Source organism: Salmo salar, chromosome ssa15 (assembly GCF_905237065.1).
Source record: "Salmo salar chromosome ssa15, Ssal_v3.1, whole genome shotgun sequence".
NCBI classification, from domain to species: Eukaryota; Metazoa; Chordata; class Actinopteri; order Salmoniformes; family Salmonidae; genus Salmo; species Salmo salar.
In genome coordinates this window covers 35,190,031-35,262,119 of record NC_059456.1, presented here as the reverse complement: position 1 = coordinate 35,262,119, position 72,089 = coordinate 35,190,031, and the positions used below count along the sequence as shown (strand labels likewise).

The window sequence follows — 72,089 nt, the reverse complement described above, 5'->3', positions numbered from 1 at the left end:
AGAGAGAGTTAGTTGAGTATTGGTCTCCATGATAGATAGTGGTGTAAATCAGTTTCTAATAAATGACAAGTAAAGATTACATCCAGTGTTCTCCAATTATATGTTTGTCTATTCAAGATACTACAGTTTTATATAGCATAGATCAGAGTAGACAGCATCGGTGAGACAGAGCTTTGCTTTTCACTGACTGTCAACAATGGGCACTTGTACAGAGGGCGGTGGGCAATGTAATATCCTGAGTTCCAGAGAAGTCTATGGGTAAAAATAGCTGTTGGGACAGGAGAGCAGATCTCCTAGAGGGGATGTTAAAATCAGCCAGGGTGTAGAGAGGGGTAACACTGGGCGCCAGGTAGTGCAGTCGAGGGAAGGGAACTAGGTTCATGGCTATCTCATTCAGGTCCATGTTGAGCGATCCTTTAAAACGAGCCGAACTACAGCAGCAGAGAAACATAAACAGTGAATTGGTAGCACATCAGACATGTAAGAACCAAGCAGACAGATGCTAATACCTCAGACAAACAAGCATTATTCTTTATTGACACAAATAAACCCCCTTTAACAGTGCAATAACTGCACTGTGCAATTATGTTGTTGGTGGTGGGGTGGGTCTTTTGTAATTCTATTATAGCACTTTTATAACTCAGAATTTCCTCTACATTTTCTTAAAACTTGCTTTTTTATCCAAAAACAGATGTTGGTGTTTACAATGGCAGTAAAATGCACTGGAGGAGACCAAACTGCAAACACCTGGGAGGCTCAATGAAGAGGCCTAGTGCCACATACAGCAGTCTGTCTATCTCCAGTAGTCTACCTGCTGAAATTGAGCAGCAGGTTGGCTACGATATTGTTCATGGCATCAAAGGCTTCTCCGCTCCACTGACCCCTCCCTGGCCTGAGATGATGGCAGTGTCCTTCTTGATCACAGAACCTACCATTCCACTGTGGGACATGTGCTTTATCTTGTTCACTATGTCTACCAATGACTGGAAGAAGAATAACAAAAATGGACAAAGTAAGTAAATCACTGTGGTTTAACTTTAACTGTCAGAAACAGAATGGAGGACATGCATAATGAGGAAAGACCTGAGCATTGAATCAAAGACTAAGATTACACTTTAACCCTGACACACAGGCAGTAACACGCACACACAGACAGACACACACCTGATTCTCCACAAGGAGAACACAAGTCGGCATGCCCGGTGAGCTACTGCATGGCCAAGACACTGTTGTAGGAGGTGATGACGTCAAGTTTTAACACACGGGTACCCAGTCCCAGGCCATCACAGCATAAGACACAACACATTATGGTCATCCAAAACTTTACACTGCCGTTCATGCAGTTATAATGTTTTTATTAATGTGGTTCAGTAGTTATGAGACTATGAATGCATTTGTACACTCCGAGTCCTCACCGCCAACCATTGAGCGAATGAGAAAGCATTGCAGCCAGTCACAATGCTCTGCTGCCCTCTTCAACTGGTCCACAATCTGTTCCCTGTAGGCTGAGCCAAACGTCCAGTGGCCCACTGCCCTGGAGATAAATTAATGAGGTTGCACACTTGCTGTACAGAAGAAGTTTGACATTGTTTGACCACAGAATTACCTCGATAATTAGAAGTTTATTGACTAGTCCTAATGTTCAGATTTTAGCCAGAAACCTATCATCAGTGTCAGTGGTGCTTGACAATTAGTGCTGAGCGATTAACCAAAGTCGGTTATTTTCAAACTACTAATTGACCGATGTCGGCTTAAATATTTGAATGCCATTTAGTTTTTTTTCTTCTGTGAGCTAGATGTGCAGTTTCTGTAGAGATAAATTAGATAAAGTCTGAACCGTGCGATGTAGTAGGGAGTTGTAGTTTCCAACAGGACAATATTCTACATAGTTTAGCGCAGAAAACATTGTAATTAACTACAATGACCATAATCCATTGCGAGTCGGTTTAAACTTGTCTGGTCTGTGCGGAACACATGATCGAGAGGGATAGAAAGCAGGTGCTTTGTGAGACGAAAAATACAGGATCTATGTGATTGATAGTTGGTATTCAGCAGTCATAAAAGTATGCCTTATTTACTTTGAAGAACTACTAAATAGTGATTTTTGTCAGACAGCATAGGCAGCAGCTCTATAGAGATGATGACTTGGAATTAAATAATATAGTCATCAACTAAAACAAATATTTTATTAAAGTAAAGTAATGTGAATAAATTATGGTTAATGAGTGATAAGCAATAATGGGCAGTGCCCACCATCAAGGGACTTTTGTGAATTGTTTTATTCTGTGTTGTTACAGCATTAAACCCACATAATGCATAGTGCATTTAATGTCTAAAAAATAAATAATCGTAACCGAAAACCATGATAATTATTTATAATCGAACCGAAACCGAACAGATAAAAAAACACTAATCACTACACACCAAACCACTGACAATGCTATCTCCACTGAATTAGACTATTTATGTGCCATATACTGAAGTGATTACCATGTAAAGCTCAGGGGTACTAAACTCTTTACCCCTACAAGGTAAGGAGCATGCTGTTTTTCTGTTATACCTGAGAATTAATTGCACCCACCTGGAGTCCTACTGTAGGTCTAAGTCAGTCCCTGGTTAGATGAGAACAATGGAAAAGCACATTGAAACTAACTTCGAGGTCTAGAGTTGAGTTTGAGGTACCTGGCCTATTCAGAACTTTTACAAAAAAAGGAGTTTCATATGCTGCATGTGGGCATGTGAGATGGCAATCCTGAGGCAGCAGAGGCAGGCATGCAGACAGAGAGACAGTCAGTCACTCAGTTAGTCACTCACCAGTTGCCTGAGCCAGACATGTCAATGATGAGCTGAGTGCTGTCAAACATCTCTCTCATGCGGGCCCTGTAGGATCTCATTCACCATGCCCTCCTCCCAGGGGCGAAAATCTGATATCAACTTTGGAGGGGACAATTACATTACATTTTCTCAAGAGCAATTCCTGAGGGGGACACCAAAAGTAGTGCTGTAACACATAGCCTACGTTTAATATGGTAAATGTATATTGAGGAACCAAAGAAATAATGTGTTTGCCGTACTCCTAACTACCGGTACCCAAAACTACACAACTAATCACAACAGCAATACCATTGCCTTTAACAAATCTTAGTTCAGTCACCAGTTTAGGTTGAGAGTAGGGGTATCCATGGCATTTTCCAATTATGTTCCTATTTTACAAGTAAAAAAAATGGAGAACCTTTCATAATGTTGCCAAACAAAGACTCAACAAACTTACCTGAGACTCCCTGTCTCTGCCAGTCTGTCCCTGCATATCTGTCCCCAATTCTGCTGTCTGTGTGCCATCTGTTGCCTGCTCTGCCTAATGACATCATTGTGAAACATTTCCATTAGAATTTCATTTCTTTCTTATGAACATTTTATCAACTAGTCTTTGAGATATTAGGCTACTAGGGTTCTTACTTTGCGTTTTGGTGTACTGAAAAATACTCTGATGTCTGTCTTTTTTCTGCCATTTTTCTACCTGGTTGGCTACACACACACAGTATGTAGGTTATTTACAGTAGGAGATGGGCTTCTATCATCTTATCTTCTATAATTCTATATGGGCTTCGATCTAAAAGGTAGCTAGCAAATGTGAAACGGATTGCAGTGACAAGAGTTGACAGCTGTATGAGTTCACCATTTACACAACATATGCTGCAACCTTTTGTAATTTTAATCGTTTGTTTCATATTGGCTGGCTTCTAACAATAGCTGAATTTGCAAAGCTAGCGAGCACCAATTCAGTGGTGTTTGCTATAATCTTTGCTACCCGGGTTAAATAAAGGTGAAATAAAATATATAAATAAAAGTTCCCTTGCGACAATTTAGCTTTTGCAACGAGACCATTAAATATATTTAAAACAATGGTAGAAGAGAGTGTAGTTCTGTTCAGTTTATCGCTAACCTTATCACAGGGACTTTGAAGCACTAACTTACATGCATGCTGATCTTGGAATAAATTGACGATAGCAAAGATTCCGTCTTTGACGACGCCACATAAATGGAATAGGTACTAGCTAGCTTAATAGTTAATATTTGCGCGCTAGCTCTGCATATTCAGCTAGTGTGTGTGCGCGATTGACTGGATTAACCTCACGTCAGTTACGTGCATTGAGTGCCTTTCAGACAGTAGATACGACCTCTACTTTACCTCACAAGCTAAGGAACTGGCAGTGGATCAAACCATTGTGAGGCAAAGGGTGGGGGGGTCGCAATCTTTTGAAACTTAAAAACGAGCTATTAAGTGTCTATAATCAGCACAATTGCTTTCATTGCGTATTATTAATATTATTTAAATTACATAGTTATGTTTCAGTGATATATTGGGGGGGACAAATCATATTTTTCCCAGGATGGGGGGGTCGTGTCCCCCCCGTCCCCCCCGGGATTTCCGCCCCTGCCTCCTCCACGTTTACCAACACCGCCTGTAGAGAGGGCATTCTTCTTGTCAGAGGGTGTGTGAAGCTGACACACACACACACACACACACACACACACACACACACACACACACACAATAAATCATCACTGGAATTTACCCTGGGATCGTATCCTCCCACCGATGATGTCACAAGCACCCCATCGCTTCTCCTGGAAATACATACATAGCAGGGAACAACAATGGTCATTTGAGAAGGTGAGTAAAGGTTGACTGACTGACTGACTGAGTATGCACGTTTCACAGGCATGTAGTCGCTAGGGTTGAATGGGTCACAGCAAGAGATGGGCGGGATGGAATTACCTTGAGTCAACATTCTGGAAAAAGCTGCTCAGAGCCTCATTGTAGATTACTTTTTAAATGACAAAGAAAATAGGAAAGGAATGTTAGAGATACTGTTGCCCAGTCATGAGTATGTCAAATGAGAACATACCACTAGCCTAACTTCCTGTCCCATTTTACACAACAGGGGATAAAAACACAGGTGACTGGCATTCATCTAAAATACATTGTTAAATATGATGAAATATTTGCTTCACTACTGGTAGTCTTGACTTTTTCCCCATCATATCAATTATTTTTTAGGAAAATGTACTTACTTTGTTTTCATATGAATGCTCCCGCAAAGCAAGATCTCATAACCTGCAGCCCACCTGGTTACAACACTGTCCAACTGCAGAACACAGCTAACCCATGTTACATAATTATTAGCTAGCTGTTCCATTTTAAAGCAGTGATATAGCTACCTTACTCACCATCAGGCGTCAGCATGCCTGAGTGTACAAAATATTAGGAACATCTGTTCTTTCCATGAAATAGACTGACCTGGTGAAAGCTATGATCCCCTATTGATGTCACCTGTTAAATCCACTTCAATCAGTGTAGTTTAGGGTTGAATGGCGGGAACCGAGATTTACCGGGATTTACCACCCAAAACCACTCCCTTTTCCCAGGATAAATAACTGCAAGAAACCGGTAAATTATAATAAAATATTTATATGAACAGCATAGCGTGAAATGGAAAATTAAATTATATGCAATGTCTAAATCTGTCTTCTCTACGCCCTCTGCATGATGAATCAACGCTCAGGGTGGGGACAGACAGCCCATCTCAGTATGGGAAGCAGTATACGGCCAATTATATTTAATAGTTAAAATCAAATTCGCTAGCCTATACTTGAAACTTTGTAGGCCGCATGTGCTGCACTAGAATCACATGTTCTCTTCTGCTTTATCATGGTTTGAAAGATGTCTATAATTCCATATAATACAGTCCATATAATACACTATATTACAATACAGGACAGTAATACAGTTCACACTGAAAAAGATTCGGCTACTGGAGCTAGTTTCATTTATCTACCCAAGATAGAATATAGTTAGCTACATCTATGGGCTTTTATGTTTTTCTGTCATGTGTAATGTGCAGTAGCCTATATCATATATGAAATGGATAACAGCACAATCATTTGGGCTCATTAAATATCGTTAATGCAGGGCTCATAAAGTGTATTTAATATATGGCTCATCAGCAGGGTTGGGTAGTTTACTTTCTAAATGTAATCAGTTACAGTTACAAGTTACCTGTCCAAAATTGTAATCAGTAATGTAACTTTTGGATTACCCAAACTCAGTAACGTAATCTGATTACATTCAGTTACTTTTAGATGACATTTCTGATTACATTCCGTTACTTTTTAGATGAGGCATTAGAAGAAGACAATGTCATGGATCCCCCCGGAACGTTCTTTATGCACACCTGGCCCCTATTCCCAGTGATTAGCAATTGTATAAGTGTGCCCTTGGTTTACCAGTGTCCTGTTGATTATTTTACAATGTCCGTTGGTGCGTGTGAGTACGTGTGCTGTGTGTTTTGGCTTTCATGCCATTGTGGATTGCGCAGATGATTACAGGTCTCGTCCCTTGTGATAATCATTGTGTTATTTATTCGAAGTACTCCTCGTTCTTTTGTTTGGGTTTCAACCCTGTGTTTTGTATAGTGTTTGGTTGGTCTTCGTCCCCGTGCCTTTACATGGCACGCCATATTTGGGTATAATACAAACACCTATTACGCAGTCCTGCGTCTGTCTCTCGAATCATTCATACCAGCGTGATAGACAAAAATGTATGTTACCAATTGAACGACATATATTGCAGGATAAATCAATGTTAAAGTTTACATAGCTGGCTATTTATGGATGTTAAATTTTACTTTATGGCTTGGTTATGTAGGCTTCTATCCCATCACTTTCTACTACATATAATAATATGATTCAATTATATCAGAAATACAGTCATTCCAATAAATGTTATACCCCTTGATCTTCAAGAATAGGACTTGGAAATATGGAAGTATAGATTAGCCAAATTGTTTTACCTGAGCACGACCCCAAAACGAAGGATTTATTAGCCACCTCTACTCTGTTGTTTATGATTTTGTTGTCATGGAGGACTGATTGGGCTCATTGATTCGAAAATAAAAATAAATGCTGCACTCATGGAATGGCATGCTTTGCCAAGAGTGTGCAAAATGTATTAAACCCTAGCATAGATGAAGAGGAGAGGTTAAATACGATTTTTTAAGCCTTCAGACACAGATTGCGTATGTGTGCCATTTGGAAGACAAAATATTTAAGTTCCTTTTGAACAGGGTATGGCGGTAGGTGCCGTTTGAGTGTGTCAAGAACTGCAAAGCTGCTGGGTCAACATGGGCCAGCATCCCTGTGGAACACTTTCGACACCTCCTAGAGTCCATGCCCCCGACGAATTGTTGCTATGTATTGGCCATTGAGAGGCTTGGAAACCACCTTTTGGCCATATTGGTAATCCCCAGTAGGAGCAGTCCTCCATAGGAATGAATGGAATTGTACAGTACTTCAATTAAATGTTTGAAGGACAGAAGGACCTGTATTTAAGTATTTTTGTTGTTGTAGTGAGAACAGTAACATTAGTAATCTCAAAAAATGATACTTTAAGGAATTATTTTTGTTTTTGTTTAGTGCACCTAATATAATTTACAAGTATGCAGTAAGGTGTTTGTAATAGAATAAACATGTCAAAAACGAACGGAGACATTAATAAATAACATTTCTATAGCTTCCAATATATTTTTTACACTGGTGGGGGAGTGCCAAGATGGAGGCATGATGGCTTCAATACAGCACCCCCTTTTCAAGGTGTTGTAGCCATAGACATTAAAACAGGTAGAGCAGGTTGAGCAAACAGAGATAAGAAAGTATCAAGCTCACATTGTACACCAACGGATTGTCATTGCTGCATAGAATATCAGACAGTAACTTCTTGGAACATTATAATTTACAGAACTTCATATATCAAACTTTCAGACCAATGTACAAGGCAGTTTGAGAATTTGAGCACAGAGTTTCAAACCCAAAGGCGCAACATTGTCTACTTGGTCAGCGATGCAGACCAAGTAGACAGGGCCATGGTCTGGGGTTTGAGAAATCAATAAGAGAAGTGAAAAATTCTTCTTCAGTTGTTCATTTTCTCAAAATCTAAAGGCACAACCTATTCTGAACGAAAATATAAATGCAACTTGTAAAGTCTTGAGTTAAAGCATTGTACAGGACTTGACTTACTCCTAACCAATAGAACTATAAAAGCTTAGAAGATTTCCTGCAGCCTGGTAATACATTTTGAAATAAGCCCATACCCAGTTAAAAAGAACCAATGAATGTTGAACATGATTTCCTGTTAAAATTTCTTCAGGATCAGTGGGTCCCCCCCGATAAGTAGGCAAAATAGAGACTGCGTCTGTTTCCCTGTTGTCTCAGGTGCCAGACTTATTATGGACAGAGAGTGACATCTACTGGGCACTAAGACAGTGCAACCCAGTTAATACATATTGATCCCTCCAACGCATTACATATGAATCTTAAAATAATAGACATTTAATTAATATTGAAGCAGAAAGTGAATATCCAACAGAGATTGGTAATAAAAATACAGAGTCACTTTTTGAAGTGAAAACAATGCCTTCCAATATGGAGAAAGTGATCATGTGTCACACCATGATCTGTTTCACCTGTCTTTGTGCTTGTCTCCACCCCCCACCAGGTGTCTCCCATCTCCCCTCATTATCCCCTGTGTATTTATACCTGCGTTCTCTGTTTGTCTGTTGCCAGTTCATTTTGTCCGTCAAGCCTACCAGTGGTTTTCCCCTGGCTCCTGTCTTTTTCTATAATTCCTGTTTTCTAGTTTTCCCGGTTTTGACCATTCTGCTTGCCCTGACCCTGAGCCAGCCTGCTGTTCTGTACCTTGTCACACCGCCGTGGATTATTGACCTCTGCCTGCCCTTGACCCTGAGACTGCCTGCTGTTCTGTACCTTTGGACTCTGATCTGGATTACTGACCTCTGTCTGCCATTGGCCTGTCGTTTTGCCTGCCCCTGTTCTAATAATAAACTATTGTTACTTCGACACTGTCTGCATCTGGGTGTTCCCTAAAAACGTGATACTACGAACTGGCCATGACCAACCCAGCAAACACAGACCAGCTCCACAATGCCATCTCCCTGCAAGGAGCCATCATTGGACGACAGAAGGAGTTACTGCAATGTCTTATGGAGGGACCATACCCTGGCAGAATGCCATGACCAAGCGTTCAAGACTTTTCTGGAGCAATTCCGCGGATTCCCCACTGGGCAGCGGGTCACACCTGTAATCTCCCAGCCTATCCCAGTGTCCCGAGAACCCTGCTTACCTCCTCCGGAGCGCAATACTGGAGATTCTGGAACCTGATGGGCTTTTATCTCCCAGTGCTTCCTCATTTTCGAGCTGCAACCGTGTTCGTTCACCTCGGACCCCTCGAGGATAGCGTACATCATAACGCTGATGTCCGGGAGGGCACTCGCCTGGGCTACGGCGGTGTGGGAGCAATAGTCCGCTGTCTGCCTCAGTCTAGAGGAGTTTGTGGCAGAAGTTCGGAAGGTGTTTGATTCTCCATTGTCCGGGAGAGAGGCTGCTCGTAAGATGCTCCAGCTACGTCAAGACTCCCGTAGTGTGGCAGACTACACAGTGGATTTTCGTACGTTGGCGGCTGAGAGTGCCTGGAATCTGGAAGCATTGTTCGACATGTTCCTTCACGGATTATCAGAGGTGGTCAAAGATGAGCATGCAGCCCGGGAGCTGTCGATGGACCTTGACTCCCTCATAGCCTTGACTATAAGGATCGATGAGCAGCTTCGAGAACATAGGAGGGAGAGGGAATCTGTGCCCAGTCGCCCTCGTTCGTCCTCGATTTCCACCTCGCCTCCGAAGAATCCCGTAGACCGCCAAAGTCTACATGTTCGAGTGAACCCAACGTCACCCGGGTTCTCTGAGGAATCACCGAGGGCCGTCGACTCGCCTCTTTCAGATTCCAGGCACCTGGGCAGGGCTAGATAGACGCCGGCTAAGCGCTTACGCCGACTCCACACCCAGAGCTGTCTATATTGTGGAGCTACGGGACATTTCGTAGCTACCTGCCCATTAAAAAACAAGGCTGATCAAGAAGGGGCGAGTACTCTGGTGGGCATTATGGAGAACCTTTCCTCTCCCCTTACTCGCACCCCTTTCCATGCCATCCTGCTGTGATGGAACCAGCCGAAATCTCACAGGGGTACTCAGCAACTCTGGGGCCAATGAGAGTTTTTGGACGCTACCCTGACGTCCGAGCTGGGGAACCCCACTAGGCCCCTCTCCCTTCCCATGGACATTAGAGAGCTGGACGGGCACTCTATAGGCCGGGTCACTCACAATACCACTCCCATCAACCTACGAGTGCAGGGAACCACAGAGAGGCAATCCAATTCATGCTGATTAAGTCTCCTCAGGTTCCCATGGTATTGGGATTCTCTTGGCTCCAGCGACACAATCCCATCATAGACTGGACTGCTGGTGCCATTATGGGCTGGAGCCCGTTCTACCACGCTCATTGTCTGAAGTCAGCGCAGCCTGCCCCGGAACATCTTCCTGTGGGCTCAGAAGTTGCCCGGGCCTCTCCACTAGTCACGCAGAGTACTAGGACATCTTGGAGATGTTCAGTAAGGCCCGGGCCACTTCGCTTCCGCAGCACCGACCCTATTGACTGCGGGAGTGACCTCCCTAGCACCATTCCTCACCAGGGACGACTGTACTCTCTGTTGGGTCCGGAGACCAAGGCTACGGAGACCTACATTGAGGACTCCCTAGCTGCAGGGTTCATCTGTCCTTCTGCCTCCCCCATTGGCGCAGGGTTCTTCTTTGTGGAGAAAAACAAAACACTGCGTCCGTGCATCGACTACCGGGGTCTCAGTGACATCACGGTGAAGTACCGCTACCCGCTACCACTCATCTCCTCGACCTTCGAGCCGCTCCAGGGGGCCACCGTGTTCTCCAAGCTGGACCTATGGCACGCCTACCACCTGGTGCGGATATGGCAAGGGGACGAGTGGAAGACTTCCTTTAATACGGACAGCGGTCATTACAAGTATCTGGTCATGCCACTAGGCCTTACCAACGCCCCAGCGGTGTTCCAGGCTCTGGTTAATGATGTTCTCTGCGAGATGTTGAACCGGTTCGTCTTCGTCTACCTTGACGACATCCTCGTCTTCTCCCGCTCCGCCCAAGAACACGTGCTCCACGTCCGACAGGTTCTCCAACGCCTCCCGGAGAACGAGCTTTTTGTAAAAGCAGAGATGTGCAAATTCCAGTGCTCCACAATCCCCTTCCTGAGTTACATCATCGCTGCAGGGAGTGTAAAGATGGATCCCGGGAAGGGGAGAGCAGTGGTGGATTGGCCCCAGCCTACGATTCCGCAACTTTTATCCCTGCAGCTCCCATCTTGGTTCATCCTGACACGTCCCGCCAGTTCGTGGTGGAGGCCGATGCTTCGGATGTCGGAGTGGGGGCTGTCCCGTCCCAGCATTCTGCCCTGAACCTCAAGTTACATCCCTGCGCCGCCTTCTCCCATCGCCTCAATGCCATGGAGAGGAACTATGATGTGGGGAATCGTGAGCTTCTCGCGGTGAAGATGGCGTTGGAGGAGTGGAGGCACTGGCTGGAGGGGACGGAACATCCGTTCATTGTGTGGACTGACCACAAGAACCTGGAATATCTCCGCACCGCCAAGCGTCTCAACTCCAGGCAAGCTAGATGGGCTCTGCTCTTCACCCGGTTCAACTTCTCCCTCTCCTACCGAACAGGATCCAAGAACATCAAGCCGGATGTGCGGTCACGCCGCTATAGCCACGTTTTGCCTGCCCCTGTTCTAGTAGTAAACTTTTGTTACTTTGACACTGTCTGCATCTGGGTGTGCAAAGTTGTCATCAAGGCAAAGGGTGGTTATTTGACGAATCTCAAATAAAAAACATATTTGATTTGTTTAACACTTTTTTGGTTACTACAGGATTCCATATGTGTTATTTCATAGTTTTGATGTCTTCACTATTATTATACAATGTAGAAAATAGTAAAAACAAAGAAAAACCTTTGAATGAGTAGGTGCTCTAAAACTTTTGACCAGTACTGTACTGGTAAGACGTTACCTCTCTCTCTCTTTCTCTCGCTGTGTCAGTTTATGGAAAATGTTGAATGAAAAAGCTATATTATTGTATTAGCTGCATGTATATTTTATGACCACATCTGTAAATCAGACCAGTGTCTTTCATGTGGGAGGGGAATGAAGTAATAACAGCAAGGATTTTAGAAGATCCATTTTATTCAGCAGAACAAATGTAGAAAAACAACAAGGTGACAAAGCAATGAAGACTATTTTGTTACATGCGGATGTAGCCCCTTCTAGTGACTGCCATTTCCTTACCACCTATTTATTTATTTTTCTTAATTTTTAGTGTACTGTCTGTGTGGTATTATGTTATGTATTGTCTGCCTGTTTTGTTTTGCTCTCCCAAATTTGCAAAATATATACACTACCATTCAAAAGTTTGTGGTCACAAATGTCCTTGTAACATCAAATTGATCAGAAATATAGTGTAGACATTGTTAATGTTGTAAATGACTATTGTAGCTGGAAACAGTTAAGAGCCTTAATTTCTCAGAACAAGAATAGACTGACGAGTTTCAGAAGAAAGTTCTTTGTTTCTGGCCATTTTGAGCCTGTAATCGAACCCACAAATGCTGATGCTCCAGATACTCAACTAGTCTAAAGAAGGCCACTTTTATCTTTAATCAGGCAACAGTTTTCAGTGCTAATATAATTGCAAAAGGGTTTTCTAATGATCAATTAGCCTTTTAAAATGATAAACTTGGATTAGGTAACACAACGTGCCATTGGAACACAGGAGTGATGGTTGCTGATAATGGGCTCTGTATGCCTATGTAGATATTCCATAAAAAAATCTGCCGTTTCCAGCTTCTGATCAATTTTATGTTATTTTAATGGACAAACAATGTATTTTTCTTTCAAAAATCCTAGGACATTTCTAAGTGACCCCAAACTTTTGATTGGTAGTGTATATATATTATTTGAAATTAACTTATAAATTAAATGAATAAAAACATAGAAAAGACAAAGATGTGGCTACATTGAGATTACAAAATAGGGTAGTGGAAGCATTGTCTGGAACTGGAGTTGGTTGCACTTCTACAGTACATCACAGCTGTCGTAGACTAAACAAACCCGTCCCTTTGGAGTGTGAGTATGATTTATGAGTACTGTCAATGTAGATTAAGAGAATGAAGATACATTTACAAGCCTTTTTCAGTTGGCTATAATATGAGCACTGGAAATGCAGTGGTCCTTAATCACAACATGTTGTAGTCCTTCAAAGAAACAAAAACACTGAGGCTCTTTGAAAAATAGTTTTTTTCTCTTGTGAAACTAGACTAATTCATAGGGAGGGTGGTTTACATTTCTGGGTCATTCTCTTTACCGCCGAACAATACATTTTGCGTTGGTGAAGAAGGATAGATAGTTATGAAGCAGAATTTGGTCAGTCTTGTTGCTGGAGAGCTGGCCTGTATTGGTTATGACAGCAGAATTTGGTCAGTCTTGTTGCTGGAGAGCTGGCCTGTATTGGTTATGACAGCCCTTTAGGCAGCTGGACAGGAGCCCACACTGACGGCCCCGCTGACCAGGGCAGCTTTACTGAAGCTCACTTGGCTCTCATTCACAATCAGCTTCCTCATACAGCCTGTGTAGGCCCTCCTAGTCGCAATGCCCTCTGGAAGAAGAGATTCTAGGACGATAGATAATAAATAACATTTAAACACATTCATTACTACTTACAGCCTCTGTATCTGTTCAAAGACACAGCATAAAAAGTAATTGGATGAAACTACTATAGCTGTAATGTAGATCATATGATTTTTTTGTATAGCATCCTTTTTTTTCTTAATTTCACCCCCCAGCAACCTATACAAAGTTGTTACAGTTTGGATGTGATTTGTGGATGGGATCTCAGGAATTAGGTGTTATAAGTAGTGTTTACAACTAGTATGAGAGTTGAGTAGTCTAGAGATGCATGGCCTTGCTACTGACCTGGAGCTCCACCAATGAACACAGGGGTCCTGGCACTCTGGGTGCTGGGGTTGAGTGGTCCCACCACGTGATTGACCTCTGAGTCGACATCAAGCTGGACAACATTGGCATCTCGAATCACTGTGAACCAGAGGAGGAAGGAAGGAATGCATTGTTATCAGTCACTGCACATAACATTAGGGCCGGATGATACCAGTATTGCGATACTCGTTAGTATTATGGCAAGAAAACAAAACGCAAAGCGGATTTAACTTCTTTAGGAAAACAGCCCTAATGTTGGAAACAAACATCATTATGTTGTCATCAGTCACATTCATTTATTTTCCAAGCTATATCACACAATATTTTATTTACAGCAGATTTTTTTAAGGAACCAAATAGTAAAGTCTGCGTCATCTTTTCTTTTTTGACATGGAAAAAACATTGCAATACTGGTATCGTCACGGACCTACATAACATGGGCCAATCAGTGTAAATAAATCATGGTGCCATCCTGTTTAAATCAGGGCAGTCAGTGAAGGGAAGCCTCTTACCTGTGATCCTGTGCCAGCTCCCATCACACATCCCTAGTCTAGGAGTGACCTGAGTGAAGAACTCACGAACTCCATTGTTCACCAGCACCACCACCTGTGAGCATAGAACAACACTTTCATTGATGACAAGTCCAAGATCTACAAATAGAAAATCAGCAAATGAATACAGATGACTTTGTATTAGTGGCTTACTGCTCCTTGATGGATATATATGGTGAGGTACTCCTCGGCTGCTGTGTACACATGCAGTAGCACCCCTGATGCCACACGGGGGCGCACCTCTACCACCAGCTCAAACTTCAGCCCCAGGTTGAACGTATCATCTGAGTGAGACGGACAGAAAGAGAAGTTCAAACAAAGTCTGCTTTACAACCCCCTCCTATTCTGAACCTCCCCTTTAAACGTCTGTAATCTGGAATATTTCACTGCCCTTCAGCCCAATGAGGTATGTCCACGTGTGAAACTTAGCCGGCCACAGTAGGGTGTGAAATTGCTCTGCCCTGACTCAAACAGCTGCAGCTCGGCTCCCAAGAGTTTTGGGTCTTCAACTCTCCTCCGTGCCCTCGACTTTTCCACCAGGTGAAATTTTCACCACAGCTGCACTGAGGATATTGTATTCCCCTATCCTGACTACAGTTTCTCTGCATCGCTGTCTGTGTGGGGATTGGTGAGCGGCCCAAGGGTTTTGTCTGCTTTCCAGAGGAAATATAAAATGGCGTGTGATATAGTTGACTCATTGTTTCCAAACAGTTCCAGACCCTGCCAAAACTATTAGTGTACAACGATACGATGTCCTGAAGATTGCAGCAAATCAATGTTTCACAAGCTTTTCCTTTGGTATCATACTTCAAATTAATCTGGAATGATTCAACCACAGTATGAAGCCAGAAGGGCTTTGAGGAGAATAATATGTGTTTGTGTATTACCCAAGACAACATATCCACCCTCTTCAGAGAAGTATGTCCCCGACTCGGAGAGTCCCTCGAAACATGGCGTCACCCCGAAGGTCTGGGACACGGAGGACAGCCATTGGCCGTTCAGCTGAAGGTTTTTCACACAGCCAGTGAAGCTGTATGCAGAGTTTCTCTACAGGAGACAAATACAGCACAAGGAAGCGTAAATGAGTAGGACTAGACTGGTCCTATCATTGTAGTAGAGTAGAGTGGTAAATGTCTGGAAAATATGTTGCACTAACAAATACGGTCTTGCAGAGAGGGGTCACGTTGGTGGTTTCCTGATCTCTATGGGAACCGTATCATCTGAAGACAGCAGTCTGAAGTGAAAATACTTGCATGGCTCCCAGTGTGAACATATAATGCCATAAAAGACTAGAGGACCATAAATCACCCAAACATCTCTTGGAGAGGTCAGGATCTTAACTATTGTATCCTACTTCAACATTCTTGGCCAGGCTTTGTGTTTCCAGGATTCCACTGTAAAAACTTTGTCACATTCTGCTCCATTTGCCTTCAGTAGGCTACTGGGCTACAAATGGCACCCTATTCCCTATATAGTAAGTGCACTACTTTTGAATGGTACTACTCCTGGGTGCTAAGAGGTGTGTCTTCCCTGTGGCTCAGTTGGTAGAGCATGGTGTGTGCAACGCCAGGGTTGTGGGTTCGATTCCCACGGGGGGCCAGTCCAAAAAAAAAAAAAATCATTGTATGAAATGTAAGTCTGTAAGTCGCTCTGGATAAGCGCGTCTGCTAAATGACTAAAATGTAAATGTAAATCTTACCTGTATGTTTTTCTGGGCCCTCCCTGGGGGCACCCCTCCCAAGTAGAGGTGGCTGCTGACGTGCCAGGAAACGTTGGAGCCCTGAGCTCTGTCCTCCAGCACTGTCAGTCCATCAATGACTAATCGGCCTAGATTCCCATCACGGATAAAAATAACCTGCAGGAGAGACAGGACAGAGCTGTCACACTGAAGTGTTGGAGTATTTCACTGCTAAAAACTAGTGGTTTATCTTAATATAGAATTATATATTTCTGTAGGGAAGTTGAGCCAAAGGGGTAAATTGTTTCTAGGAAAGCATACACAAAATGTATAATTTGACAAAATATTTTGGAAGTCATTATTTTAGGGAGTATATTTAGAAAGATACCACACGGAAAAAGTGGTTAGGTCAAATACATGTATTGTGTTAGAGGTTTCATGATGCTCGTATCTAAACAAAAGTAGATACTTTTAAGAATGTTCAATTGAGGTCTCTATAAGCTTCAATATGAGGTCTTAAACCTAGCATGAAAGTGCATCCTTGTAGCTGTGTGGGCTAATACACTCAAATGTTTTGCCATGGGGTAAGTTGAACCAATGGCAAGTTGAGCAAATTGAAGTGTTTTCTTCACAGGCATAATGCAAGGCATTATCGCTGGGACGAGGTAACAACAGGGCCTGGCCTATGTTAAAAGTGTTTAAAAAAGTTAAAAGTGTTGTTAGGTGTTGAAAGACCCCCCAGGGGAAGTTACCCGCAACTATTTCCATGTAATTTCCTGTCCTAGAGATGAAACATGCCTTTGGGGGGCTCCCGAGTGGCGCAGCGATCTAAGGCACTGCATCTCAGTGCTAGAGTAGTCACTACAGACACCCTGGTTCCATTCCAGGTTGTATCACAACCGGCCGTGATTGGGAGTCCCATAGGGCAGCGCACAATTAGCCCATCATCGTCCGGGTTTGGCCGGTGTAGTCCGTCATTGTAAATAAGAATTTGTTCTTAACTGACTTGCCTAGTTAAATAAAGGTTAAATAAAAAAATAAATGGATGTTTAGGTTCCACCTTTGAAGAATGATGAAGGCAATTGATACATATTCACATCTGTCAGTGTAGCTAGCTAGCTAGCATGCTAACCTTATCTAGCTAGCTATCTTGCTTACCTTATCTAGCTAGCTATCTTTCTAACCTTATCTACATAGCTAATATTAGCTTCTTTTTTTAAACTCCACCATATTCAAAAGATTAGCCAGCTGGCTCTGTGGCTTGTTCTCGCACTGGATTTGTCATAGCATTGATTTAGGCAAAACTTTGCCACAGAAGGAAACCACTGGCCTATCTTTGGCTTTGCCATCTATTGTTATCTTCAAAGTTTTGGCATCTTCCATAAATTGTGTCTGCGAATATGCCATAGAAATAGATAGAAAGAATAAGATGAAGCTCCGCTAATATGGATAAGTATTGAAAGATAGCTGATATGCGTTTTTCTACATTGTAATGGACACGGTGCAACCTTTGGTAGGTAGGCTCCTGGCAGGCTTCGGCTGGGGTACAGCAAAGCCAAGTCAGCCTGAGCTCATGGTTCTCACAAGGGAAGTGAAATGATCGGCTACAATGATTTTGCTCATGATCATGCACAACGTGCCTTTTCATTATCTGGATAGACACTCGTGGTTTTTAACTAACGTTACACCAATCAAAGTAATGGGCCGATGGGGGGAGTGGGTATGCAAAATGCTTTAATATCACGCAATTATACCATTTATGAAATGGTCATATACAGTATATATATATATTTTTTTTTTTATAAAGACTAGCTAAAAAAATAAGTGAAAATTGACAAATTATCCAATGGATTATGATAATTTTCTGTTAAAAAAAGTACAGGAGCCCAGATCTGTATTTAATAGTTTACAAAAGTAGTTATCTTCTGAGATCTGTATTCAATTAGTTTAAAAAGTAGTCCATTTTTGGGATCTGTATGCAAGTAGTTGTAGTCAACTACTTGTTCCCCCGTTTTTTTTATTTTTTATAAAGCATAGTTAAAACTATAGTTATCCCAGGTCTGGTATACTGTATGTGTGACTGTCAGAGGTCAACGTCATGTATTTTTGTATGGATAGTGGGGAATAAGTACATTCACTTACATTGTGCCATGCTCCATCATTGTACTTTTCCAGGCTCTTGATCTTGACCCTCTGCTGACCCAGGTTGAATGTGTACACCAGCTTGCCATGGGCCAGGAAGAGAGCCATGAAGTTGTCCTCCGCCTCATCTGATGCATAAAATATTAGGCCAAAGGAGGACTGGGTCTTCAGGGACAGGGAGAAGTGAGACCTGGGGGAGGAAGGTGAATAAGGACTAGTACTTAGACCAAGAAACCAAAGTGGAGTTCATGTGTAGAGTGAGTTCAGGATGGACCTCTGGTTGACTTCTGGTCAACCTATGTACCCACAATGTTTTCCTAGCCCCGGCCTTACCTCTCAGAGAGGGACCCTGGGATGTCTGTGAACTCCTGCCTGCTGTTGGCAGTGCCCCCATAGTGATGGGCATGGCGGGTGGCACGGGGCCTGGGGGACCGGTAGCAGGGCGTCTCCTCTGTCTCTCTTGGCTCCTGGTCATCACTATTCAGTCCCAACAGGCCTTTTGGGAGGTTGGACTTATCTCTGCCCACCTTTGAGAGACAAAGGAAGTCACTTGACTGTTAGTAGTGGGTCAATGCATGCATGCCTCTAGTTCAATATTCACTGATTAATTCTGTACTCCTTCCGCATTGATTATACCAAGATGGGCATGAATAAAAATGAAAATTGACATTTTGTAGCAAACTGTTCACTGACATGTATGGAAATTAATGTATGTCTTTATACCTTCCTTGTATGGCCCTTCTTGGGTTTGGCAGAGTTTTTACTTTGCTTTGAGAACAGGGCAGCGGACGGTCGCTTCACAGGGCAGTCCTGCAGAGAGGTCTGGACATTCTCAGTGTACTTCTGAAAGTCCTCTGGCTCAATGTCTCTGTCTTGTCTGAAGAGAGAGAGCGAGAGGGAATAGCATCTAAGTGCCAAAGACATAAGAGCCATAGAGATACTCACACACACAACTCTGTCTCCATGGAAACACACTCCTTGTCCTCCCACTCGGCTCTCAACAGCAGCTCTATTTGTGAGCCTGGCTTTCCTCCTCTCATAGATAAAGCTAGGCAGCTAGGTTTTCACTAACCAACCTAAGCCAAATGATCAATTAGCATGCTCTCATAACAGCAGTCCCTGGAGAAAGGAAACAGGCTCACTAACAGTGTGCAAACTTGGACTTGTTCACTCGCTAATAAAATGCTCTTTACAGAAACACATTCAGCATTGACTGGCGGTGGATGAGGTCAGCTCACCCATAAAATTGCTTTATTTTAAATTGTTTAAATGTAACCTTTATTTAACTCGGCAAGTCAGTTAAGAACAAATTCTTATTTACAATGGCGGTCTACACCGACCAAACCCGGACAACGGTGGGCCAATTGTGCGCCGCTCTATGGGACTCCCAATCACTTAAGTGACTTCTCTATATAGGTTCCATGACAATCCATTTCATCAAATGCATTAGGCTACGAGGCCACTTGAGTTGCAATCCTGTCTATGTATTTCTAATGTGGTCTGAGTGCTGTGGCAGTGAGAGAGTGTGACCTGCTGATGTAGGCATAGCTGATGCAGCCAGTGAAGTTCTTGATGCTGCTGCTGCTGCTGGGAGAGCCTCCGAAGTAGAAGTTCCTCACTGTGGATGCTGACGGGGCAGTAGTCGGACGTTTCTTCTCATGCTTGTCTTTGTCATCCACCACCAACTCATACCTAGGATAGAATTATATGGTTCATAAGCCAATTAGTGCAATGAATAATGATAGCCTATTCTATATTCAAAGAAACCTTTCAAATATGAAGTAATCTCAAAGTGCCTTAACAGCAGGGCAATCCGTAAAAGCACATTGTACATGGGAGCCATACATTGGATTCTTACTTGTCATTATTCACTGAAGCTACCAGGAAATGGGTAATTCCATCATTGTACTGCTTCTTCTGTGATTTGACTCTGGTGCCTCTGGAGTTCAATACCACTGCTCCATTCTCAAGGGTAATGGTAAACTCATCAGACTGGAGGAGAAAGACAGAGGAGGGTTTATAACAGTTGTATTTCCTTTGTAGTTCCTTTTGGATCTCATATTAAAAAGAGAGCATTCTTGATTTAAGAATAAATCAGTATACCCCTTCGCTGTGGTAGAACAGGAGACCAGTAGGCTGCAGTGTCCTGAAGTTAAGGCCTCCCTCGAAGGTGTCGAAAGGAGATATCTTTGCCGCAGACCCTAGGTAGCTCTCTCCAGTGAAATAGGCTTTACGGGACATCTGTGACAATCCAAGACACAACAGGGACATTGTCAACTATTGTAGTTCAGTTGATTCTGTATACAGCAGCAATGCTTTGTCTAGTAGAGTTTAATGTAGACTACAGTACATACAAAGTACTCCTCAGGACAACCGCTGCTGATGCCAATAGTGCCAGGTTCTTCCAGGAGGTTGAAGTCTTTCTTCTGGAACTGGAAGCCCTTCACACAGCCCTTCAGCCCAACCAGGGAGGACAGATCAGGCCTGGGGGAGAGGGAACGGGCTCATTGTTTCATAGGGCATAGCTGTATTCAGTCTAATGTCAATGTTATAAGCTGTTGATATTGTGTTACAATTGTCAATTATGCTTTTAAGGTTATACCTCTGTCCAGGTCCTTGGATTGGTGTGAGGAAGTGCATGATTGTGGTGTTGGTTGGGCAACTCACCTGGAGAGAAGAATGTGCAACGGGGCTCCTCCTATGTAGATATCAGAGAAGGGCAGAGTTTTTTTCTCGTTCTCCATGGACTTCACGTGACTCTTGTCCACCAATAGAATTAACTTCTTGGAGTAATGATAGATCACTGACACCTATAAAAAACAGCGTAGATTAGATTACCGTTGAGGACATTTATTTTATTCACATCTCACAGTTGTAGAATGCACACCCCTGCAGACACAAAGAGAATGGGCTGATTTAGATTTACCTCATGGTATCTTGCGTCGTTGATTTGTAGTTTGGGTGAGTTACTCTCCATGACGATCGGGCCTCCACTGAAGCCAAAGTCATACATGAGACGTAGGAAGCCATTCTTCAACTCCAACAGGAAGAAGTTGTCCTGGAAAGAAGATGGAAGAATTACAAAAGAAATTGTTCACAGTTACATGATGAAGAAAAATGATTGGTAAATCTTTATGCTCTCTGAAGCATTGCAAGGCATAGCATTGCATCAGTGACTGACTGTGTTGCTTGTTCAAATATAAAGGTGACATTTTTGTTTCTATATTTACCCCATTGACCATGAGTAACAGGATGCCGTTGTTTGCTACTGTCCGAACAGCAATGTCAAACCGGGTGACGATGCCAAATTTACCCCTCCTCTCCATGTTGTTGATGAGGGCATATCCAGTTCCGTCAAACAGGTAGCTGGCGATACGACTTTGTGAGAATGCCAGCTTATACCTGATAGGGCAAAGAAAACAATGTTAGATTTAAGTCAACATTAAGTGACTTGTCTGAACAAACCTCAGATGTAGATGTGGATTCTTTAAAGGCAGAGGTAATATCTAAAGTTCCCAACAAAAATGTTTGGACAAGATGCAGTATATCATACCTGGGACAAGGTGTTGAAGCAACTACATCCATCTTGTGGGTCTGTTTGAAATTGTACATACTGATGACATCGTTATTCAAAGAGGCCAACTCGATGCAGCCCACAAAAGGAGCTAGGCTGAGTGCAGGTGGAAGCTACAAGAAAAACAAATGAACAACATTCAGAATCTTATCTTAGAAGGGAAGAGTAAATACAGAATCATTGCAATACTGATTCAATCCTGCTGTGTCAATGGGTCTTGTGTGAAGTACAGGTTACATCAACACTGTATGATGAAAACGGTCTGCTATGCATTAGCCAATGCCACAGAACTCTGATCAGAGGCTGGTGTCATATCCTGTTAGAAAGTAATACTGTACCCTGACATCAGCGGGGACGCCACCCACAAAGAAGACAGTGTCTTCAGGATCCAGGTCGAACAGGGAGTCGGTGCCAAAGGCCTCTCCCTTCTGGATGAATTTCTGCTCGTCAGTGGATGCCTGACTGGGTACGGTCAGGAACACTTTGCCATGTCTGCCCAACCTGTCAAAACAGAGACACAAAGTAGCGGGAATAATCAGTCACATCAAAACCATTACCTCCTGCATGGGCAGATCAGCCTCCTAGCTCCCTGTGAGTGGTTAGACTAGGCAGATGTACTGACTGTGTGAATGGATGGACGACCTTTAGCCTGGTCGCAGATCTGTACTCAGTGGTGTAAAGTACTTAAGTAAAAATACTTTAGAATACTGCTTAAGTAGTTTTTTGGGGTATCTGTACTTTACTGTTTATAATTTTTGACAACTTTTACTTCACTACATTCCTAAAGAAAATAATGTACTTTTTACTCCATACATACACCCAAAAGTACTCGTTACAATTTTAATGCTTAGCAGTACAGGAAAATGGTCAAATTCACAGACTTATCAAGAGAACATCCCTGGTCATCCCTACTGCCTCTGATCTGGCAGACTCACTTAATTTACAAACTAAGAATTTGTGTTATGTCTGAGTGGTGGAGTGTGCCCCTGGCTGTCAAAAAATTATAATAATAAAGAAATAATGTCGTTTGGTTTGCTTAATATAAGGAATTTGATGTATAGCATTTAATTGTACTTTTACTCAAGTATGACAGTTGAGTTCTTTTTCCACCACTGTACTTAAGTACATTTAATACCAGATACTTTTAGACTTTTACTCAAGTAGTATTTTACTGGGTGACTTTCACTTTTACTTGAGTCATTTTAATATTAAGGTATCTTTACTTTTACTCAAGTATGACAATTCAGTACTTTTTCCACCTCTGTCTGTACTGTCTGTGCTTTAGCCAAGTCCTTTGTCATTGGTTGTCAGTCATGATGCCAAACATGTAAGGCATGACAGCAGACACGACAGAAGTCTTCTCTAACAAATATTATCTGATCTGCTACCAGAATATGATAGTCAATCTGTGTGGATCTGTTTCTTAGGAAATACTCTACTGTACCTCTCCACTTTGATGAGGTTGAAGACTGGAGGCCATTGGCTGACAGGCTTTGAACCAAGTGGGATCTCGACATCTTCCTCTCCCAGGTTGTAGACGTACACCAGGTTGTCATTCTTGATTGCCAGACCCATGTAGTCCTTCCTACCCTATATGATATATAGGACAAAAACCAAGGATATAGGTTTTATACAACATTTAATACATGTACTGTAATATGGAATCCCTGCCTGTGCTCTTTTTCAAGGAAAGCAAAACAACCAAATCTTTGGGTTCATAAAACCAACGAATGGTCACTGAGAGTGGCATTTCTAAGCAACACCACTGCATAATTTACAGCAGTGGCAGAATCACCAGGGTAAGCAGCATCGTTAATGAGAACAGAGAGGCCCAGAGAGGAGAGATCTGCCCTGCTGTCAATAAGCCCCTATGGGTGGGGGATAACGCCATTTATGTAAAGGATCCCCGACTTTGAAGGCACACACTATTGTTAACAGGGGTTTCCTGGAAACCTTTCAAAAACGGCAACCGTCTGCTTTCAAAGGCCTCTCCTGCTCATATAATGACAACAAACCATTCATCTGCACACAAGCTGCTCTCCCTTTCATCTCAGGCCGTCCTCAGGGTCCAAGTCTGGGAAGTTTCAATAGCAGACCTGGGCCATTCTGCACCCCTCTCCTCCCACCCACCCACTTCTTGCACACAACAGAACAATGCCTCAGTCAGATCACAGGGGCTATTGTGGTCTATGCTGCTATCCTGATCCCAGATGTGTTTATGCTGTATGGCAAAGTCCCATGGTAGTGACATCACAACAGCACGAGTTGGCTATACAGGACAAACATATCTGCTTTAGAGAAGAGCCAAGCTGCTGAACCCAGCACCAGCCCGGCTCCCTATTCCCTGTCCCTCCTCTCCCCTGAGCCTCCTCACGTTTCTGTCTCCCAGATAGAAGATGAAGCGGTCCTCGATAGGGTCCTTATCTGGGTCCACCCTGATGAACAGACTGATGGTGGTCACTATCTTCAGGTCCTCCAGGTTGGTGTGGGGCTGCACCTGAACCGATGACTGACCGCTGAACTTCATGGACACTTGGACCTATGGTGTAACAAAACATGATATATCTGTGTCATACAATCTTGATTACGAACAAGACTTGGGATTATAGTAACGCGAGACTATATAGGATTTATCTCATCATAGGTGGTTGAAAGTACATTTCGGTTGTGATATAGTAATTGTTAAGGTGATAATATTGACCCGGATAAAGCACTAAATAAACTTCAGTTAGTGCTAAATACGGCTGCTAGAATCCTGACTAGAACCCCAAAAAATTGTATCATATTACTCCAATGCTAGCCTCCCTACACTGGCTTCCTGTTAAGGCAAGGGCTGATTTCAAGGTTTTACTGCTAACCTACAAAGCATTACATGGGCTTGCTCCTACCCATCTTTCCGATTTGGTCCTGCCGTACATACCTACACGTACGCTACAGTCACAAGACGCAGGCCTCCTAATTGTCCCTAGAATCTCAAAGCAAACAGCTGGAGGCAGGGCTTTCTCCTATAGAGCTCAATTTTTCTGGAATGGTGTGCCTACCCATGTGAGAGACGCAGACTCGGTCTCAACCTTCAAGTCTTTATTGAAGACTCATCTCTTCAGTAGGTCCTATGATTGAGTGTAGTCTGGTCCAGGAGTGTGAAGGTGAACGGAAAGGCACTGGAGCAACGAACTGCCCTTGCTGTCTCTGCCTAGCCGGTTCCCCTCTCTCCACTGTGATTCTCTACCTCTAACCCTATTACAGGGGCTGAGTCACTGGTGCTCTTCCATGCCGTCCCTAGGAGGGGTGCGTCAATTGAGTGGGTTGAGTCACTGACGTGGTCTTCCTGTCTGTGTTGGCGCCCCCCCTTGGGTTGTGCCGTGGCGGAGATCTTTGTGGGCTATACTCGGCCTTGTCTCAGGATTGTAAGTTGGTGTTTGAAGATATCCCTCTAGTGGTGTGGGGGTTGTGCTTTGGCAAAGTGGGTGGGGTTATATCCTGCCTGTTTGGCCCTGTCCGTGGGTATCATCGGATGGGGCCACAGTGTCTCCTGACCCCTCCTGTCTCACCCTCCAGTATTTATGCTGCAGTAGTTTATGTGTCGGGGGCTAGGGTCAGTCTGTTATATCTGGAGTGTTCTGTGTGAATTTAAGTATGCTCTCTCTAATTCTCTCTTTCTTTCTTTCTTTCTTTCTCTCGGGGGACCTGAGCCCTAGGACCATGCCTCAGGACTACCTGGCATGATGACTGTCCCCAGTCCACCTGGCCGTGCTGCTGCTCCAGTTTCAACTGTTCTGCCTGCGGCTATGCAACCCTGAGCTCTTCACCGGACGTGCTACCTGTCCCAGACCTGCTGTTTTCAACTCTCTAGAGACAGCAAGAGCGGTAGAGATACTCTCAATGATCGGCTATGAAAATCCAACTGACATTTACTCCTGAGGTGCTGACCTGTTGCACCCTCAACAACTACTGTGATTATTATTATTATTTGACCATGCTGGTCATTTATGAACATTTGAACATCTTGGCCATGTTCTGTTATAATCTCCACCTGGCACAGCCAGAAGAGGACTGGCCACCCCTCATAGCCTGGTTCCTCTCTAGGTTTCTTCCTAGGTTTTGGCCTTTCTAGGGAGTTTTTCCTAGCCACCGTGCTTCTACCCCTGCATTGCTTGCTGTTTGGGGTAATAGGCTGGGTTTCTGTACAGCACTTTGAGATATCAGCTGATGTAAGAAGGGCTATATAAATACATTTGATTTGACCTTCTTGGCCACACTCCTGGCCTGGGCAATGAGCTCTCTGATCCTCATGATGTTAGTGGTCACGTTGTTCACTGGGTTCTTCTCCTCCACCACACGCAGCTTATCCAGCAGTTCAGGGACCAGCTCAGACAGGTTCTCCACTAAAAACACCACCATAGATGGAGAGGAAGATGACAATTTACAACAATATTTCAACTACTTTTTTCTATTAAGCCACCACAACCACAGAGCATTTTTTCTGAGAATCTCTGTTCAGTTTTACACTTGCTAGTTTGAGTGTAATGCTTAGTCATTAAGTCTTCTCTGTTGAGGATTGAAATGCTGTAGTCCGTATGAGTGTACTGTACCTGCTTCCCCAGCAGAGACTACAGCGCGGTCAAAGGCTGCAGCAGAGTAATCTTGGTTCTTCATGTTGGTGGCCCACTCCTCTACCTTCCCGTGGATGGGGGTGATGGTCTGCAGGACCTCCACTGAGCGGTTCAGGGTGCCTTCAGCCACCTCCCTGGTGAGCTCCAGACGCTTGGTGGTTCTGCCTGGAAGGTCAGAGTGGAATTCAGAACAAAAAGAAATGTCACTAGAGAAATGAGGAGAGCAACCTTGGAAGGGCGGTGAATACAATGATGTGTATGTCAGAGACCCTAAATAGGCTATGGCCCAGAAAAATAATGTGTTTTACCTGGCTCAATTCCCTTGATATCTTTCAGTACTACCACTAGTTTTTTGGTGTAATCCTCCATAGTCTCCTTGGTCTCCTCAATGTATTTCATCTTGTCCAGAACCTCAGCTTCAACCTCTGTGGAGATAATTCACACATGCATCATCACTGAGGATAACCTGTACAAGCTAGTCTCTAACAATAATCAAGCAATGCTGAACCAGAAAATGTGTCATACCGAATTGCTCAGAGTGCAATGAAACAGATTCCTTGAAGACATTCTCACTCTGGGTCTTCAGAAACCCCAGCTGGGTGTTGATCCCATCCCTGGCCTGCCATAGACAGCACAGTTTTAGGTTACCAAGCGAAAATCACTGTACAGTAGCCTAAATATATGATATGTAGCTAATTGCACATTTCAGACAACCTACATCCTCAGCTCTTGTTGCTAAATCCATTGTTGTCAGTCCAGTGATGTTGGCCTCTTCGATGTACTGGACTATGTTGTTGTACACATTGGCTGTATCCAGAGCCTTCTGCACGAAGCCGTTGGCATCACTGCGTTTCAGATTACTAGGTGAAAAGAAACATACCACAAAATCAATGTCTGGTTAGAATGTTTGTAAAGCATTGAGGATAAGGAACATAGCTGAAGTGCTGGCCTACTTTTAACTACTGTACATTAAAGGGTGGCCATTCAATGGTGCTTTTATCCAGTGTTGGATAAACATGTTCAGTTGTGATTTTGTTTCTTGAATGTGGTGTCCATTATCATGGAGTAGAGGATATTCAAGTGTAGTTGTGCTTAGTAGTTGGTTGGTTCTACAATGTGATGTGCATTTATAATGGACTAAGGAGGAGTGCTTAGAGTGATGCAATGATTAGATCACTACTATGTAACATCACTACTGCTCACTACTCCAGCTCGTCCGCTTGACTCTGGAGGTCCTCTGCGTGGTCCTGGGCTCTCAGGACCAGGTCTCTGTCAGCCTGGGGCAGCACCTCAGTCTTCTCCTGCAGCCCCTTGCTGGCGCCGTCGATCACAGCGTGGTATTCAGTCACGTTCTACATAGACAAAGACCCCATTCCAAGACTTAACTAACAATGTTACCTCTGAATGATTCTATTTCCCTACTGAGTAACCCAATAGAGAGGCAAGTGACTTAAAGGTGAATTGTTCAAAGAAGCAGTGGCTTTTTCGATCCCAAGCAATTCCAAAAATGTGTCTCTCATTTTGTCTGTCTGTTAAATTTGTTATGGATTGCATGGGACTCTCCCTGTCAGGCCATATTCAACACATGAACTGAAACATTACATGATGACCTCATTGAGGGGGTCCAAAACCCAAAGCTTTCAGGCATAGCAGGTTAATAGTGACTATGGTGTGTACACTCTTAGCCATTTTGTTCTATCTAGAACCTAAAAGGGTTCTTCGGCTGTCCTCATAGGAGAACCCTTTGAAGAACCCTTTTTGGTTCCAGGTAGAATACTTTTGGGTTCCATGTAGAACCATTTCCACAGAGGATTCTACATGGAACCCAAAAGGGTTCTACCTGGAACCAAAAAAGGTTCTCCTATGGGGACAGACGAAGAACCCTTTTGGAAGCCTTTTTCCTCAGAGTATACAGGCCGAGAACAGGCCTTACCTGCACCAGGAGATGCATCTCGGCCACAGTATTTTCAGTGTCCATGATAAGGTCTTTAGCCATCTGCAAGGTGTCATTCACAGCTTCGTAGTTCTCTATCAGCTCATGCTGCTTGGCCTGGGAGAGAGAGTGGACAGGATTAGTGAATACTCTGACTACTGTATAGTACCGAGAATATACATTGTGTAGAGAGTACAGGTTATGTATCTCTCCCATATGAGCACTCGTATCATAAAAGTACATAAATCATAGGTAGAATCATTTCAAATGTCAAATGAAAGCTGCAAGCCTAATCGATGCAGAACATCAACATTTAATTTATAGCACTCCCTTTAACAACTTGTATTTTGCCCTAAAGAGGCAAGAGAGAGATATGTGTTGACAGCAGTTATGAGTATGGTACAGTAACACTCTCTTTCCCCCATAGTAACCCTGGCTATGTTTTTCCTGCCACGACTTGTGTTGACTAATCTGCTATGGGAAGGAAGAGCCCCAGATTATGGTCGGCCTCCTGTTTGGACAGTACACCATTCATGGAATAGATTTGAAGCCGAGGCCCAGATCAAGGAGATAACACACACATACAGCCCTGCACCAGCTGGTTGTCCTATCTCCAGCCTTCACTGCAGCAGCTGGTTGCTCCTCGCTCCAGCCTTCACTGCAGCAGCTGGTTATCCTATCTCCAGCCTTCACTGCAGCAGCTGGTTGCTCCTAGCTCCAGCCTTCACTACAGCAGCTGGTTGCTCCTAGCTCCAGCCTTCACTACAGCAGCTGGTTGCTCCTAGCTCCAGCCTTCACTACAGCAGCTGGTTGCTCCTAGCTCCAGCCTTCACTACAGCCGCGGGTTGCTCCTAGCTCCAGCCTTCACTGCAGCAGCTGGTTGCTCCTAGCTCCAGCCTTCACTGCAGCAGCTGGTTGCTCCTAGCTCCAGCCTTCACTGCAGCAGCTGGTTGCTCCTATCTCCAGCCTTCACTACAGCAGCTGGTTGCTCCTAGCTCCAGCCTTCACTGCAGCAGCTGGTTGCTCCTAGCTCCAGCCTTCACTGCAGCCGCGGGTTGCTCCTAGCTCCAGCCTTCACAACAGCAGCTGGTTGCTCCTAGCTCCAGCCTTCACTGCAGCAGCTGGTTGCTCCTAGCTCCAGCCTTCACTGCAGCAGCTGGTTGCTCCTAGCTCCAGCCTTCACTGCAGCAGCTGGTTGCTCCTATCTCCAGCCTTCACTACAGCAGCTGGTTGCTCCTAGCTCCAGCCTTCACTGCAGCAGCTGGTTGCTCCTAGCTCCAGCCTTCACTGCAGCCGCGGGTTGCTCCTAGCTCCAGCCTTCACAACAGCAGCTGGTTGCTCCTAGCTCCAGCCTTCACTGCAGCAGCTGGTTGTTCCTAGCTCCAGCCTTCACTACAGCAGCTGGTTGCTCCTAGCTCCAGCCTTCACTACAGCACAACCACAATAGCCCATAATGTCAATTTGTGCATGACAACAGGGCCAGACTGTGGTATAAATTAGAATCGCAATCCCTCAGGGTTTCACACCATAATGAATAGAAACAACAGGCCTGTTGTATTGTATTTTGGATCTATAAACATTATGGAAAATCTTTAATTTGTCTAACTAGCCTCATGCCTCAGACTGAGGAAACGTTAAGGAGCTGTACAAAATTACTGTACACATTCAAGTAGCTGTGGGTATTCAACTCTAAGGGGCATATCCTCTTTATATTGGCTATGGGGTTACGCTTGTGTTGTACAATAATGTATCAACCCCACAATTTGTGCCTCCTAACAATCCCTAACAGCGGTTTCTGTCTTATTGTTCTCTACTACTAAATACCATGGGTAACTGAGTTCTCTGGCAGATGTTGGGAACAACTACAACCCCCATACTGTATGGCAGAGAGGGAATATCTGGTCTATTCGTTGGAAGGAGAAGGACAGTTGCTTTCCAGTGATAAAGTCAAGCTGAATTCCTGCAACATTCAGAGGGAAGATAAAGGCAGACGGCACTGACGCACCTCAGAGCAGGCTGGAGCTGCACTGATCTCTTTAGCTGGGCGCTATCAAATCAAATGTTATTGGTCACATACACATGGTTAGCAGATGTTAATGCGAGTGTATTAAAATGCTTGTGCTTCTGGTTCCGACAGTACAGTAATATCTAACAAGTAACCTAACAATTCCCCAACAACTACCTAATACACAGAAATCCGAAAAGGGGTGAATGTGAATATGTACATATAAATATATGGATGAGCGATGGCCGAGCGGCATAGGCAAGGTGCAATAGATGGTATAAAATACAGTATATACATATGACATGAATAATGTAAGACATGTAAACATTATTAAAGTGGCGTTATTTAAAGTGGCATTGTTTAAAGTGACTAGTGATCAGAGTGAGCTCTGGTAACGAAACCATGCTGACAAACACAGAGAGCCAGGGAGTCAGGCAAGCAGAGAGCCAAGGAGTCGGGCAGCCAGTAGGGAAGGCATAAAGTCAGTCAGGCAGCCAGTCAGTTGGCTCGAGGCATTTGGGGAGGCAGGAGGAGAGAGGCTCCAGACGGCACGCTCTGGTCCAAGCTGACCCCGGGGTCGTGGGAAGTCACCTCACTCCTCTGGAATTTGACGGTGTTGGCTTTGTTCATGTCTTCCGTCTCCTCGACAGTGTTGGCAGCCTTCTGGAGGATCTCCTGGGCCTCAGAGAGCTTGTTGGTGAAGCGGGAGAGCACCTCCCGTACCGGGGCCACGCGGCTGTCTGTACTGATCAGCTTCTTCTCCAGCTGACGCATGCGTCTAAGGACTGGACAACACACACATTTGTAAATACACAAGACCAGAAAGCTTGTCTCTACCTCCCCATTATAACACGTCTATAGCGTGTGTGTTTCTTTGTGTGGATGTGTCTATGTGTGAGTGTGTGCGTTTTTTCTCACGGTCGTGGGCCTCGGTTGACTCATCGGTGGCGATGGGCTCTTGTGGGGAAAGGTCCAGTTTCTTCATCCAGGCCACCATGCCCTCGGCAACAGCTGTCTTCTGTCTGATGATGTCTGGGTCCAGTTCCTGATGGACACTGTACAGCTCCCAGTCACTGATCATCTCTGTGAGACACAGACACGACACAGAGCACAGGGGGAAGGAAGGCTGGGATATGGCTATGGGACATGATCGAGGCTCCACTACCAAAAGCACCCTCATAAACAAGTGCAGATCAATGGATGGCAGTAGGAAATACAGCAAAGGTGATTTGGATTTAAATCTTAAGGCAAGGCGGGCTTAAAAAGTAATTGGATATCATATATCAACATTTATAACATACCTAGAAGCATTATGAATAATGGGGGAGGTGTACGGTACTCAGAGAGGCATAGCAGTGTATCTTTAGCAGGCTTAACAATACCTTCAATCAGCACGTTGAGGGCGGTAAGGTTAGTTGTCAGCTCATCAGCCAGAGTGACGCTCTGTAGTGTGTCGTCATCCACTCTGTCCCCCAAGGACTTCACTACACTCTCCTGGCCCACAGCAAACACCACACAGATCAATTACAAAGTCAAGACATGACAAACACCACAGAACACAAAAATCAATGACACATTCTGGACACTACCACTACAAGCTCAACTAAAACAGGCTCAGAGATAACTGCACTGTATAACCTTAGTCTCTCGTGACAGACGTTAACATTAAAATGCTAAATCGAGTAGTGGGAGATTTGCTTCTGGAACCAACAGGACCCTGAACAGCTTCTACCCCCAAGCCAGAAGACTGCTAAATAGTTTCAATTTTTAGTCTACACCAGTTGTTTGCGAAGCATGCAACAAAACCAACCGCATGCAACCGTTAGTATGAATTAACTATACGTTGGTTTTTGTATTTGGACTTTATTTCACCTCCAGAGAAATGTCAACTATGAAAGGAGGAAGGAAGAGGAGTGTGAGTGAGTTAGATGAGTGATGAAGGTGTCCTCTTACCGTCTCTGCAAGATGGTTCATGTCTAAGAGTAGAACAGCGCTGACCTCCTCCAGCTGCCCAGTCTGGGTCCTCATCAGAGCTGACTTATTCCTCCAGTTCACAAACTGAGTCTGGAAACAAAACATAGGGGTAATGGGATACACTTACACAATACTATTACAATACAGTAAATTCATGTTAGGATTATGAGAAGAAAATAATGTGATTCACACAGTACAATGGTTGTTATATTGGCTGGTTAGTTGGTTGATTGGTTGGTTGGTGGGTGTATGATATTTTCCAAACTTTATTTTAGAAAAACTCCACTAGTTGAGCAGCTTATTTGTCTTGTTTAAATCAGAATGAACTGATAATATAGGTGTGTATAAACATCTTGAGTCCCAACTATATCAGCCTGAGCAGAGAGAAAGGCTGTACGTGGTGTGTTCATAACAACATACAGGAACTCAAGTCCTTTTGTTCACCTGACCTAGAATTCCTTACAATCAAATGCCGACCACATTATCTACCAAGAGAATTCTCTACGATCATAATTACAGTCGTGTATATCCCGCCCCAATCAGACACATCGACGGCCCTGAAATAACTTGATTTGACTCTATGTAAACTGGAAACCACATATCCTGAGGCTGCATTTATTGTAGCTGGGGATTTTAACAAGGCTAATCTGAAAACAAGGCTCCCTAAATTTTATCAGCATATCGAATGAGCGACCCGGGCCGGCAAAACCCTGGATCATTGTTATTCTAACTTCCGCGACGCATATAAATCCCTCCCTCGCCCTCCTTTTGGAAAATCTGACCACGACTCCATTATGTTGCTCCCAGCCTATAGACAGAAACTAAAACAGGAAGCGCACGTGCTCAGGTCTGTTCAACGTTGGTCCGAACAATCGGATTCCACGATTCAAGATTGCTTCGATCACGTGGACTGGGATATGTTCCGCATAGCATTGGACAATAACATTGATGAATACGCTGATTTGGTGAGCGAGTTTATTAGCAAGTGCATCAGTGATGTTGTACCCACAGCGTCTATTAAAACATTGCCCAACCAGAAACCGTGGATTGATGGCAGCATTCGCGCAAAACTGAAAGCACGAACCACTGGTTTTAATCAGGGCAAGGTGAACGGAAACATGACCGAATACAAACAGTGTAGCTATTCCCTCCGCAAGGCAATCAAACAAGCTAAGCGTCAGTATAGAGACAAAGTAGAGTCGCAATTCAACGGCTCAGACACCAGAGGTATGTGGCAGGGTCTACAGTCAATCACGGACTACAAAAGGAAAACCAGCCCCGTCGCGGACCACGATGTCTTGCTCCCAGACAAACTAAACAACTTCTTTGCTCACTTTGAGGACAACACAGTGCCACTGACACGGCCCTCTACCAAAACCTGCGGGCTCTCCTTTACTGCAGCCAACGTGAGTAAAACATTTAAACGTGTTAACCTTCGCAAGGCTGCCGGCCCAGACGGCATCTCCAGCCGCGTCCTCAGAGCATGCGCAGACCAGCTGGCTGGTGTGTTTACGGACATATTCAATCAATCCTTATCCCAGTATGCTGTTCCCACATGCTTCAAGAGGGCCACCATTGTTCCTGTTCCCAAGAAAGCGAAGGTAACTGAGCTAAATGACTATCGCCCCGTAGCACTCACTTCCGTCATCATACCTGACACCCTAGACCCACTCCAATTTGCTTACCGCCCCAATAGGTCCACAGACGACGCAATCGCAATCACACTGCACACTGCCCTAATCCATCTGGACAAGAGGAATACCTATGTAAGAATGCTGTTCATCGACTACAGCTCAGGATTTAACACCATAGTACCTTCCAAACTTGTCATTAAGCTCAAAACCCTGGGTCTTAACCCCGCCCCGTGCAACTGGGTCCTGGACTTCCTGACGGGCCGCCCCCCAGGTGGTGAGGGTAGGTAACAACATCTCCACCCGCTGATCCTTAACACTGGGACCCCACAAGGGTGCATTCTCAGCCCTCTCCTGTACTCCCTGTTCACCCATGACTGCATGGCCATGCACGCCTCCAACTCAATCATCAAGTTTGCAGACGACACTACAGTGGTAGGCTTGATTACCAACAACGATGAGACGGCCTACAGGGAGGAGGTGAGGGCCCTCAGAGTGTGGTGTCAGGAAAATAACCTTGCACTCAATGTCAACAAAACAAAGGAGATGATCGTGGACTTCAGGAAACAGCAGAGGGAGCAGCCCCCTGTCCACATCAACGGGACAGTAGTGGAGAAGGTGGAAAGTTTTAAGTTCCTCGGCGTACACATCACGGACAAACAAATGGTCCACCCACACAGACAGCGTGTGAAGAAGGCACAGCAGCGCCTCTTCAACCTCAGGAGGCTGAAGAAATTCGGCTTGTCACCAAAAACACTCACAAACTTTTACAGATGCAGAATGGAGAGCATCCTGTCGGGCTGTATCACCGCCTGATACGGCAACTGCTCCGCCCACAACCGTAAGGCTCTCCAGAGGGTAGTGAGGTCTGCACAATGCATCACCGGGGGCAAACTACCTGCCTTCCAGGACACCTACACCACCCGATGTCACAGGAAGGCCAAAAAGATCATCAAGGACAACAACCACCCGAGCCACTGCCTGTTCACCCCGCTATCATCCAGAAGGCGAGGTCAGTACAGGTGCATCAAAGCGGGGACCGAGAGACTGAAAAACAGCTTCTATCTCAAGGCCATCAGACTGTTAAACAACCATCACTAACATTGAGTGGCTGCTGCCAACATACTGACTCAACTCTAGCCACTTTAATAATGAAAAATGTATGTAATAAATGTATTACTAGCCACTTTAAACAATGCCACTTTATATAATGTTTACATAACCTACATTACTCATCTCATATGTATATACTGTACTCTATACCATCTACTGCATCTTGCCTATGCCGTTCGGCCATCGCTCATTCATATATTTTTATGTACATATTCTTATTCATTCCTTTACACTTGTGTGTATAAGGTAGTTGTGAAATTGTTATGTTAGATTACTTGTTAGATATTACTGCATGGTCGGAACTAAAAGCACAAGCATTTCGCTACACTCGCATTAACATCTGCTAACCATGTGTATGTGACAAATAAAATATGATTTAATTTGATAATTTGATTTACTGTACCTTCAGACGTTGGGCGGTGTAGTTGTAGTACTTGAGCCTGTCGTTGGCTGCAGCCCCAGTGGAGATGTTCAACACACTGACCTTTATCTGGTCCAGCGTCTTATTGGACGGCCTCAGGTCACCAATCAGGTGCCAGATACACTCATCACAACCTGGTGGTAGGGAGGAGACAAATGATTTGTGTGTAATTTCCCCAACATCACATCATGCTAAAATCCAACACAAAGGGTTGTTTAAGATAAACTGAAACGTTCATTTTTATTTCTAACCAGACACTCTTACTGATGTTGCAGAGGTTGACCGTGTAGGATTCAGGGAGACACTCCCCAGTGTGCACATCACAGTGGCTGCTAGCACAGTCACATTCTGGATGGAAGAAACAGACATACACATGCATTTCATATAGCTACAGTTGATTACATGTCGAGTTCCATTTATCGAGTTGAAGGCTTTATCAGCCGGACATAGGAGAGTCAGTCTGAGTACAAATACCAAATATATAATGGAACCCATGGTGGGTCTTTTGTCTGGGAAGGAGTGCTGCTGCACGTCTGTAGTGTGGTTCCCTGGCTCTCTATAGTGTGGCTGTGGGATGGATGATGGTTCCGGCAGCTGGGCAGATAAATTAGGACTGGGCGGGCGGTGATGTCAGAGGAAAGTCAGCTGCCAGCTGCAGTTAGTGCCTGTTGTCATGTGCAGATGCGTACGGATGGTCCCGGTGTTGCAGATCGCAGCAGATGCCTCCCTGACATCATGTATGAGTGGATGTGGGAATGGTGGACTGGCTTGCTAGCTACAGAAAATGTTATCTGTTCATAATGTTTGACCAACTGGTCTGGGTCGTTCGCAAGATTAGACAGACACAGTACTTACTCTGACACCCTGAGGGGCCGTAGTTCCAGTGGTCTGGGAGGCAACGCTCGCAGTATCGGCCTCCGGCCCCTGGTTTGCACTGGCAGCTGTGGGTCAGAGGATGACAGGTGGGCCGAAGACCAGCAGGTCCACAGTCACAACTATGGCAGCCCTGGCAGTTATTGAAACCTGTGTGGCCCTCCTAAAGCACACAATAGACAATAGTATGTTAGACATCTGGTTGTTATTTTTGTTATTCACAGTAGCCTTAATGATTTTGTCTGCTTTCATCTTACTGTCTGCTTTACTGAGCATATCTGTTGTCAGGAAAAGCTGTCCAACAGTGGGATTGTGTGACCACATGGTTGTAAGGCTGTCTGCTTGATAAGGCCCTTGAGTGTCTCACCTCACATTGGTCACAGAGTCGGCCGGTGACACCAGGCTTACAGTGACATGTCCCTGTCCTGTCATCACACGAAGTTGTCCCACACTTACTGCACTCACACACTGTAACACAGGACACACTCATAGTTAATACAGAGCGGGTCAAAGAAGCATGACATGGCCCCAATGAAAATTGTTATTTCTGTCCAAGCAAAGCCCTAAAATACAAATGGAAACCCTGCAATAGATTGTAATGTAGATTGGGATTTTCCAATTTCTTCAGTTGTATTCTTCATAGTTTTCTACAAGTGAGTTAGAGCTGGACTTATCTCATCCAAACAGCAACTACAAGTTAATATTTGGTAAACACGCACCACTTTTCCATGATACTATTCTTACACTGATGTGCACATGGCGTTAGATAATACACAGGCCAGGGTTGTCTGTGTTGTACTGTACTGTCTCTGAGGCATTGTGTCATTAGAGCATGGCAGAAATTCTCACTACCCTGCCTGCCTAACTGTGTAAACACACAAAATAGCCCTCCCCGTATTTTGTTTCAGATAGAGCCTTGTGATTGACTTATATGAGCAAAACAAGGGGATATTGTTAAAGCTCTATTGAAGACAAATCCATAGTAAGTCTTTAACCCCAAGAGCAATGTCAAAGCAGCATTCAAATCCAGAATTGAGCAAATGACTGGATATAGCTTCACTATTGTCAGACATCAGATTAATATCTATTTTTCCCTTGGATGTTTTTTGATCTACATTGACAGTAAAGTTGAACTGTGTCACGCCCTGATCTGTTTCACCTGTCCTTGTGATTGTCTCCACCCCCTCCAGGTGTTGCTTATTTTCCCCGGTGTATTTATCCCTGTGTTTCCTGTCTCTCTGTGCCAGTTCGTCTTGTATGTTCAAGTCAACCAGCGTGTTTTTTCTGTTCTCTTTTGCTAGTCATCCTGGTTTTGACCCTTGCCTGTTTCTGGACTCTGTACCCGCCTGCCTGACCATTCTGCCTGCCCTGACCTCGAGCCTGCCTGCCACTCTGTACCTCCTGGACACTGAACTGGTTTTGACCTTTTGCCTGTCCATGACCATTCTCTTGCCTACTGTTTTGGATTATAATAAATATCAAAGACTCAAATCATCTGCCTCCCGTGTCTGCATCTGGGTCTCGCCTTGTGCCCTTATAACCTGACGTATTCCCTTTAGCTCCTATTGGAGCAAAGGGCCTCAGTAGGGTAAGTAATGTCTAACAGTACTCTTGGCAAGCACCTCTGCAGTTCTTGGCACTGATGGCGTCACCGTAGAAACCTGGGGCACACCGTTCACAGTTGGCTCCGGCCGTGTCCTCCCAGCAATTCTGACAGAAGCCGGTCACGTTGTGGCACTCATTGAAGATGTGGTTGGGGTCCGAGTTACCGTTACAGTCACAACTCTTACAGGAGTCACCGATCACCATGGGGTTGCCATAGAACCCTGGAGCACATCTGGGTGAGGAAGATGCAAGGTGATTGCCAATAATTGTTTGATTTAGATTGACTTATCACTTATACTGAAACATCATTGTTATATGAAAGCATTTCCAAATATTTATTGTTCAGGTCCTGAAAAAATAAATAGTGAAATTGTAAGAGCTTTACTTGTGTCTATATGAGCCGATTTAGGATAATGAGTGTAATTGCTCCCACGGTGGCGTTAACTCATGGAGTTGGCCAAGGTTCTGTCAGCACTGACCTCTCACAGTAATGTCCAGCATAGCCCTCTTGGCAGTTGCATCGTAGGATGTTACTGCTTCTGTCACAGTGCTCTGCAAAGCTGGCCAGACACACAGTGGAAAGAATGTCAGTCAGTGAGCTCTGCCCGCCAACACACAGGCCTCTCTCTGCACGGCCTGCACAACAGTAGGGTCTGGATGGACGGATGCTATAGCTTACTTGTTGGAGGGGCTGGACAGGGGACAGGCGCACGGTTGGCAGGAGTGATGTCCGTGGTTGGAGACGTCAGTCATGTATCCATCCTCACATATTTCACAGAAATCCCCAGTGGTGTGGTCCTGACATGACTGCATGGTAAAGAGTGGAATATAGTTGAAATCTATTACTGATATGATAGTAATCTAGAGACTAGAAGTATTCCCCATGGTGTAATTAAGAAATAAGGCACAAGGGGGTGTGGTATATGGCCAATATTCCACGGCTTAGGGCTGTTCTTATGCACGACGCAATGTGGAGTGCCTGGATACAGCCCTTAGCCGTCGTATATAGGCCATATGCCACAAACCCCCAAGGTACCTTATTGCTATTATAAACTGGCTACCAATGTAACAAGAAATGTTTTGTCATACCCTGGGTAAATGGACTGATATACCACAGCTTTCAGCCAATCAGCATACAAGGCTCGAACCACCCAGTTTATAATAAGTATTAAGAGGGGATGGATGTCATACTTACTGTACAAACACCTGTGATATCTTCACATGTTTCTGAATGGCCTTTGCAGTTACATGGTAGGCATTTTTTCTGGTTACTGAGGAAATATCGTTGTGCACACACCTAGGGAGAGGGAACATGAACGAGCTCTTTAAAACAGAGTACAACCTCAGTTTCACACACAACAGTTTTCCCCTGAATCTGATCTTGGATTAGAAATACATTTCACCAGTGATATGGTTCCTGACATTAATGCCAAGTTGCTAACGGGGCACTTTATCATTCTACCCTATGTTATTTTGAGTATTAAATTGTTATGGATTACTGCACTGTTAGGTTTAGAGCTTGCAAGAAAGGCATTTCTTTGTACTTGTGCACGTGACATTAAAACTTGAAACAGCAACTTCAGAAAGTATGTAGAGCACCTGGAATCATTTAGGCAAGGCTGGATTAAGTTGTGCATCATCAATGGGATACAACGTTCCCCTACTTTTCACAATATCTCTTATCAAACACACTCACATTCCTTCATGAAAAAAGGTGCTCTCTTATTTAGCTACTCTAATGTGACAATAAAGCACATACTTGACTAAAACAAAATTATGACATTATTGGATACTTGCATACTGCTAATAATGGTTCAGTCATTCACAGAATGTTACTTACAGAACGCTCATGGCCAATTCACTCTGTAAGGCAGTTGCCACTTGTTCTGTAAGGCAGTTTCCTAATGTAGTGTGAAATCAGAGTTCAGCTACACCTCTCCTCACTCTCCCTCCACAGATCCCTTTGATCTTCTGTCACCCCATTCAAAAAGGGTTCTGGTCCTACAACACTACTCTGTTCATATTGGCCTGCTATAAGAGTACCATGTTTTCCCCCCTTGTTTCATCCAGTCAATGGAACATGTATGCTGTGTCCAGAGTGACGGGCACCAATACATCTCAAACATTCCAGAGATATGCTCCCAGTTGTGATGCATAATTCCCCTTGATTTATTAGCTAGCAGGCCGGAGGTCAGGCTACCTTCTGAACATTTGTAGCTTCCGTTCTTCTAGCTAAAGTGCAATCATTGGAAAATAAAATTGACGACCTACGAGAAAGATTAAACTATCAACAGGACATTAAAACCTCTAGGGGCTAGGGGGCAGTATTTTCACGGCCGGATGAAAAACGTACCCAATTTAAACAGGTTACTACTCCGGCCCAGAAAATAGAATATGCATATTATTAGTAGATTTTGATAGAAAACACTCTGAAGTTTCTAAAACTGTTTGAATGGTGTCTAAGTATAACAGAACTCATATGGCAGGCAAAAACCTGAGAAAATATACAAGCAGGAAATTAAAATGTTGTGGCTGTACTATTTTCAAGTCATTGGTAATAAATCACACAGTGACAAAGGATTCATTTTGCACTTCCTATGGCTTCCACTAGATGTCAACGATCTTTATAAAGTTGTTTGAAGCGTCTATGATGAACAGAGAACGAATGAGAAGGAAGGGAAGTTGACGTCCCTGGGAGGTCGTCACTTCATTATTGCGCGCACATGGGCGTTCATGTGAGGCGAGACATTTTTCAAAACTTGTTTCAAGACACAGGAGAGGTCGGGTTGAAATATTACTGATGTTTCACGTTACAAATGGACCAAAAGATTGATGCTAAACAACGTTTGACATGTTTGAATGAACGTAAATCGATTTTTTTTTTTTTTAATTCGTCGTGACTTTTCCCTCCCATTTTGAGTAGCCTACCGAACGCGCTAACAACACGGAACAGCATGGAGTTATTTGGACATAAATTATGAACTTCATCGAAAAATAACACATTTGTTGTGGACCTGAGATTCCTGGAAGTGCCTTCTGATGAAGATTATTAAAGGTAAGGGAATATTGCTAATGTTATTCATGGTTTTAGATGATTCCAACATAGCGGCTAGCTGTATAGCCTAGTGTATTTTTCTGACCAGAGTACTCAGATTATTGCAAAGTATGCTTTCCCAGTAAAGTTATTTTGAAATCTGTCAATGCGGTTGCATTCAGAATGCAACCGTTATTCTTTGAATAACAGTTTAATACTTTAACCACGTTTTATAATGTTTCTAATTTGTTATTGACCAAATACTTATTTTCCACCATAATTTGCAAATAAATTCATAAAAAATCCTACAATGTGATTTTCTGGATTTTTTTTTCTCATTTTGTCTGTCATAGTTGACGTGTACCTATGATGAAAATTACAGGCCTCTCTCATCTTTTTAAGTGGGAGAACTTGCACAATTGGTGGCTGACAAAATACTTTTTTGCCCCACTGTATAGTACACACCATAAATGAGGCCAGGCCTATACATCATATGGTTATGTTATATGATGTCCTGGTTATTGACTACAGGTCATTTCAATCGATTCTACTCACCTTCTGCTCCCACACGTTTGCATTACAACTGATTACATATTATAAAGTAGGTGTTATCTATGCCAGTATTTAGGTAAAATGATCTGAATGGGTCCTGAACAGTAAGCAGTCTAGAGATCCATATCACAATTGAGGCTATTGCACTACAGAATGCTAGTCCTCACAGAGAGTCTTACTGGTTGCTGACAGTGCTGAATAATTACACTACATTGCTAATGACTGGATTTAGAATGATCTGAACCCCACCCTGTTCAACTGGGTCCTGGATTTCTTGACGGGCCGACCCCAGGTGGTGAAGGTAGGCAACAACACCTCCGCTATGCTGATCCTTAACATGGGGGGCCCCACAAGGGTGTCCTCAGCCCCCTCCTGTACTCCCTGTTCACCTATGACTGCGTGGCCACGCCTCCAACTAAATCATCAAGTTTGCAGACAACACAACAGTTGTAGGCCTGATTACCAACAACGACAAGACCGCCTACAGGGAGGAGGTGAGGACCCTGGCGGAGTGGTGCCAAGAAAAAAACCTCTCCTTCAGCGTCAACACAACGAAGGAACTGATCGTGGACTCTAGGAGACAGCAAAGCGAGCACGCCCCCATCCACATCGACAGGGCCGCAGTGAAGAGGGTGAAAAGCCTCGGTGTGCACATCACTGACAACCTGAAATGGTCCATCCACGCAAAAGAGTGTGTTGAAGAAGGCAGAAAAAGCGTCTCATTAACCTCAAGAGGCTGAAGAAATTCGGCTTGGCCCCTATGACCCTCACAAACTTCTACAGATGCATCATTGAGAACATCCTGTCAGGCTGTATGGCAACTGCACTATCCGCAACCGCAGGGCTCTCCAGAGGGTGGTGCGGTCCGCCCAAGCATCATCGGGGGCACACTGCCTGCCCTCCAGGACATCTACAGCACCTGTTGTCACAGAAAGCCCAAGAAGATCATCAATGACCTCAGCCACCCGAGCCATGGCCTGTTCACCCTGCTACCATCTAGAAGGCGGAGACAGTACAGGTGCATCAAAACTGGGACTGAAAAACAGCTTCTGTGTCTCCATCTCCAGGCCTCCAGGCCATCAGACTTAAATAGTCACCACTAGCCGACCTCCGCTCAGTACCCTGCCCTGAACTTAGTCACTGTTACTGGCCGGCTACCACCTGGTACTCTACCCTGCACATAGTCATTGAACACTGCTTTAATTACATTTACATTTAAGTCATTTAGCAGACGCTCTTAACCAGAGCGACTTACAAATTTGTGCATTCACCTTATGATATCCAGTGGAACAACCACTTTACAATAGTGCATCTAAATCTTTTAAGGGAGGGGGGGGTTAGAAGGATTACTTTATCCTATCCTAGGTATTCCTTAAAGAGGTGGGGTTTCAGGTGTCTCCGGAAGGTGGTGATTGACTCCGCTGTCCTGGCGTCGTGAGGGAGTCAAGTGGCAACGTCGTGATTTAATAATGTTTACATACTGTTTTACCCACTTCATATGTATATACTTTATTCTAGTGAAGGCTCATCCTATATAACTACTGCTGTACACACCATTTCTATTCATGTAGTGTCCATCATGTCTATACACAACATCATATACATATGTATTTATATTCCAGACTCTGACATTGCTCGTTCTCATACTTCTAAATTATTTTATTTTTATTTGTTGGATTTGTGTGTATTGTTTTGAATTATTGCACTGTTTGAGCTAGGAAAAACATTAGCATTCCGCTGCACCTGCGATAACATCTGCAAAATATGTGTACTTGACCAATAAAATGTGATTTGTTTTAGATTTTATTACCCTGTGGTGAACTACTTTTGACCACCAGGGCCAATACAGTAGGGCTCTGGTCAAAAGTAGTGCACTATATATAACAGGGAATAGGGTGCCTTTTGGGACGTAGACTTTAGAAGTGTAAAGTATATAACACAGCAGACGTTGCACCATGTAATATGTAACTACATTAGTTCCTGTTCGTTTGGACCAGAATGAGTCTCATTCAAATATCCTTTAGTTCAGAATACAATTTCATTAAAACATCAAACCCCAACTTCCTGGTACTGTTTCCCTGGTTATAGGGAGTAATCCTGTGATACAGAAAATGAACCCCTCAAGAATATTTTACAGCATGGTGAATGCTCTAATCCGCTCCTAAATGGCATGAACATTGAAACAATTCACATCTGTAGCCTTCTGGTCCACTCTGAATGTCCTCTGTAATGTGAGCTGTTTCTGATCTATTTCTCCGTGCGCCCACTACCGTAGAGAACAAAGATGACATTCACCATGTAGTATAGCCTTTCTCTGTTTCATGTGCAGCAGCATGTCCCAAAGACTATGTCACTGTGCTCCACTTCTAAAAGGTGGAACCTCAAATGGTAAGGGCAATTCCACGTTAACAGAGTGATGCTGAGACTCTGCTGAGACTCTTTTTCACACTCCTTGTGCACAGAGTTTAATGGTTTGTTTAACTTTGCAATCATTGTTTGTTTTTTTGGCATACAATTTAAAGAGTCTCAACATCACTCTGCTATCGGGGAATGGTCCGTATGCATTTATCATTAGCTGTTCATATCATGTGTTCAGAAGTGCTATAAGTTATGTAGCCTACATGAGACTAAGCATGAGTCTGGCTCTATCTCTGCCTCTGGGACAGGGATGAATAAATACAGTTGGTCTCAGCTCAGGCAGAAAAACAAGAATTGGCTCCAAACAAGAGTTCAGTCCAAAGTCAACATTTTCTCAGGTCTGAGGCTGTGGCAGACTCTCTCTTTCTCTCTGAAATAGGAACAACAAACCCAGTGCCCCCCTCTCCCTCCCTGCCTGCACCCACTCCTCACAATAAGAGGCAGATAGTTTATTGACTTTGGCCCTAGTGAAGACTTCACTCTCTGACTTAAGTGGTAAACTCCTCTGAAGATACTGAGGATGGGAAAGGGGTATGGCTGGGTAATGTGAATCTCATCATAATCCAATAACAGAGCAGAGATGATATGTCTGCAGTGGAGAGGCCTCTATCTCCTCATGGGTCTCTGCTATTAGAATTCTCATGTACACAGAAGAAGTAAACAATTTCACAAGAGGCGGAAGATCGTCAATTCTAAATTTACACTGGGGGGGGATCTGCTCCCTGCCCCCCCCCCCCCCCCTCAACTGCCTTAAATTCAGCAAACAAAAAATAAATATAGCTATTCAATTCATTGTTCTGTGACTCTCTGTGACCTCTTACACAATGCAAAGTAGGTAACATTTACATTAGTCTCGCTCTGGGCACATTGTTTTGCCTGCGTGTCCCTGAGAGGTTTCTCTCTAAGATAGATGCCCATTCTTTGGGCCCCCGTTGGCCCCCAAACAGGAAATATCTGCCTGCACCCAGTCTACCCACTATAAATGTGTGAGCAGCACGTCCTGTATTGTTTCTCATGCCTTTTCTGCTTGCTATGTTCCCTCTATGTGTGTTGCTCAACACTTGGCAGCTGGTTTCCATTAGGGCTCCACCGGTGGCTAGCGCGGGCCAATGGAGAGTGATATGTCCCTCATCAGGGTCTCGGCTGGAGCTCCTCCACAAACATCCTGACCCCAGGCAGAACACAGAGAGGTTTGAGACGCAGCACTGAGTGGCCAGAGTGTGGCCATAGAGATATGGATCCACATAGCAAGATCCTCTCACACCCAAACCACCCCAGCATTTCACAAAAAAGTCTAAGAAGCATACTGACTGACTTACAAACCTGTGTCTCTTGCTGTGACTATCAAAACCCATTAGAGGTTAGCTAGAGAAGCATTCAGCACAGTTCGTGGACATAATATCCAATGTGACTGTCTGATTCGGTCATGTGGAAAAAGATGTGGAAAAGTTTGCAATAACAACAGGTCCTCTGTATTTAGCTGTGATAAGGAACTTGACGCCTGCTGTGCATCCTATACCAGCCAAGCAGAGAAAAAACAAAATGTATAGTCTTACTTTCATCACAGACTGCTGTTCCCAATGTAAACCAATGGAAGTCGCTGGGTAGACGATCCCTGAGAGGACGATGGAGAGTAGAAGGCAGAGGCAGGGCAGAGCTTTAGTAGCAGACATGTCTGTGTGTAAGTCCAGTGGAGCGCTGCTCCCTCTCACTCTCTGTCTCCCTGTCCTGCCTGTAGTGAAGTCTTTCTGCGACACAGGCAGCTCTCTCTCTCCCTCTTTCTGCAGCACCCGTTGGTTTAACTTTTCCACTGGTCCGAACTACAGATGCGGTGCAAGCGCCAGCTCAGTCCAGCCCCAAGTCCTATAAAACAAATAGTGTGTACTTCCTCCTCTCCCTATCCTCCTCTCCTTTCCTTTCAACTCCCCCAGTGGACCTGCCTCCCCAGAGCCTGATCATAAATCACATTCAGATGAGAAGTCTGGAGAGGGAGAGAGAGAGGAGGAGAGGGGGGAGCAATAAAAAGGGAAAGAAAATTAGAGAGCAACAGGGTGCACTAGACTAGTGTGTATTTCAGACAGGCAGACAGGCAGAGAGTGTAGTCACATTGAGTGTTGTTGGGCAGCAGCCGTCTCCGTCTGCAGGGTCCCTCCATGGTACCCTTTCACCTTGGGGGGGGGGGGCTGAGCAGCAGACACAACCTCCAACCCCTCTCAGAGCCCTCCCTCCCCCCTCTGGTCCACTCGTCCAGGTAGAGAGAGGGGTCAGGATAAGCCCCGGCACTATGTCTGCAGTGCTGAAAAAATTTAAAAGCTGCCCCCCCACCCCTTCACACTTCTCCCCCATCCCCCTCCCTGGCTGGCGCTGCCCCTCTGTTTTTCTAAACACAGGTCAGACTGTCAAAGAAGGTGATACATTTATGAAAACTATGTTAGGGTCAGGATGCTTCCCCCACCAGGAAGGAGGCCAGTGACTATGGCTGAAAGTAGCACTCAGTCAGTCAAAGGAAGTGTTGTCAAAGTTCAACGCTGTGTACTCTAAGATCAAAGTATGGTGTCCGTGTCGGTACACGTGCTTTATTCGTGTCGGAAATGTTCAATGCAGAAACTCATGACAATAAAGAGACGTGTCATGCCAGCCATTAGATTGTGACAGGGTGATGTTGTTCTCTCTCCATCTCTCTGCCTATAAAGAGTGTGTTGTAAGTCATTTCAAATGTGGCGTCTGAGTTATGTGCCATGTGGTAGTTATACACTACATGTCCAAAAGTATGTGGACACCTGCTCGTCGAACATCTCATTCCAAAATCAGCCTCTACTCTTCTGGGAAGGCTTTCCACTAGATGTTAATAAACATTGCTGCGGGGACGTGCTTGCATTCAGCCACAAGAGCATTAGTGAGGTAGGGCACAGATGTTGGGCGATTAGGCCTGGCTCACAGACGGCGTTCCAATTCATCCCAAAAGGTGTTCAATGGGGTTGCGGTCATAGCTCTGTGCAGGCCAGTCAAATTCTTCCACACCGATCTCAAAAAAATATTTCGCTTTGTGCACGGGGGCATTGTCATGCTGAAAGAGGAAAGGGCCTTCCCCAAACTGTTGCCACAAAGTTGGAAGCAAACAATCATCTAGAATGTCATTGTATGACTGTAGAATTAAGATGTCCCTTCACTGGAACTAAGGGGCCTAGCCTGAACCATGAAAAACAGCCCCAGACCATATTTCCTCCTCCACCAAACTTTACAGGTGGCACTATGCATTGGTGCAGGTAGCATTTTCCTGGCATCTGCCAAACCCAGAGTCATCCGTTGGACTGCAATATGGTGAAGTGTGATTGATCCAGAAAACACGTTTCCACTGCTCCAGAGACCAATGGCGGCGAGCTTTACACTACTCCAGCCGACGCTTGGCATTGCGCACAGTTATCTTAGGCTAGTTATCTTAGGAGCTCCCGACAAACAGTTCTTGTGCTGACGTTGCTTCCAGAGGCAGTTTGGAACTCGGTAGTGATTGTTGCAATTGAGCACAGACTATTTTTACACGCTACGCGCTTCAGCGGTCACGTTGTGTGAGCTTGTGTGGCCTACTACTTCACGGCTGAGCCATGGTTGCTTCTAGACGTTTCCACTTCACAATAACAGCATTTACAGTTGACCAGGGCAGCTCTAGTAGGGCAGAAATGTGATGAACTGACTTGCTGGAAAGGTGGCATCCTATGAAGGTGCTACGTTGAAAGTCACTGAGCTCTTCAGTAAGGCCATTCTACTGCCAATGTTTGTCTATGGAGTACACATGGCTGTGTGCTCAATTTTATACACCTGTCAGCAATGGGTTTGGCTGAAATAGCCAAATCCACTAATTTGACTGGGTGTCCACAAACTTTTGTATATACAGTGTATGTCTCAAATGATCAATACACAGGCCGTCACATTCCACTGATGCATGTTAGGGATGTTCCTTTTAATCCTGCCTTTCTTCCATGCAAGAGCAAGACAAGACCACAACATGTCCGTTACCACTTCTACTTCAATGGAACGCATCAGAGGAGATCAAACGTCAGCATTTATAATATGATAGGAATTATGTCTCTTACACACTAACACACAGCACACACATTGCCTTATGTAAAGCCTGACCTCAGAACCATAAGAAACATACACTGTGGTGTTTACGGTTTCCCGATCTTATAACTTTACTAGGTTAAATAACAAACGGACGGAGAGGGAAATACGGTTAATGCCCACAAGTGTTTTACTGTTACACTGCACGAGGTAATGGGGAGCTGCACAAAACCAACAAACCTAGCCTGAACTAGCTAGCCATACCTCCCACTGGACTGTGACAACTGTGCAGCCACGGGGTGCTAGCCTCACCCGGTATATCACCACTCCAACCTGGCCAACTACGTAGCAGGGACCCACCCAGTTGCTGTCCAGTTTGGGGCTCCTGCCTTTCACTCTCTTGGGACCGTACACCCACACCAGGTCTCCTGATGTAAAATGTTGCCCCCTCACATACACATCGTACCCCCAGTAGAAAGATTGGCAGATTTTCTTCAGAGTCTTAGTAATGCCGAAATGTCCTACACCATGGTGTAGCTCCAGCACTTCTTCTCTCAGGACGTAAGGGACGACAAACTGCCAATGAGCCTCTCCTGAGGCTGATTCCAACTAGCTTATTTTCAGTGCTCCGTCTCTTATTTCTACCCCAGGCCACTGTGACCACAGTCCCCTCACAGTGGGTGACTGCTCCACCACCTCATCCCAGGGGGCGACGTCCTTCCTCCACCCAGCCAATCACCATATCTAGGTCGGGATCAGCCTGCTGTTGTTCCGTCCACCTGTCAGTATCCGCTAACTGCAGCGCCCGATACATGTGGCATTCGAACAGATGTCACTCTACTTCTCGAGGATCTGTGCGCTCACAATGCTTGCATTCAGGGCCACATGGCCACCTGGACAGTACATCAGCATAGCTGCTCTATCCAGCGGGTCACTTGCCCCTCGGGTTCTTTAAAGTAGAAAAGCCACTTCAAAGCTACATGGTCTGTTCGGATAACGAAGGGCAGGCCACAGAGGTAGTGGCGGAAGTGATGAGTCCACTACTGACAGGAGTTCTCGGTGAGTGACGCAGTAGTTCCTCTGCCTTGTTGAAGGTATGGTTATAGTATGCCACTACCTGCTCACCCTCAGGGGTGACCTGCGACAGCTCCCAGCCCCTTGCCACTGACATTGGTGTCCGGGGCGAACTGTCTCTGTGGGTCTGAGGCAATGAGGATGGGGACTTCACAAAGGGCCTTTTTCAGGGCTTCAAATACAAACTGCTGCTCTTGGTTCAGAGGAGCAGCCACCGTTGAGAAGCCTGCCACCTCCTGCAGTATTGGGCTAGGCCGAATAATGCCCATACTTGGTGGATGTCTCTCGGGGTAGGCCAGTCCTGTATTGCAGTGACTTCGTCCTCCATTGTTTTGAGGCCCTCATTGTTCACTCTGCGGCTGAGGAAGGTGACCTCCCTTTTCAGCAGGCAACACTTTTCAGGGTGCAGCTTGAGTCCTGCAGCACGGATCCTCTCCAAGACTTCCCTCAGCGCTTCAAAGGCAACATCAAAGTCCAGCCCATGTGCCAGCACATCATCCAGTTACACAGACAGCGTTCAGGGAGCATGCCAGCCAGTACTTTCCTTATCAGCCGTTCAAACATTGCTGGGGCGTTACATAGTCCGAATGGCATGGTTTTGAACTGCCACAGCCCCTTTCCTGTGGTGAAGGCAGTCTTGGCCTTGTCCACTGGAGCCATGGCCACCTGCCAGTAGCCACTTCGAAAGTCCAAAGAAGCGAACTATGTGGACCCCACCACCAAGTCAAGGGACTCATCCACCCTTGGCAGCGGGAAGGAGTCCTTGACAGTTATATAATTAACCTGGCGGTAGTCCACACAGTGCCTCCATGTCCCATTTTTCTTTTGGACCAACAACACTGGAGAGACCCAGGGGCTGTCTGAGGGTTCGATAATATCAGCTGGCAGCATGTCTTCCACATTCTGATCTGCGATGGCTTGCCATCCAGTCGGGAGGTGACGGTGGCGCTGACTGATGGGGCTGGCATCGCCTGTATTGATTCGGTGCTGCACAAGATGAGTACACCCAACATCTGCAGGGGTGGTGGCAAAGCTGTGACGGAACTCAAACAGCAGATCCCAAAGGCGACGGTGTTGTTGCTGATCCATGCCTTCACAGTTCTTCTCCCAAATTACTGAATCACCTCAACAGCAACAAGCTTTGCAGTCTGAGAGTGACCAGGAGAGATATCGTCTGACTGGGCGAGCGCTGCAGGGCATGGCACTTGGTCAGTTGGCTTCTGAGTCCCATATAGGACTCCTGGGGGTCACAGCTTGGATGACTGTATGGAATAGGGGTTGATTCAGTGCCTGCTTGGGGGGGAGATGCCTGCTTCCAGAGGGAAAGGCTTCGATAGGATTGCGGTCTGGAGTGTCTCTGTGAGAGCTCTAGCGGGAGCAGTTGTGTGTTGAGGATGCTGTGTTGGACCTGCTTATACTGCTTATGGGGTCAGGCCGGATGGGGGTCAGGCCGGATACTATTCACCAGTGGTAGTGTCTCTGTGTTTTTTTTGGGTGTGCCCAGTGGTGCGCCTACTGCACTGGGCCCATCCCGTTTCCCGAACGTTGTGGTTCTGGAGTGGCTCTAGATTCCACAAAGGTGCAATCTCTCATCTGGTGGCCTTTCCAGCCACAGTGCCAGAAAATGTGCTGTTATACATTTGTTGGTCCACGTTCAGGCCCGGGCAGGTGTTGTGTTGAGGTTCTCTCTGCCACTGGTCAAGGTGGGGGGCTTGGAAGTTGTACCTGGTATGTTTGGGGGTGGGGTCTCCCAGCTGAGGTGGCCTGCCCTTTTCTGAGGACTTCCTCGGGTCAGTGCCTTTGTTATTGCCACCTCTAGTGTCTCTGGTCCACAAAGGTGAATCTGTTCACGGAGTCTGTCTGGTGTTAGCCCCTTGATGAAAGCCTCTGTAGCAAGGGCCATGACAATGCTGTCTGAGAACTGGGGAATCTGTGGCTATATAATCAGTGGCATAAACACCCAGTATCGCCCCGGGCTTTCGGGCTCGCTCAGCAAACTGTTGATGCCAAGGCTAGCAGCGGCTGACCAAACCACAGAGTTCTTTCAATTGCTATAGCCTGGGAATCCTTCATCTCCTGTTCAGACAGGTCCAGTAGTACTTGCTGGGCTTCCCTTTCTAGTGACATGGCCAACTGTACTCCTCTCTCTGTAGTGGAACATCTGTTAGCTGCAGCCACTAGCTCAAACTTGGCTTTGAAGGCTTCCCATCAAACTGGCATGCTTTGAGCCTCTCCAGGGGAGCCCAAGAGCCATCAGTATCAGAATTTTGCCCTTCTACTGTCACTGTGTCACTACTGCTACATTTGGGGCTAGGGTTAGCATCCTGGCTAGAATTAGCATTAGGATTCACATTAGCATCAGCGCTAACATTTGTGTTCACATTATCCTCTCTTGGCATTTTAGCATCTGTGCTATTGTCCCTCGTGCTCTGATGAATAACCTTTGCTGAGGAGTATTACAGCTAAGGTGTAACTCATCCATCCATCCATCCATCAACACCCTATTAGCTCATGTTTCCCCAGTGGCCATAACTGTTCGATTTCCTCTTCACTAACAGCTCTCATTAGTCATGAGTTTAGTTTCCTCACTCCATTTGTGCAAGACACCCTCTTGTTTAAGTTGTAGTTTCAAAAAGAGATGATGTCTGTAGATTCAGGGCAATTGGCTGTTCCTCTTTCATAACTTTACTAGCTTAAACAACAAATGGATGGAGAGGGAAATACGGTTAGTGCTAACAGGTGTTTTAATGTAATGGGGGGCTGCACAACAAAACAAACCTAGCCTGAACTAGCTAGCCATACCTCCCACTGGACTGTGATTTATCTCCCCAAAAAGATGATCACGAGAGAGAAATGGGGCTCTCCCCACTAGTTATATCCCCCACAAACTTATGTGCAGCTCCCCCCCCTTCTATTACCATGACAACCCCATAAACAATGAAAGTGACTGGTGCTGCCAGCCTGGGGCAGGGTCTGCCCACCTAACAATACTTTAAGTATTTCTGAGCACCTCCATGATGTATGTTACCTGCTAATCGTCTAATTACTTTAGACAGAAATAATGATAGTGAAGTTGGTCGGGGAGGACCCCAGCCACAAAGTCAGAAAGCCCGCCTACTCGACCAATCAGGTGAAGGAGTGTGAAGACGCATATGCTTGTTTACGGTTCGTGGGAAACGACCAATCAGATGAGGGAGTGTGATGACGCGTATGCCGACCGGTTTGCAGGGGCGGACGAGAGACATGCATTTCTTCTATTGATCCATCAATGATTTGGTTATTTATTAGCTATAGTAAAAAACAAACGTTATGAATGCAGTGTTAATAGGATGTCTTATTCAGACACAGCTTACAAGTGTATCATGATATTTGCCCCTACTCATAGTTACTTGTCTTAACCCAAAATAGGTTTAACCAATATCTGCAATGTTTTTAAAATGGCATGTAGACTAATTTTACATGGCATTTTGGCATGTAAAATTTTATTTAAAAAAATCCACACGTAAATAACAAGTAAAACGTACACAGTTTGAAATAAATGTTCACAGAATTTTTTTATTTTTTTTTAAATCGGCAGATAATTTGCTGATTTGAGATGAACACTTCTAACCTGCTACCGTATTTGCCACCTAGGCACTTATCATAGTCATTTTTTTAATTCTTAACTTAACATAGCCTTGCAGTCCATATTTTCTATATTTTGTACCAGTTTCCATCTCTGTACAGAGGTATGGTCTTCAAGCTATGGAAAATAGCAAAACATTTAATAATAATAATAATAATAATAATAATTTAATGGATTAACATATCACTTTTCTAGACACCTAAGCTATTTACAGTGTAAGGGCAAACTCACCACCCTAATCCCACTTACATGAGCTTTATTTGTATTTATTTTATTGGCCTATCCACCCCCCCTCTTCGGAGGACAAAATAATCTTTAAAAAATAAATGTTACAGATATTTTGTTACATATACAGTGCCTTCAGACCCCCGTCCACATTGTGTTGTGTTACAGCCTGAATTTAAAATTGATTAATTTGAGATTTGTTTGCCACTGGCCTACACACAATAACCCATAATGTCAAAGTGGAATTACGTTTTATGAAATTTTTACAAATTAATAAAAAATGAAAAGCTGAAATGTCTTGAATCAATAAGTATTCAACACTTTTGTTATGGCAAACCTAAATAAGTTCAGGAGTAAAAATGTGCTTAACAAGTCACATAATACGTTGCATGGACTCACTGTGTGTGCAATAAAAGTGTTTAACATAATTTTCAAATGACTACCTCATCTCTGTACACCACACATACAATTATCTCAGTCGAGCAGGGAATTTCAAACAAAGATTCAACCACAAAGACCAGAGAGGTTTTCCATGCCTCAAAAGAAGGGCACCTATTGCGTAAAAATAAAAAAAGCAGACATTGAATATTCCTTTGAGCATGGTGAAGTTATTACTTATACTTTGGATGGTGTATCAATAAACCCAATCACTACAAAGATACAGGCGTCCTTCCTAACTTAGTTGCCGGAGAGGAAGAAAACCACTCAGAAATTTCACCATGAGGCCAATGGTGACTTTAAAACAGTTACAGAGTTTAATGGCTGTGATAGGAGAACACTGAGGATGGATCAACAACATTGTAGTTACTCCACAATACTAACCTAATTGACAGAATAAAAATATTACAAAACATGTGTCCTGTTTGCAACAACGTACTAAAGTAATACTGCAAAAAATGTGGCAAAGCAATTATCTTTTTGTCCTGAAAACAAAGTGTTATGTTTGAGACAAATCCAATACAACACATGACAAAGTACCACTCTCCAAATGTTCAAGCATAGTGGTGGCTGCATCATGTTATGGGTATGCTTGTAATTGTTAAGGACTGGGGAGTTTGTCAGAATAAAAAATGTATGGAATGGAGTTAAGCTCAGGCAAAATCCTGAAGGAAAATCTGGTTCAGTCTGCTTTCCACTAGACACTGGGATATGAATTCACCTTTCAGCAGGACAATAACGCAAAACACAAGGCCACATCTACACTGGAGTTACTTACCAAGAACAGTGAGTGGACTATTTACAGTTTTGCCATACATTTCAAATAGATTTAAGTCAAGACCTGAAAATGGTTGTCTAGAAATTACAACAACCAATTTGACAGAGCTTGAAGAATTTTTTTAAAGAATAATGGGAAAATGTTGCACAATCCAGGTGTGGAAAGCTTTCAGAGACTTACCCAGAAAGACTGAACTGTGATAGCTGCCAAAGGTGCTTCTATAAGGTATTGACTCAGGGGTGTGAATACTTATGTAAATTAGATATTTCTGTATCTCATTTTCAATACATTTGCAAAATTTTTTCACCTCATCATTATGGGGTATTGTGTTTTTCAGAAGTAAATGTAATCAATTTTGAATTCAGGCTGTAACACAACAAAATGGGGAATAAGTCATGGGGTATGAATACTTTCTGAAGGCACTGTAAATTATTCATACACTTTACGTACATGGTACTTTTATTTATTTTTTTGCTCCTTTTTCTCCCCAATGTCGTGATATCCAATTACGGTCTCATCAATGCAACTCCCCAATGGGCTCGGGAGAGGTGTAGGTCGAGTCATGCGTCCTCCGAAACATTACCTGCCAAACCGCACTTCTTAAAACCTCTTAAGGATCGGACCCTTTTTTTCTCCAATTTTAGCCTCAAATGACATACCCAAATCTAACTGCCTGTAGCTCTGGACCTGAAGCAAAGATATGCATATTCTTGGTACCATTTGAAAGGAAACACTTTAAAGTTTGTGGAAATGTGAATGGAATGTAGGAGAATATAACACATTAGATCTGGTAAAAGATAATACAAAGAAAAAACCAACAGTTTTTTTTGTACCATCATCTTTGAAAGCCATAATGTATTATTTCAGCCCAGGTGCAATTTAGATTTTGGCCACTAGATGGCAGCAGTGTAAGTGCAAAGTTTTAGACTGATCCAATGTACCATTGTATTTCTGTTCAAAATGTTGTCTCAAGACTGCCCAAATGTGCCTAATTTGTTTATTAATAGCTTTTCATGTTCAAAAGTGTGCATTCTCCTCAAACAATAGCATGGTATTATTTCACGGTAATAGCTACTGTAAATTGGACACTGCAGTTAGAATAACAAGAATTTAAGCTTTCTGCCAATGTCAGATATGCCTATGTCCTGGGAAATGTTCTTGCTACTTATAACCTCATGCTAAATCTCATTAGCCTACGTTACCTGAACCGTCCCGCAGGGGACCCACCAATCCTGAAGCCTACGTTAGCTTGGAGCCTACGTTAGCCAGCTGTACCAGAGGTGTGTCAGAGGAAACAAAACTTTGGCAGCTGCAACTGGCCCTGACCGACCCGCACCGCGCTCCTGTGGTCGTCCTCGAGGCCGTTGTCATCCCGTTGCTGGTGCAGCGCGTCAGGGGAGGGGTACGGCCTAGAGGAGCGCTGCTGGGTTCCTGTAGTGGACATCCTGGATGCTTCGCTGACCAGGGATTTTCACCATCGGTGCCCTGACCGACTCGCACTGCATCCCTGTGGTCGTCTCCGAGACTGGTGTCGTTCCGCTGCAAGTGCAGAGTGTCGGGGGGTGGGGGGGTGGGGGGGTGGTACAGTCACGGATTCCCCCGGTACTGCTGCTCATTCCGTGCACCAGCTCCTGAGGTCTACGTCACCGGCCTCTAGGCGTCACTGAAGTGTTTCATTACGTACACCTGGTTTCAATTTCCCCTGATTAATAATTGTACATATATATGTGCCCTCTGTCCACCTTTGTTTTGTCGGTTATTGTTACCATGTCTGTTGGTTTTGTGAGTACCTGTACTTTGTTGTTTCGGCTTTTGTGCTGCGTGTATTGTGTACTCGTTATTACGGGTCTGGTCCTGTATATTGTTGTGCACTTTTGTTTGGGTTACATCCCTGTGTTTTTGTAAACGTGTTCGTTTTGGGCTTCGTCCCTGTCATTCACTTGGAGGCATTCATACATCTTTGTGCCCATAACATGAAAAGGAACACCATTGAATGGGAGACTTTCATTCCTCCAACTACATTTTTTCCTGCCAAAGGCTGTGCATCTGTAGAAGGTCAAAAATATTACTATTAGAATGAAAGCCTTGTAGGGAAACTAACAACGTTGCTCTATCAAATAGAATACATCTTCTGGGCTTGGAATCCCTTATGCTAGTTAGCTTGCTCATTTTAGATGAGAGTAGTAAAAGTTAGTTACTAGTTATCTCAAAAAGAAAAGACAACTCACCCTTTTGCCCCAAACTTTTGTCCTTTCTCAATGTTATGAATTTTAGGGAAGTTGAAAATTCTTGTTCCAGAATGTATTTAGTTATTTGGTCCTCAAACTTGAACTCAAGATATGCCATTTAGAAAGCACCAGTGACTCGGTCAATAAGAAAGTGGTCAGATGAAGCCGATGCTACAGTAAGCTACAGGACTGTTTTGCTAGCACAGACTGGAATATGTTCGAGATTCTTCCGATGGCATTGAGGAGTACAACAAATCTGTCACTGGCTTCATCAATATGTGCCTCTATGACTTCGTCCCCACAGTGACCATACGTACATACCCCAACCAGAAGACATGGATTACAGGCAACATCTGCACTGAGCTAAAAGGTAGAGCTGCTGCTTTCAATCCCGCTCTGCCCTCTGACGAACCATCAAACAGGAAAAGCATCAAAACAGGACTAAGATTGAATCGTACGACACCGGCTCTGACGCTCTTTGGACGTGGCAGGGCTTGCAAACTATTACAGACTACAAAGGGAAGCACAGCCGAGAACTGTCCAGTGACCCGAACCTACAAGATGATCTAAATTACTTCTATGCTTGTTTCGAGGCAAATAACACTGAAACATGTAGGAGAGCACCAGCTGTTCTGGACGACTGTGTGATCACATTTGACTTTTTTTTTTTTTTTTACATTTTAGTCATCTAGCAGACGCTCTTATCCAGAGCGACTTACAGTAGTGAATGCATACATTTCAATCATTTCATTTCATACATTTTTTTTTTCTTCTTCTGTGCTGGCCCCCCGTGGGAATCGAACCCACAACCCTGGCATTGCAAACACCATGCTCTACCAACTGAGCTACAGGGAAGCTACAGGGAAGCTACACGCTCTCCATAGCCGATGTGAGTAAGACCTTTAAACAGGTCAACATTCACAAGGCCGCAGGGCCAGACAGATTACCAGGACGTGTACTCCGAGCATGCGCTGACCAACTGGCAAGTGTCTTCACTGACATTTTCAAGCTCTCCCTGAGTCTGTAATACAAACATGTTTCAAGCAGACCACCATAGTCCCTGTGCCCAAGAACACTAAGGTAACCTGCCTTAATGACTACCGATCTGTAGCACTCACGTCTGTAGCCATTAAGTGTTTTGAAAGGCTGGTCATGGCTCACATCAACACAATTATCGCAGAAACCTTAGACCCACTCTAATTTGCATACCGCCCCAACAGATCCACAGATGATGCAATCTCTATTGCACTCAACACTGCCCTTTCCCACCTGGACAAAAGGAACACCTATGTGAGAATGCTATTCCGTGACTACAGCTCAGCGTTCAACACCATAGTGACCTCAAAGCTCATCCATAAGCTAAGGACCATGGGACTAAACACCTCCCTCTGCAACTGGATGCTGGACTTCCTTAAGGGCCGCCCCCAGGTGGTAAGAGCAGGGAACAACACATCCGCCATGCTGATCTTCAACACGGGGGCCCCTCAGGGGTGCGTACTCAGTCCCCTCCTGTATTCCCTGTTCACTCATGACTGCATGGTCAGGCACGACTCCAACACCATCAACAAGTTTGCCAATGACAAAACAGTGGTAGGCTTGATCACTGACAACCTGGGACAGCCTATAGGGAGGAGGTCAGAGACCTGGTCGTGTGGTACCAGGACAACAACCTCTCCCTCAACGTGATCAAGACAAAGGAGATGATTGTGGACTACAAGAAAAGGAGGACTGAGTACGCCCCAATTATCATCGACCTGGCTGTAGTGGAACACGTTAAGAGCTTCAAGGTCCTTGGTGTCCTCATCACCAACAAACTATCATGGTCCAAACACACTAAGACAGTCATGAAGAGGGCACGACAAAGCCTATTCCCCCTCAGGAGACTGAAAAGATTTGGCATGGGTCCTCAGATCCTCAAAAGGTTCTGCAGCTGCACCATCGAGAGCATCCTGACTGGTTGCATCACTGCCTGGTATGATAACTGCTCAGCCTCTGACCTCAAGGCACTACAGAGGGTAGTGCGTACGGCCCAGTACATCACTGGGGCCAAGCTTCCTGCCATCCAGGACCTCTATATCAGGCAGTGTCAGAGGAAGGCCTAAAAGTGGCCACCCTAGTCACCTTGTTCTCTCTGTTACCGCACGGCAAGCGTTACCGGAGCGCCAAGTCGAGGTCCAAAAGGCTTCTAAACAGCTTCTACTCTCAAGCCATAAAACTCGTGAACAGCTAATCAAAGGGCTACCCAGACCCTCTTTAACGCTGCTGATACTTTCTGTTTATAATCTATGCATTGTCACTTTTTAACTCTACCTACATGTACACTAGCGTTCAAAAGTTTGGGGTCACTTAGAAATGTCCTTGTTTTTGAAAGAAAAGCACATGTTTTGTCCATTAAAATGACATCAAATTGATCAGAAATACAGTGTAAACACTGTTAATAATGTTCTAAATGACTACCGTAGCTGGAAACGGCAGATTTTTTTATGGAATATCTACATATCCGTACAGAGGCCCATTATCAGTAACCATCATCACTCCTGTGTTCCAATGGCACGTTGTGTTAGCTTATCCAAGTTTATCATTTTAAAAGGCTAACTGATCATTAGCCTTTTGCAATTATGTTAGCACAGCTGAAAACTGTTGTCTGATTAAAGAAGCAATAAAACTGGCCTTCTTTAGACTGGTTGAGTCTCTGGAACATCAGAATTTGTGGGTTCGATTACAGGCTCAAAATGGCCAGAAACAAAGAACTTTCCTCTGAAATTCGTCAGTCTATTATTGTTCTGAGAAATGAAGCCTATTCTATGCTAGAAATTGCCAAGAAATTTGAAGATCTCGTACAACGCTGTGTATTACTCCCTTCACAGATCAGCGCAAACTGGCTCTAATCAGAATAAAAAGAGGAGTGGGAGGCCCTGGGGCAAAACTGAGCAAGAGGACAAGTACATTAGAGTGTCTAGTTTGAGAAACAGACGCCTCACAGGTCCTCAAGTGGCAGCTTCATTAAATAGTGCCCGCAAAACACCAGTCTCAATGTCAACAGTGAAGAGGCGACTCCGGGATGCTGGCCTTCTAGGCAGAGGTCCTCTTTGCAGTGTCTGTGTTCTTTAGCCCATCTTAATCTTTTCCTTTTATTGGCCAGTCTGAGATATGGCTTTTTCTTTGCAACTCTGCCTAGAAGGCCATTGCCCCAGGGGACATTGCCCTGTGTAGGGTGCTGTCTTTCGGATGGGAAGTTAAACAAGTGTTCTGACTCACTGTGGCCACTTAAGATCCCATGGCACTTATCGTAAGAGTAGGGGTGTTAATCTTGGCGTCCTGGGTAAATTCCCAATCTGACCCTCATGCTATTATGGCCACCTAATCATCCCCAGCTTCCAATTCGCTCATTCACCCCCTCTCCCCTGTAACTATTCCCCAGGTTCTTGCTGTAAATGAGAATGTGTTCTCAGTCATCTTCCCCATTAAAATAAGGGTTAAAAAACATTAATAAAATATTCATTGTGTAACACCATTACAATAATAAGGACATTTGGTGGATTATCATAACACTGCCTGAGTGTCCTGGGGTAGGAGTTTGGTCCATTAGTTCTGATTATCTTCCATTGTTTAGCACGTTTACACAACCAACTCTTCCAGTAACTGGATCAGTTGTTTTAACACACTTAGCACCTTTAAAATGTAATTGTTGGGACTAATTATACATTTTCACAGCCATCAGTGCTGATAACAGGGAAGTTATGATAGCTAGTGGTGTTTATTTACATTTCAACAGGTCCCTTGTCAAGCAGCTACAGCTAGAGTGGAAGGCCAGTGAGTTCTAAACCTAGAGGGTCAAAAAGAAGTATTGGAAGGAAAAAATAAATAATGATATGCTAATATAGGCTACCTTTTGTATGGTGTGTGTGTGTGTGTGTGTGTGTCCATCCCTCCTAAGAGAATGTTGTTAAATGAAAAGGACAAAAGAGATAGAAGCCTAGTATTTGCAGTCCTTGACTTGGGCAGGAGCTCACCGGAGCGGACAACCTGTACCAACATTTGTCTGCTGCTTGAGTTCCTGCACCTGTTAAAGAATATGAGCTCAAAAGTGTCGGAGCTCCTGCACCTAAATATAAACAGTACCAGCACCCAAAATGAGTACCTGTAATTACTTCAGTTCAAGTCAAGCTCTGAATATATGCCTATAGAGCTGTAACTTACTTTTAATATAAGTTATATTGCAACACAGGATCTTATTTTATCCACTTTTTTATTTCTACATTGATATATAATTATATCATTTCTGGTGATACAACATATTTTTTCCCCCCAAAGTTTTCCCTTAACCGAGCCCCCTATTCGAGGGCTATTTTCCTGGTCAACACCACCCATGTCTCTAAGCAGACCAATTAGGTGCGTTTCTCTAGCGCGCCTGAGTCACGTGATAGGACAGATTTTCTCATAAGGACCAATGGAAAGGTCTTACATTCACAAACTCCGCCCACCCGGAACTCGCGGGACAGATGAATGCACACTGAAGGAGCACGAATAGCACTGCTCGTCCTGTTTTAGGTTTCGTAGATGTTTGACTCGACCTGCTTTGTATTATACCGACGATGGACCGCAAACGGAGCAAGGCACAGGCCGAGGCTATGGCTGCAGATCTCAGTGACGTCACTTCAATGAATCTGCTTGGCGTCGCCGATGTAAATCAGTGGATAGAACTTGTGAAAGATTACTCGGTGGCTGGAGATCACACACATGTCCTCTCTGAATCTGAAGATGGTGACGGTGATGACGATTATGACATGGATCACTCAGTTATCACAGATGAAGTTGAGATGATTATGATTAGAGTGCGCAACGCGATGGAACCGGGTTATGACAAGGAGATGGACAAAATCCGTCAATTTGATTGCAAATGCGGAGAGGGGCGGAAGGAAGACAACGAAGGATCGTGCACAAAAAAGTTGTACCCAGACCGCATCTACAAATACAGGCGTAATATGGCATCCTTAACACAGAGGTTGAGAGACATTGCCATTCTCGGAGTATTAAATACCATCGCACCTATACTTACCGTAGGTGCGAAGCCCCAGTGTTCCAAGACAGGTGAGCAGACTCAACGGAACCCCCAAACACTTCCATACCTGGTTGGAGGTGTTCCAGTCTGCGAGGAATCATTTCTATTCATATATGGGTACGTGCTTTACATAGTATTTCACATACATCTAGAATCACAACCCAGTGAGCTTAATACTAACGTAGTAGTAATTGTCTTGAGGTGACACAAAGTTGTAGGCCTATTGGATTGGGATTTTATTTCACTATGAAAACTTTTAAAAATTGTATTTCACCTTTATTTAACCAGGTAGGCTAGTTGAGAACAAGTTCTCATTTGCAACTGCGACCTGGCTAAGATAAAGCATAGCAATTCGACACATACAACAACACAGAGTTACACATGGAATAAACAAAACATACAGTCAATAATACAGTAGAACAAAAGAGAACAAAAAGTCTATATACAGTGAGTGCAAATGAGGTAAGTTAAGGCAATAAATAGGCCATGGTGGCGAAGTAATTACAATCTAGCAATTAAACACTGGAATGGTAGATGTGCAAGTAGAGCTACTGGGGTGCAAAGGAGCAAGAAAAATAAATGAATAAATAAATAAATAAATGAATACAGTATGGGGATGAGGTAGGTAGATAGATGGGCTGTTTACAGATGGGCTATGTACAGGTGCAGTGATCTGTGAGCTGCTCTGACAGTTGGTGCTTAAAGCTAGTGAGGGAGATATGAGTCTCCAGCTTCAGAGATTTTTGCAGTTCGTTCCAGTCATTGGCAGCAGAGAACTGGAAGGAAAGACGACCAAAGGAGGAATTGGCTTTGGGGGTGACCAGTGAAGTATACCTGCTGGAGCGCGTGCTACGAGTGGGTGCTGCTATGGTGACCAATGAGCTGAGAAAAGGCGGGGCTTTACCTAACAGAGACTTGTAGATGACCTGTAGCCAGTGGGTTTGGCGACGAGTATGAAGCGAGGGTCAACCAACGAGAGCGTACAGGTCGCAATGGTGGGTAGTGTATGGGGCTTTGGTGACAAAACGGATGGCACTGTGATAGACTGCATCCAGTTTGTTGAGTAGTGTTGGAGGCTATTTTGTAAATGACATCGCTCAAAGTCAAGGATCGGTAGGATGGTCAGTTTTACGAGGGTATGTTTGGCAGCATGAGTGAAGGATGCTTTGTTGCGATATAGGAAGCCGATTCTAGATTTAATTTTGGATTGGAGATGCTTAATGTGAGTCTGGAAGGAGAGTTTACAGTCTAGCCAGACACCCAGGTATTTGTAGTTGTCCACGTATTCTAAGTCAGAGCCGTCCAGAGTAGTGATGCTGGACGGGCGAGCAGGTGCGGGCAGTGATTGATTGAATAGCATGCATTTAGTTTTACTTGCGTTTAAGAGCAGTTGGAGGCCACAGAAGGAGAGTTGTATGGCATTGAAGCTCGTCTGGAGTTGTGGTCGACCGATTAATCGGAATGGCCCATTAATTAGGGCCGATTTGAAGTTTTCATAACAATCGGTAATCGTTTTTAATTTTTTTTTTTACACCTTTATTTAACTAGGCAAGTCAGATTAAGAAAACATTCTTATTTTCAATGACGGCCTAGGAACGGGGGTTAACTGCCTTGTTCAGGGGGGATTCGGGGATTGGTTTTTGCAACCTTCCGGTTACTAGTCCAACGCTCTAACCACCTGCCTTACATTGCACTCCACGAGGAGCCTGCATGGCAGGCTGACTACCTGTTACGCGAGGGCAGCAAGAAGCCAAGGTAAGTTGCTAGCTAGCATTAAACTTATCTTATAAAAAACGATCAATCTTAACATAATCACTAGTTAACTACACATGGTTGATGATATTACTAGGTTATCTAACGTGTCCTGCGTTGCATATAATCGATGCGGTGCCTGTTAATTTATCATTGAATCATAGCCTACTTCGCCAAATGGGTGTTGATTTAACAAGTGCATTTGCGAAAAAAGCACTGTCGTTGCACTAATGTACCTAACCATAAATATCAATGCCTTTCTTTAAAATCAATAAACAAGTATATATTTTTAAACCTGTATATTTAGTTAATATTGCCTGCTAACATGAAATTGTGTCACATCTCTAGCGTTCATTGCACGCAGAGTCAGGGTATATGCAACAGTTTGGGCCGCCTGGCTCGTTGCGAACTAATTTGCAAGAATTTTACGTAATTATGACATAACATTGAAGGTTGGGCAATGTAACAGGAATATTTAGACTTAGGGATGCCCCCCGTTAGATAAAATACGGAACAGTTCCGTATTTCACTGACAGGAAATATGTTTTGTTTTCAAGATGATAGTTTCCGGATTCGACCATATTAATGACCTAAGGCTCGTATTTCTGTGTGTTATTATGTTATAATTAAGTCTATGATTTAATAGAGCAGTCTGACTGAGCGATGGTAGGCACCAGCAGGCTCGTAAGCATTCATTCAAAACAGCACTTTAGTGCGTTTTGCCAGCAGCCCTTCGCAATGCATTGTGCTGTTTGACTTCAAGCCTGTCAACTCCCAAGATTAGGCTGGTGTAACCAATGTGAAATGGCTAGCTAGTTAGCGGGTGCGCGCTAATAGCGTTTCAAACGTCACTCGCTCTGAGACATGGAGTAGTTGTTCCCCTTGCTCTACATGGGTAACGCTGCTTCGAGGGTGGCTGTTGTCGATCTGTTCCTGGTTTGAGCCCAGGTAGGAGCGAGGAGAGGGACGGAAGCTATACTGTTACACTGGCAATACTAAAGTGCCTATAAGAACATCCAATAGTCAAAGGTATATGAAATACAAATCGTATAGAGAGAAATAGTCCTATAATGACTACAACCTAAAACTTCTTACCTGGGAATATTGAAGACTCATGTTAAAAGGAACCACCAGCTTTCATATGTTCTGAGCAAGGAACTTAAATGTTAGCTTTTTTACATGGCACATATTGCACTTTTACTTCTCCAACACTTTGTTTTTGCATTATTTAAACCAAATTGAACATGTTTCATTATTTATTTGAGGCTAAATTGATTTTATTGATGTATTATATTAAGTTAAAATAAGTGTTCATTCAGTATTGTTGTAATTGTCATTATTACAAATGTTAAAAAAATAAATAAAAATCAGCACCGGCATTTTTTTGGTCCTCCAATAATCGGTATCGGTATCGGCACTGAAAAATCATAATCGGGCGACCTCTAGTCTGGAGGTTAGATAACAGTGTCCAAAGAGGGGCCAGAAATATACAGAATGGTGTCATCTGCATAGAGGTGGATCAGAGAATCACCAGCAGCAAGAGCAACATTATTGATGTATACAGAGAAGAGTCAGCCCGAGAATTGAACCCTGTGGCACACCCATAGAGACTGCCAGAGGTCCGGACAACAGGCCCTCCGATTTGACACACAGAACTCTATCAGAGAAGTAGTTGGTAAACCAGGCGAGGCAATCATTTGAGAAACCAAGGCTGTCGATTCTGCCGATGAGGATGTGGTGATTGACAGAGTCGAAAGCCTTGGCCAGGTCGATGAATACGGCTGCACAGTAATGTCTCTTATCGATGGAGGTTGATGTCGTTTAGGACCTTGAGCGTGGCTGAGGTGCACCCATGACCAGCTCTGAAACCAGATTGCATAGCGGAGAAGGTACGGTGGGATTCGAATGGTCGGTAATCTAACTTGGCTTTCGAAGACCTTAGAAAGACAGGGTAGGATAGATCTAGGTCTGTAGCCGTTTGGGTCTAGAGTGTCACCCCCTTTGAAGAGGGGGATGACCGCGGCAGCTTTCCAATCTTTGGGAATCTCAGACGATATGAAAGAGAGGTTGAAAAGGCTAGTAATAGGGGTTGCAACAATTTCGGCAGATCATTTTAGAAAGAGGGTCCTGATTGTCTAGCCCGGCTGATTTGTATGGGTCCAGATTTTGCAGCTCTTTCAGAACATCAGCTATCTGGATTTGGGTGAAGGAGAAATGGTGGGGGCTTTGGCGGGTTGCTGTGGAGGGTGCCGGGCAGTTGACCGGGGAAGGGGTAGCCAGGTGGAAAGCTTGGCCAGCCGTAGAGAAATGCTTCTTGAAATTCTCAATTATAGTGAATTTATCGGTGGTAAGTGTTTCCTAGCCCCAGAGCAGTGGGCAGCAGTGCTTTTATTCTCCATGGACTTTAGTGTCCCAGAACCTTTTTGAGTTAGTACTACAGGATGCAAAATTCTGTTTTGAAAAAGCTAGCCTTAGCTTTTCTAACTGTCTGTGTATATTTGTTCCCAACTTCCCTGAAAAGTTGCATATCACGGGGGCTATTCGATGCTAATGCAGAATGCCACAGGATGTTTTTGTGCTGGTCAAGGGCAGACAGGTCTGAGTGAACCAAGGACTGCAGTGAGGGGGAAAAAGTATTTGATCCCCTGCTGATTTTGTACATTTGCCCACTGACAAAGAAATTATCAGTCTATAATTTTAATGGTAGGTTTATTTGAACAGTGAGATACAGAATAACAACAACAAAAATCCAGAAAAACGCATGTCAAAAATGTTATAAATTGATTTGCATTTTAATGAGTGAAATAAGTATTTGACCCCTCTGCAAAACTTGACTTAGTACTTGGTGGCAAAACCCTTGTTGGCAATCAGAGGTCAGACGTTTCTCGTAGTTCGTCACCAGGTTTGCACACATCTCAGAAGGGATTTTGTCCCACTCCTCTTTGCAGATCTTCTCCAAGTCATTAAGGTTTCGAGGCTGACGTTTGGCAACTCGAACCTTCAGCTCCCTCCACAGATTTTCTATGGGATTAAGGTCTGGAGACTGGCTAGGCCACTCCAGGACCTTAATGTGCTTCTTCTTGAGCCACTCCTTTGTTGCCTTGGCCGTGTGTTTTGGGTCATTGTCATGCTGGAATACCCATCCACAACCCATTTTCAATACCCTGGCTGAGGGAAGGAGGTTCTCACCCAAGATTTGACGGTACTTGGCCCCGTCCATCATCCCTTTGATGCGGTGAAGTTGTCCTGTCCCCTTAGCAGAAAAACACCCCCAAAGCATAATGTTTCCACCTCCATGTTTGACGGTGGGGATGGTGTTCTTGGGGTCATAGGCAGCATTCCTCCTCCTCCAAACACGGCAAGTTGAGTTGATGCCAAAGAGCTCCATTTTGGTCTCATCTGACCACAACACTTTCACCCAGTTGTCCTCTGAATCATTCAGATGTTCATTGGCAAACTTCAGATGGGCATGTACATGTGCTTTCTTGAGCAGGGGGACCTTGCGGGTGCTGCAGGATTTCAGTCCTTCACAGTGTAGTGTGTTACCAATTGTTTTCTTGGTGACTATGGTCCCAGCTGCCTTGATCATTGACAAGATCTTCCCGTGTAGTTCTGGGCTGATTCCTCACTGTTCTCATGATCGTTGCAACTCCACGGGGTGAGATCTTGCATGGAGCCCCAGGTCGCGGGAGATTGACAGTTATTTTGTGTTTCTTCTATTTGCAAATAATCGCACCAACTGTTGTCACCTTCTCAGGAGCTCCTAATCTCAGCTCGTTACCTGTATAAAAGACACCTGGGAGCCAGAAATGTTTCTGATTGAGAGGGGGTCATATACTTATTTCCCTCATTAAAATGCAAATCAATTTATAACTTTTTTGACATGTTTTTCTGGATTTTTTGTTGTTGTTATTCTGTCTCTCACTGTTCAAATAAACCTACCATTAAAATTATAGACTGATCATTTCTTTGTCAGTGGGCAAATGTACAAAATCAGCAGGGGATCAAATACTTTTTTCCCTCACTGTATATGTATTCCTAGTTCCATTTTTTTTTTGGAGTAGGGCATGCTCATGCTTATATGGGGAGGAAGGTACTTTTAAAGAATAGCCAGGCATCGTCGACTGACGGGATGAGGTCAATGTCATTCCAGGATACCCCGGTCAGGTCGATTAGAAAGGCCTGCTCGCAGAAGTGTTTTAGGGAGCGTTTGACAGTGATGAGGGGTGGTCGTTTGGTCGCAGACCCATTACGGATGCAGGCAGTAATCGCTGAGATCTTGATTGACTTGATGTTCGTGGTTGGACTTTTGACTTGCATTTCTATACTGATGCCAGTCCCATAAGGGCAGAGGTGGCACAAAAGGTTCAAGAGTGATGGTGTTTTTTTTTTTCCTGATCTGGAGACCTAGCTAACTCCGGACCCTAATTGTGTGGTATGACATTGTGATAAAAAAATGTTTGGGCTATTTAATACAGCGAACTTGGCAATGTAACCAATCAGTCCTCCTTTTACTTGTATCATTGCACACCCTGCAAATCACCAGTGTAAAGTGACCATTTTCACATTCACTCTGTTTACTAATGCTTACAAATTGGATCACACCTCTACAAATAACAGTGATCCCACTCTCGAACTTTGATATGCCTGTAAAGTAGGGCTCTCCAACCCTGTTCCTGGAGAGCTACCCTCCTGTAGGTTCTCTCCAACCCCAGTTTAATTAATCAGATTTATTTTATCAACCAGCTAATTATTAGAATCAGTTGCTCTAAATTAGGGTTGGGGTGTGAACCTACAGGCCGGGAGCTCTCCAGGAACAGGGTTGGAGGGCCCTGTCGTAGAGTAGATGTACAACAATGTATAGAAAATTACCCAAATAAAAAAGGATATGTTTTCAAACCAACGTCTTAATGAGGTTGCTAGGTGTTGGGTTAAGTTCGCTAAAATATGTTTTATAATGGACATGTTATAGAACCAGTATCTAATGCTGTTACTTTTTATTTCCCTCAGCATCAGCAGAGAGCGTCTAATATTCCTCCACCGATCCTACCAGGAGAACGGTACAAAGCCACCCACCTCACCAACTACCACTGGTCGTCCACATAATCCTGTAGCCCCTGCGGCTGCCACTGTCCGGCCACGCAAGCCCCGTGCTACTGCGAAGAAGAAATAGCAAGTCTTGACCAGCAAATGCATATGTATGTTTTATAGACCATGGAGTTTAGCAGCTGTTATTCCATTGCCAAGGACATTACATGCACATGTCCTGGACTTAAGGAAATGACAGGATGCAAAATGCTTTCAGTATTTAAGAGAATAAATGTCGACATGACACCATACAGTGCATTCAGAAAGTATTCAGACCCCTTGACTTTCCCACATTGTTACATTACTACCTTATTCTAAATTTGACTAAATAAAACAATTCCTCAATCTACACAGTATACAATAATGAAAAAGCAAAAACAGGTTTATAAAACAGGCAAATGTATAAAACATTTTTAAATACATTTTAGAATAAGGCTGTAATGTGGGCAATGGGTCTGAATGGACTGTAAAGACGGGGTCTTCTGATTTTAGTGTATTTTTTAGTAAGTAGTCAAAATATTTTAATCTACATATGTTTTTATCCCCAATATTTGTCCTGTATACTGCCTTGTACTGGATGGTCTGATATTGGCAGTTCTGTCACTAATTCGCTAGTTCTTAAATGACTGCTTCCATGCAGTTACGCTGCATTGATTGTATTGACACACTAATGTGAAGTCACCACACTTAAGTTGCTGTAGCCTAGTTTTACTGTAGCCTAGGCCTATGAAGCACTGTTGGCCAACTGGTAAAATATTGAGGTTATTACAACCTAGTGAAAATTACATTTTAGCCTACAGTCTGGTTTACAGTTGGTCTGTAGACAGTTGTCGCAGTGACAAACATTCTGTTGTCCAACACAACTTGTTATGAAAAAGTAAAAACACATGACGGGCTGCATGACATCAACAGCATGGTGGTCCAAATGGCAGAACTGCTGTATTTTAACCCCAATAAACCCAGATTTAATTTACTATATTATTGTCTACATTAGACATATCATTAGACCAAGTATTCAGACCACACATTTTTCAGCATTTTATGGTACAGCCTTATTTGAAAAATGATTTTTTTTTAATTCTTCAATCTACACAATACCACATGCCAAAGCAAAAATGGGTTTAGAATTTTTTGCAACTGTATATGACTGATACTCTATTTACATAAGTATTCAGACCCTTTGCTATGAGACTCAAGGTGCATCTTGTTTCCATTGATAATCCTTGTGCTGTTTCTACAACTTGGAGTCCACCTGGGGTAATGTTAATTGATTGGACATGATTTGGAAAGGCACACCTTGGAGAACCATCTCTGCAGCACTCCACCAATCAGGCCTTTATCCTAGAGCGGCCAGACGGAAGCCACTCCTCAGTAAAAGGCACGTGACCACCTGCTTGGAGTTTGTCAAAAGGCAACTACTAAAGGACTCTCAGACCATGAGAAATAAGATTCTCTGGTCTGATGAAATCAAGATTGAACTCTTTGGCCTGAATGCCAAGCGTCACGTCTGGAGGAAACCTGGCACCGTCCCTACGGTGAAGCATGGTGGTGGCAGCATGCTGTGTTTTTTTATTTTTCAGCGGCAGGGACTGGGAGACAAGTCAGGATCGAGTGAAAGTTGAAAGGCACAAAGTACAGAGAGATCCTTGATGAAAACCTGCTCCAGAGCGCTCAGGACCTCAGACTTTGGCAAAGGTTCACCTTCCAACAGGACAATGACCCTAAGCACACAGACAAGACAACATGGGAATGGCGTTGGTTCTTGTTTTTGCTCTGTCATTTTGGGTTATTGTGTTTTGATTGGGGGGGGCAATTTAATACATTTTAGAATAAGGCTAACGTAACAAAATGTGGAAAAAGTCAAGGGATCTGAATACTTTCTGAATGCACTAAACTTTCCTCTCCCCTTGCAGCTGACTTCCAAAGGAATTTAGGAAGGCTGTTTTTCATGATAATAACCCTCTTTTCGGTGACTGCCAATATCCGATGCTATGCGACTCAAACATGAGCAATAAGAGATCAGCACAATGGACAGTGTTTGATTAATTTACCACAAAAATGATTTTATTATCAAGCCACTGCTCTTTATTTTTTAAATTGTTTTTGACTGTTTTTGTTTCTTGTTGGTGTGGTTACAGGTACGTTATCCATTGCATTGCAGACTTTGAATTATTCTGCATACAGTTGGTTCACTAACAGCACACAAATCTCCTGTTTCACGATGGAAGGTTCCAGATGCCAAAAACCTCAAGTTGATCAGGATGGGCTTTCCCCTAAGAGAGTCAGATGAAAGCCTTGGCTCAAGCAAACAAATGATGTCAGCTGCATTGTCTTTGGACATACGGAAACGTTCATGGAAATTGATTTCATCAAAATCATTCAGTGGGTTTCTCCTGTCTATAACTGCCCTTTGATCATCATTGAAATAGTCCAGGTAATCCATTTTCCTCCATTGCCTAGGTCAACCTGGGGGCCAACATCCATTAATCTGTGTCTGCGGAACACCCCCATAATGTTTAAATTGATGGTTCAGATTACGGGATGCCAAGGTCATATTTTTCCATATTTGGTTCCAGTTATAGGGTTTTTCACATTCACTTAGATCTGTGGACCATACTTTTTTAATGGCCAGCTCAGACTGTGAGCTTTCCAAAAGTTGTTTATATATTATATAGTTCAGTCCTTTCAAGAGCCCAGATCATTTCTTTATAGATCCTATCTTTGCATGGTTCAGTGGTTGGGTTTCCTAAGGGACTCCATAGGCCAGCATAGCTGACCTAAATTGTAAATCTAGAAAAAAGGAGTTGCCTGGTAATGTGTGTCTTTCAAATGTTGGAATGTTCTGAAACCATTACTGTCAATGATTTTGGCAAGGGTACTGATTCCACATTTGTGCCATTGGGGGGATGCAGAAGGCTGCTCTCCAGATGGGAAGGCATTGTTGTGAAACACTGGAGTATGGGCATACCATTTTGATTCCCAGTTACATTGTTTTTACATTTTACACCAAATAGAAATTGTGTGAGAAATAATAGTACCAAAGCATAGTTTACACAGTGCAATTGATATATCAGTGAAGACCACCTCTTCCAGGGTAATAGGAAACACCATATTTTTCTCTATACTCAGCCAGGGGGCAGAAGAATCATGTCTAAACCAATTTAGGATGGGACGAAATGCTTGTGCCTGGAAACACAAAAATGTAGGAACGGATAGTCATCCCACGTCTTTCCAAGTTTGTTAATTCTTTCCAGGCTCGCTTACCTTGCAATATACATTTTGTCCCAATAGCCAGAAGGGGGAGACAAGGGAAGCATTGAACCACAGAAATTCAGCCTTGGCAATATATTCATTTTGACGAGATATTCTGCTGTTTAAAGCAACTGGGATATTAGTCGGATTGAATTGATTTCAGCATTCTGTTAAAGTTTCTGGCAATGGTTTTATCTAAGGAAGGAAATGCAGTATATCTATTCCCAAATACTGTATTTAAAATGGGAAACGATAGTAGAGTAGAGACTGAGTCCTCCATCGGGGTCTTGAGAGGCGTAAGGGCAGATTTGGTTAGATTTATTTTCTAACTTGAGATGAGGAACGCCAGTATGAAGATTTGCACTCAGGCTAGAATGGATGGAGAATGGATGGAGGCCGGTGCGTAGAACAAT

General features: G+C 44.1%; 2 protein-coding genes across 3 annotated transcripts; one reads left to right on the top strand and one right to left on the bottom strand.

Annotated features, from left to right (window-relative positions):
* Positions 1-12,157: 12,157 nt before the first annotated feature.
* Positions 12,158-46,032, bottom strand: LOC106571319 (laminin subunit alpha-4). Of its 2 annotated transcripts, XM_014144255.2 has the most exons (40): positions 45,652-46,032; positions 39,287-39,388; positions 38,771-38,898; positions 38,571-38,651; positions 38,109-38,323; positions 36,854-36,954; positions 36,469-36,649; positions 35,878-35,961; positions 35,596-35,747; positions 32,428-32,538; positions 31,857-31,968; positions 31,393-31,557; positions 31,066-31,259; positions 28,470-28,586; positions 27,740-27,888; positions 27,255-27,396; positions 27,062-27,155; positions 26,845-26,961; positions 26,516-26,701; positions 26,169-26,308; positions 24,298-24,462; positions 23,368-23,513; positions 22,262-22,424; positions 21,903-22,036; positions 21,580-21,751; positions 21,276-21,407; positions 21,017-21,159; positions 20,704-20,833; positions 20,453-20,590; positions 20,208-20,341; positions 19,880-20,041; positions 19,073-19,226; positions 18,683-18,876; positions 18,350-18,539; positions 16,229-16,384; positions 15,417-15,576; positions 14,683-14,813; positions 14,491-14,584; positions 13,958-14,077; positions 12,158-13,655 (listed from the first exon to the last, which is right to left on the bottom strand). In XM_014144255.2, the coding sequence occupies exons 1-40, from the start codon at positions 45,766-45,768 to the stop codon at positions 13,510-13,512; spliced, it is 5,652 nt and encodes a 1,883-aa protein (XP_013999730.2). In that variant the 5' UTR covers positions 45,769-46,032; the 3' UTR covers positions 12,158-13,509. The 2 variants fall into 2 exon arrangements, with proteins under 2 accessions (XP_013999730.2, XP_045551601.1); XM_045695645.1 differs by lacking the exons at positions 38,771-38,898; positions 39,287-39,388; positions 45,652-46,032 and having other exon boundaries at positions 38,477-38,642.
* A 14,976-nt stretch (positions 46,033-61,008) lies between these two features.
* LOC106571320 (uncharacterized) lies at positions 61,009-69,502 on the top strand. The gene is made up of 2 exons (XM_014144258.2): positions 61,009-61,701; positions 68,347-69,502. The coding sequence occupies exons 1-2, from the start codon at positions 61,118-61,120 to the stop codon at positions 68,507-68,509; spliced, it is 747 nt and encodes a 248-aa protein (XP_013999733.1). The 5' UTR covers positions 61,009-61,117; the 3' UTR covers positions 68,510-69,502.
* The last annotated feature ends 2,587 nt before the right edge of the window (positions 69,503-72,089 follow it).

What these genes read in the sequence shown, in the direction of transcription:
- LOC106571319 (XM_014144255.2), bottom strand. Translation starts at nt 45,768, where the DNA reads ATGTCTGCTACTAAAGCTCTGCCCTGCCTCTGCCTTCTACTCTCCATC. An exon ending in AGAAGGGCCATACAAGGAAG is followed by an intron (nt 18,877 to 19,072) that starts GTATAAAGACAT and finishes TGTCTCTCAAAG; the next exon opens with GTGGGCAGAGATAAGTCCAA. An exon ending in GTTCATTGGTGGAGCTCCAG is followed by an intron (nt 13,656 to 13,957) that starts GTCAGTAGCAAG and finishes CTATCGTCCTAG; the next exon opens with AATCTCTTCTTCCAGAGGGC.
- LOC106571320 (XM_014144258.2), top strand. Translation starts at nt 61,118, where the DNA reads ATGGACCGCAAACGGAGCAAGGCACAGGCCGAGGCTATGGCTGCAGAT. An exon ending in TCATTTCTATTCATATATGG is followed by an intron (nt 61,702 to 68,346) that starts GTACGTGCTTTA and finishes TATTTCCCTCAG; the next exon opens with CATCAGCAGAGAGCGTCTAA.